This window comes from Zingiber officinale, chromosome 10A, assembly GCF_018446385.1.
Source record: "Zingiber officinale cultivar Zhangliang chromosome 10A, Zo_v1.1, whole genome shotgun sequence".
In the NCBI taxonomy this organism is placed as follows: domain Eukaryota; kingdom Viridiplantae; phylum Streptophyta; class Magnoliopsida; order Zingiberales; family Zingiberaceae; genus Zingiber; species Zingiber officinale.
Window position 1 is genome coordinate 42,567,841 of NC_056004.1, and position 72,089 is coordinate 42,639,929.

At 38.5% G+C, this 72,089-nt stretch overlaps 2 protein-coding genes and 1 pseudogene across 3 annotated transcripts; 1 reads left to right on the plus strand and 2 right to left on the minus strand.

Moving 5' to 3' along the window:
* Positions 1-15,349: 15,349 nt before the first annotated feature.
* LOC122026628 (profilin-3-like) lies at positions 15,350-40,267 on the minus strand. The gene is made up of 4 exons (XM_042585361.1): positions 40,237-40,267; positions 39,575-39,705; positions 16,377-16,523; positions 15,350-15,646 (listed from the first exon to the last, which is right to left on the minus strand). The coding sequence occupies exons 1-4, from the start codon at positions 40,265-40,267 to the stop codon at positions 15,401-15,403; spliced, it is 555 nt and encodes a 184-aa protein (XP_042441295.1). The 3' UTR covers positions 15,350-15,400.
* LOC122028350 lies at positions 37,823-37,996 on the plus strand (annotated as a pseudogene).
* Positions 40,268-40,967: 700 nt separating the features above from the next.
* LOC122028263 (NAC domain-containing protein 21/22-like) lies at positions 40,968-43,447 on the minus strand. Of its 2 annotated transcripts, none has more exons than XM_042587301.1 (3): positions 43,141-43,447; positions 41,619-41,887; positions 40,968-41,533 (listed from the first exon to the last, which is right to left on the minus strand). In XM_042587301.1, exons 1-3 carry the CDS (start codon positions 43,328-43,330, stop codon positions 41,141-41,143), a joined length of 852 nt encoding a protein of 283 aa, XP_042443235.1. In that variant the 5' UTR covers positions 43,331-43,447; the 3' UTR covers positions 40,968-41,140. The 2 variants fall into 2 exon arrangements, with proteins under 2 accessions (XP_042443235.1, XP_042443234.1); XM_042587300.1 differs by having other exon boundaries at positions 41,619-41,890; positions 43,141-43,446.
* Between the last annotated feature and the right edge of the window lie 28,642 nt (positions 43,448-72,089).

Genomic DNA, 72,089 nt, shown 5'->3' on the forward strand with positions numbered 1-72,089 from the left:
AGGGCCTTAGTAAAAGGATCTGCTAGGTTATCTACTGATGTAATCTTGGTGACAACTACCTCTCCTCGTTTTACGATATCTCGTATCAAGTGGTACTTGCGCTCAATGTGTTTACTTGTCTTATGGGCTCATGGTTCCTTCGAGTTTGCTACTGCACCACTGTTATCACAATAAATTATAATAACTTTGGGAAAATCAGAAATCACATCTAAGTTCATTAAGAAGTTTCTGAGTCATACAGCTTCTTTTGCTACCTTAGAGGCTGCCACATACTCAGCTTCCATGGTGGAGTCTGAAACGCATTTCTGCTTAACACTCCTCCATGCTATGGCTCCACCTCTCAAAGTAAACACATAATCCGAGGTTGATTTACTGTTGTCCCTATCTGATTGGAAGTCCAAATCCGTGTAACCCATATAGAGAAAATCATCTGTCTGGTAAACGAGCATATAATCTCTAGTCCTTTTTAGGTACTTCAATATATGTTTTACGGTTGTCCAATGTCCTTGTCCTAAGTTATTTTGATATCTGCTAACCATGCCCATAGCAAAATAGATATCCGATCTCGTATATAGCATCGCATACATTAGGCTTCCTATAGCCGAAGCATAAGGAACTGCTTTCCTGTCCTCTATTTCCTTTGATATTTTAGGAGACATCTCTTTAGATAAAGGTACTTCATGACAAAAAGGTAGAAAACCTTTCTTGGAGTTTTCCATGCTAAATCAAGTTACAATAGTATCGATATATGAAACTTGGGATAAGCACAATATTCTTTTCTTGCGATCCCTTATTACTTTGATCCCAAGAATATGTCCACATTCTCCCAAATCCTTCATATCAAACTGCTTGGACAACCATACCCTTACGTCTGACAACACTTTGACATTGTTGCCAATGAGCAAAATGTTATCTACATATAGTACAAGAAATACCACCACGTTTCCGTCACTCTTCTTGTATACACAAGACTCATCGAGATACTGAATGAATCCATAATGCTGGATCACTTCATCAAACCGGATGTTCCAAGATCTCGAACCTTGTTTCAGTCCATAAATGGATCGATTGAGCTTACATACAATATGCTCTTTGCCCTTCGCAATGAATCCCTCTGGTTGTTTCATATAGATGTTTTTCTTCCAGACTTCTGTTAAGGAAAGTTGTCTTGACATCCATTTGTCAAACCTTATAATCCATATGAGCAGCAATAGATAAAAGAATCCGGATAGACTTAAGCATGACTACCGGTGAAAAAGTTTCCTCATAATCAATTCTCTCTTTCTGAGTATACCCCTTCGCAACAAGCCTCGCTTTAAAAGTTTCCACCTTCCCATCTGTACCTCTTTTCCTTTTGTAGACCCATTTACATCCAATGGCTTTTACGCCATTTGGTGGTTTTACAAGCTCCCAGATCTGATTAGAATGCATAGATTCTATATCAGAATTCATTGCACTTTGCTGAGATGTTGCATCTTTATCTTGGAGTACTTTATCATATATTCAGGGATCAGGTTCATGTTTGTTGGGATCCTTCGTACGGCTAGAGAGGGGGGGTGTGAATAGCCGCCCCAAATCGCTCTCGTTTCTTCCTACAATTAGGTTAGTCGCAGCGGAAAATACAAAGAAACGAAAGAGAAGAAAACCAAACCTTAACACGAGGATGTAACGAGGTTCGGAGATTAGGGCTCCTACTCCTCGGCGTGTCCGTAAGGTGGACGAGTCCGGTCAATCCGTCGGTGGATGAGTCCCCGGAGAACCGGCTAATACAATATACTCCTTGTGGGTGGAGAAACCTCGCCACAAACGTTTGCAACAGCAAACAAAGAGTACAAGAGCAGTAAGAAAAGCAATACAATATGAATACAATCGCACTCTACCAATTGCTTGCTTTCTTGTCGACTGGAGGTGAAGCAGCAACTTCACGCGACGCCTACAACAGCAGGAACCCAGCCGGAAGCTCACGCGAAGCTTTGGAGGAGCTCAACAAAGCTCAAGCACAGCAGCACTTAGAACAGCAAGAAGGAAGAAGAGAATCTTTGGCTCGCAGCTGTAGCCCTCCTTTTATAACCTGCGAAGGAAGCGAAGAAAACACAGAAGAAATCTAGCCGTTGCGACGCAACGGCTAGTGCCTGGATCGGTCAGGGGACCGATCAGGACCTATTCTGATCGGTCCCCAGACCGATCAGCTTTCTTCACAGAAAGCTGCCCACCGCGGGTTACGACGGTGCGTGGACCGATCAAAGATACCGGATCGGTCCATGACCGATCCCAACCTCAGCGACATCGTCTCGATCGGTCCCCGACCGATCAGGGCCGCCCGATCGGCCGTGGACCGATCACCGCCTCTTTGCCTCGTTGCTGGTCGATCGGTCCACCGGATCGACAAGAATCGAACAGAGCTATCCGATCGGTCACCGACCGATCGAGCAAACAGTATCACCGGATCGGTTTGGTGACCGATCCAGCAGGTTTGGCCCAAACCAAGTCCCAAGACTTCAAACCAATATCCGGTCAACCTTGACCTATTGGTACTTCATCCCTAACATCGGTCACTCCCTTGACTGCTAGAACTCCCCACCAAGTGTCCGGTCAATCCTTTGACCTACTTGGACTTTCCAACACCGTAAGTCCGATCATCCCCGATCCATCTGGATTTTCCCTCGCTTCACTCACTGGGACTTTCACCGGCTTCACTCACCGGATTTCCACATTGCCTAACATCCCAGCTAGGACTTTCCCACCGGCTTCACTCACCGGGACTTTCCATCTGCCTGGCTTCACTCACCAGGACTTTCCACACCGCCTAACATCCCATTAGGACTTTCTCATTCACCTAGCTTCACTCACTAGGATTTTCACCGCCTCACTTCACTTGATTTTCCCATGCCCGGCTTCACTCACCGGACTTTCATCTTCACCTAGCTTCACTCACTAGGATTTTTCCCGTGCCAAACTCCCTGTTTGGACTTTTCCCCGCCAAGTCTCCATACTTGGACTTTTCGCCAAGCTCCTGCTTGACTTTTCGCCAAGTCCCCATACTTGACTTTTCCAAAGCTCCCCGCTGGACTTTTCCGTCTCAAGTCTCCATACTTGGACTTTTCCCGAATCAGTCAACCAGTCAACCTTGACCTACGGTTGCACCAATAATCTCCCAAACATCTATTCTTTTCCCACATCAAGAATAGAACTCTCTCACGAGTGTCAAACATCAACATGCAACACAACTAGGTCAACCTTGACCTAAGGTTGCACCGACAATCTTCCCAAGTCAAACATCAAAATACAACTCGAGTCACGTCAACTCGAGTCGGGTCAACCAGGTCAACCTTGACCTAAGGTTGCACCAACAATCTCCCCCTTTTTGATGTTTGACAAAATCATAATCAAGTTAGGTTAACCCGATAACCTAACTTAGGTTTTCCAACCATCTTCCAATGTCCAATGTTCTTTCCTTGAACATTCTCTAGACATTCTCCCCTTAGGTTAACCTGATAACCTAACTTGGGTTCTCTAATAATTCTCCCCCTTTTTGACACACATCAAAAAGTATTCCAATGTTCTTCCTCGAACATTCCTTGACAAAAAACCGATAACCTAACTTGGGTTCTCCAATAATTCTCCAATGAACACTCTCCCCTTTTTGACACACATCAAAAAGAATAAGGAGGGTATCAAGGTCAAGAGTTTCTTCCTAATGAAAGTCCCATACCTTTCATTGAAACTCTTATTTTCCCCTTGATACTAAGCTCAACAGTCCACTTAGTGATAATCCCATATCACTAATCCTCAAGGAGTAAAACTCCCAAAGTCAACTCCTCAAATAGTTAAAACTCCCCTAAGGCAACTCCCCTTGACCATTGCACCAACAATGTCTTGGAGAGTTTCAAACCTTTAGAAATCTAAAACCAACTTTCAGCCGAAATTTCAGACATGCAGTCTATCAGACCTCACTGGATCGGTCACCGGACCGATCCACAGCACTCTGGATCGGTCCAGTGATCCATCCCTCCCTGGATCGGTCCAGCGACCGATCCAGACACTGATCAGGGATTTCTGATTTTTCCTCTCCCGAAATTCAGAAACCCCTAATAAATTCCAGAAAATTCGAAAAATTGTGAAATTTTGAGGATACATTCCTCATATCATACACTACCATGGAAAAATAATTTTCTATGAAAATAGTTTCCATTTTCAAATCTTGATACAAAGTTCAACCACTTTGAAATAGTTCAAAGTTAAGTCAACTTTGTATCACAATGTTCAATGATGAATGCTATCACTAGGAAAGCTTCATCAAGGTTTTCCAAATCAATTTTAAAATGCTTTTAAAACCATTTGAATTTAGGACCATAATCTTAGGGCTATATGCACATGACTTGTACACAAGCTTTCCCTATGATCCCCCATTTCTTGAATTAGGTTCATCTAGGTACAAGAACTATGCACCTTGATCCTAACTCATGATCCTAATATCTCACACACATCTAAAGTGTATCAAACACATCCATGTCAATTTTGATGTGAGATATGGGTTTAGGTATCTTAAACTAAGGTCTCATGCATTTTCTAAACACAAATTTGATCTCAATATCAAAATGTGTTTTTCATCCTTAAACCAATTCAATTGATTATTAATGCAAGAGATGATGACATGGCATAAATGATATCATAAGTAAAAACATGTGCCAATGTCATGATGTCATGGCATAAAGCTTGAAAACTTAAATAAAGCATGACATATAATAACCTAAGCATTATCATGACATTTCAAGTGATCATAACTTAAATATGATATCATGACATGGCATATGGCAACCAATCATGGCAAGTTAGCACAAATAAAATACCTAAATCTCTATCTAAGTATCCTTAGCCTTAGCTAACTTAAAATCTAACCCTAGATTGCCCATATATCCCTAAGAGAAAACCAAAATCCCAATTATGGTATTTCTCTAGGTTTTCTCAAATTGTGCCACTTAAGATTAAAATCGATATTTCCCCATTATGGCACAATTTACTCTTCAAGGAGTAAATGATAATTCCATTTCATTTTCAAAAGTTCTCAAAACCTTGAAAATGCTCCTTGAGTGTCAATTTCCTCAAAGTTGGGTTAACTACCCTTCTTATTGACTCTCTAACCCATTTATGGGGTAGAGAAGATGCTCCTAGGAACCCAATACCTATTTGAGCTCATTGGGTTCACTAAATATTCACTAGGGATAACTTCCCTAGCAACCCTCCTAATGACCCTCTTAGGCTTTAAAGCCTTGGTCATTTGGGTCTCATCAAGGTCAACTATAGGGGTGACTCCCCTTGTGACCTTGGTAATGGTCTTCCTAGCCCTAGGTTTTGTTCCATAATCAAATGGAACATTGTGGTAGGTGGGCTTGACCATTTGGGACTTAGGTTTGTGACCCAAACCTTTCTTGTCCTTGGGCTTTGGTTTTTGACCCTTAAACCCTAGAGATGACTTCTCCATGTTTTTAAGAGCCTTTTCTAAATTATCAAGTCTTGACCTCAAGACTTGATTTTCCCTTTCTAATACCTCAAGTTTTAATTTGTCATTTTCTCTTGAGATATTCCTAGGCATGTGTCTAGTCTTTTTGGGATTTCTACCTAGGTTATCCTTAGCCTTAGATGGGTTGATCCTAGGGTTAGCCTTCCTAGTGTTATCCTTATCTAGGCTCACATGTTTGGCACCTAAGCACATATATTGATTCCTAAGATTATCATGCTTATCATTATTTGCAATTGCAATAAAACTCCTAGCATGCATTTTATTAGAATTGCAAAAATGAACCTTAGAGGTTACCTTAGGGTTTGCCTTAGCTCCCCCTATCGATGTGCCCGGTCTCTTGCCCTTGTGAGGTTGCCTCCCCCTCGGACAATGGCTCCTATAGTGTCCCCTTTGTTTGCATTGGAAGCACACGATGTGCTCCTTGCCCTTGCGTTTCGGGACTCCGGCTTCCTTGACCTTTGGCGCCGGTGGAGTCTTTCTTACCCTCTTTGGACACTTACTCTTGTAATGTCCATGTTTCCTACACTCAAAACACATTATGTGTAATTTGCTTGAAATCACAGTGTTTGAGTTACCTAGGGTTGTGGATGGAGATGAGCTTTCTTCTTCAACCCTTCCGGAGGTGGAAACTTCTTCTTCTTGCTCCGAACTTGAGCAAGAGGAACTCTCCTCCTCTTCTTCCTTGGATGTTGAGTAGCCCTCAACCCCCAATTCGCTCCCTCCATGATGTGAGCTACTTGGCTCACTAGGCTCCTCTTCATGGCTTGAAGTGGAACTCTCCTCATGGTACTTGGCCAAGTTATCCCACAACTCCTTGGCATTGTTGTATTCACCTATCTTACGCAAAATATTAGTAGGTAATGAAAATTCAATTGTTTTAGTTACCTCATTGTTGATCGTTGATTGATGGACTTGTTCCTTTGTCCACTTGTTCTTCTCTAGAGGCTCTCCTTCTTTATCCATTGGAGGAGTAAACCCTTCTTGTACACAAAACCAATTCCACATATTAGTCCTAAGAAAATACATCATCCTTACCTTCCAATATGCGAAGTTGTCGTTGTAGAAGGGTGGAATGGTGATGTCTTCTCCGAATTGATCCATCTCTAGCGCTTGTGCTCCCACGGGTGTGAATCCGATGAAGAGCGACCTGGGAGTACTGTTAGGATCCTTCGTACGGCTAGAGAGGGGGGTGTGAATAGCCGCCCCAAATCGCTCTCGTTTCTTCCTACAATTAGGTTAGTCGCAGCGGAAAATACAAAGAAACGAAAGAGAAGAAAACCAAACCTTAACACGAGGATGTAACGAGGTTCGGAGATTAGGGCTCCTACTCCTCGGCGTGTCCGTAAGGTGGACGAGTCCGGTCAATCCGTCGGTGGATGAGTCCCCGGAGAACCGGCTAATACAATATACTCCTTGTGGGTGCAACAGCAAACAAAGAGTACAAGAGCAGTAAGAAAAGCAATACAATATGAATACAATCGCACTCTACCAATTGCTTGCTTTCTTGTCGATTGGAGGTGAAGCGGCAACTTCACGCGACGCCTACAACAGCAGCGAGGAAGCTCACGCGAAGCTTTGGAGGAGCTCAACAAAGCTCAAGCACAGCAGCTTAGAACAAGAAGGAAGAAGAGAATCTTTGGCTCGCATTGTAGCCTCCTTTATAACCTGCGAAGGCGAAGAAAACACAAGAAATCTAGGCCGTTGCGGCGCAACGGCTAGTACTGGATCGGTCGGGGACCGATCAGACCTATTCGATCGGTCCCGATCGATCAGCTTTCTTCACGCCCCCACCGCGGGTTCGATCACCGCGTGGACCGATCGAGCCTGGATCGGTCCACGCACCGATCCCAACCTCAGCGACATCGTCTCCGATCGGTCCCTGGTGAAGGCCTGATCGATCTGTGGACCGATCACCGCCTCTTTTGCCTCTGTTGTGATCGGTCACCATGACCGATCAGGGAAGGACCTGATCGGTCACCGGACCGATCAGGGAACCAGTATCACTGGATCGGTTTGGTGACCGATCCAGCTTAGGTTTGGCCCAAACCAAGTCCCAAGACTTCAAACCAATATCCGGTCAACCTTGACCTATTGGTACTTCATCCCTAACATCTGGTCACTCCCTTGACTTGAACTCCCCACCAAGTGTCCGGTCAATCCTTTGACCTACTTGGACTTTCCAACACCGGAAGTCCGATCATCCCCGATCCATCTGGATTTTCCTTGCCCGGCTTCACTCACGGGACTTTCACCTGCCTCACCAGGATTTCCACATTGCCTAACATCCCAGTTAGGACTTTCCCACCGCCCGGCTTCACTCACCGGGACTTTGCTTCACTCACCAGGACTTTCCACACCGCCTAACATCCCAGTTAGGACTTTCTCATTCACCTAGCTTCACTCACTAGGATTTTCACCGCTTCACTCACCAGATTTCCAATGCCCGGCTTCACTCACCAGACTTTCATCTTCACCTAGCTTCACTCACTAGGATTTTTCCCGTGCCAAACTCCCTGTTTGGACTTCCCCGCCAAGTCTCCATACTTGGACTTTTCGAACTTGGACTTTTCCGTGCCAAGTCCCCATACTTGGACTTTTCGCGTCTGCTTGGACTTTTCCGTGCAAGTCTCCATACTTGGACTTTTCAGGATCAGTCAACCAGGTCAACCTTGACCTACGGTTGCACCAATAATCTCCCAAACATCTATTCTTTTCCCACATCAAGAATAGAACTCTCTCACGAGTGTCAAACATCAACATGCAACACAACTAGGTCAACCTTGACCTAAGGTTGCACCGACAATCTTCCCAAGTCAAACATCAAAATACAACTCGAGTCACGTCAACTCGAGTCGGGTCAACCAGGTCAACCTTGACCTAAGGTTGCACCAACAATGTTCACCAGGGATCAAGTCCGAAGACTCTCCCAAACATGAATATATTAGGTTGCCTAACAACTCTTCCACTACGACGAGGCACTACCTATAATTGTGCATCATTTGTGACACGTGTTGCAGTTACTTGTGGTATCTCATCTTGTACCGTTGATACTAAAGTAGAAGCGTCCTCTCTTATTTCCTCAAGAAGAATTTTACTCATGGGCTTGTGGTTCATTACATAGTCCTCTTCTAAAAATCAGGCATTGGTGCTAACAATGACCTTCTGATCTTTAGGACTATAAAACAAATCACTTTTCGTTCCTCTAGGATATCCCACGAACAAGCGAACTTCTGTACATGATTCCAACTTATCAGTGTCTCCCTTCAGTACATGTGCTGGACTACCTCAAATCCGAATATGTTTCAAACTAGGCTTACGCTCATTCCACAATTCTATGGGAGTAGAGGGTACTGACTTAGAAGGTACCAAGTTCAGAATGTACGCCTCCGTTTCCATAGCATATCCCCAAAGCGAATTTGGTAATTCTGAATAACTCATCATTGATCTAACCATTTCCATAAGAGTCATATTCCTTCGTTCCGCCACACCATTCTGTTGGGGTGTACTAGGTGTAGATAATTGGGATTGAATCCCGACCTCTGATAAGTAATTCCTAAACTCTCCTAAGAGGCACTCTCTACTACGATCTGACCGTAGTGTTTTGATACTTTTAACATGACGTTTCTCCACATCAGCCTTGTACTCTTTGAACTTATCAAAGCATTCAGACTTGCGACGCATCAAGTAAATATACCTATATCTCGAATAGTCGTCTATAAAAGAGACAAAATATTCGAAATCACCTCTCGCCTGGATAGTCATAGGTCCACACAAATCATAATGAACCAATTCCAACACTTCTTTGGCTCCATACCCCTGTGCCTTAAAAGGTCTCTTGATCATTTTTCCTTCCAAGCAAGATTCGCAGGTTGGAAAATTTTCCACCACCAATAAACTCAAAGGTCCATCGGCTATTAACCTTTGAATCCTACTCAAGTTAATATGATCCAACCTTAGATGCCAAAGATATGTTTGGTTCATTTCCGAAGGTTGTTTTCTCTTATTAGAATTAGAAGATGTGTTATTAATTTCCATTTGTTGCATTATGAGAGTTATTGGATTAAGAGTATACAAATTGTCAACCAACGCACCAGAATAGATAACTATCCTATTTTTATTGACAACGACTTTGTCATCAAAAGAAACAGAATATCCATGCATAAATAATTTAGAAAATGAAACCAAGTTCTTTCTAAAATATGGTACGTAAAGATAATTTCTCAGAATCAAACTTTTATTCCTATCAAAAGATAAATAAACATCTCCCACTACAACAACCACCACTCTCGTAGCATTTCCCATGTAGATGGTGATTTCCCCTTCATGTAGTCGTTGGGTTTCCTGGAACCCCTGTAATGAATTACAGATATGATCAGTGGCTCCCGTATCTACACACCAGGTACCGGTAGATAACACCGCTAAACATATTTCAACAACTAATAAATAAGATACACCTTTATTGTTCTCCTGCATGGCAGCCTGATTCTGGTGTTCGAAGAGTTTCTTGAGATTGAGCATCATGTCATAGGCAGTGAGTAGGGCCTGATGCTGATGTTGCAGTACATTTGACATAGAAGTCAAAATGTAACACCGCGCCATCTCATCTGCCTTAACCCATTTCTTATGTCTCTCTATCTCCTCTTCACTAGAATCCTTATCAGGCACGCTAGGACAGATTTCAAGAAGGACGAACTTGTATTCTTTAGCAGTTAATACAATGTCCAAGTTCCATTTCCAATCAATATAATTTGGACCAGTAAGTTTGTTTTCTTTTAAAATAACAGTAAGAGGATTGAAAGTCATTTTGAAATCCTGAGAATCATAAAATAAAATATTTGGTCAAAATTTTAGAATTTAAAATAATATTGATTTTCCGAACAATATAATTTAAATTCACCAATACCTCAAAACGCCGTGAATTTCGTATGTCACGATAATGTGGACGTATATTAATTCAAATATTGGTAAGAGGAGGTTTTATCCATTAATTTTATTATCTTGTCAACCTAACTTTATGACAAATAAAATTAATAGTTGGTTTGTCTTCGGTCACACAAATAATAGCAGTGACTCCGATGGGGAGAATAATATTAAATGCGTCTAAGTATATACCATTACTTGATACTTAGTCCATTAATTAGAATTATGCCCCTTCAGATGGAGAAAATCATACAAACTTAAATAATTTCCTATAATCATCCATAGAGGAAGTTTGATCTAGTGATCCGCAAACAAACTCATCCGATATGAAGGAAGACACTTAAAGCCAACGCGTAAGTTTGTATGCATCACTTACAAACCAGTAATGAAGATCGTGAAATTTATTTAAATAATTCCTCTCCCACTTAGTTATTTAAAATCGAAGAATTTTAACATGCACACACATCACACATGCACACAAGCACACAAACACAGCATATAAAGGCAATAAATATGGAAATAAATTTCCAACTATTATGGCATTATCCATCGTTGTCTTCCGTATGCCACCAACCCTAGCCGCCGCCAACCCTAGCCAGGTGAGGAGGAGAAAACCTAACCGCCAACCCTAGGGTTTATGTTGTCGCGTTTATCTTGCTTCCTTCTTCGCCACGCCCCCTGTCCTTAAGGTAGCACCACGCATAGCAAGTCGCAACAATAAGAAATAAAAATTACATTTATCGATCCTATATACACGAAGGAATGTACATGTAATCTAGATCGAACAAAATATAAAATAAACTAATACAACTCCAGCTATATTTAATAATTACAATCATGTACACACAAAATACCCTTGACATGCCCGAGGGTTTAAATCACATACAAACACAATAGGTCATAATAGTTGGAACTAGGATGCCTGCAACCATAGAGTTAATCTATTTTTCATATTCTACTATTATCCTGCCTAAATTATATATGAACAGTGCATAATTTAACCGAAAACCAATCACACAGGGGTAGAAAACTCGCTATGATGCCACTTGAGGGGCGTTGGAATTCCGTTCTGTTTAAATTTTCCTGTACAAAAAAAATTGTATAAGAACAGAACTTTTCCTACCAACCCACATATTCGATCAAACACGTGTTTGATCAATCAAGCAAGTTCTTGAATGATCAAATCACATCTTGATCAAATTACAAGATCGTTGGCTTCTTGTGTTGGTATTCAAAATCGATACGCAAAATCGATACAAAGAAAAATGAAACTAGATACGCAGCGGAATTAAAGAACTAGATGTACCTTTTATTTGTTGCTAAAGACCTCTTGATCTTCTGCTGTATTCCTCTCCTCTTCTTGGACGTCGTGTAATTGACGATTTACCAAGAACAAAACCACCCTCTTTTCTTCTCTTTCAAACCGTTGGCTACAAAAGGAATCACTAGGATGGAGCACCTTCTAATCTTCTTCCGTCTCTTCTTCTACCTCTTCTTTCTCTTCTTCCTCTTCTTGCTTTTCTTCCTCTTCTTCCCTTTCTTCAAGCCGCCGACCACCAAGATGAAGAAGTGGCGACGACCACCAAGGAGGAGGAGGGGATAAGGGCGTCGGCCCTAAGCAAGGAGGAGGAGAGGAAAAGGGGTGTCGGCCCTAAGCTAGGAGAGGGAAAGGGAGCCGACCACAAGGAGGAGGAGAGGGGGGGGGGGGCAACCACAAGGAGAGAAGGAAATTATGGAATAATTAGAAAGTTAGGTTTTAGGGGCCACATCCTAATCCTTTTTATAGACTTGTCCTCAGTTACAAAGAAAGAAAAATTAATAAAATTTTGTTTAGAAAAAAATCTAAACAAACTATGTTAAACCAAACCAAGTTAAGTTAGACCAAACCAAATTAACTTAAACCAAATCAAGTTAAGTTAAACCAAACCCAGTTATGAATGGGTGGATGCGATGTTTTATATATAGAGACTACAACAGGGACCTAGAGGAGGAATTGATTTAGGTCTCCCGATGGACTTGGGTTTCCCGTGTTCGCCTCGAACACCCAACTCAAGTCCATTAATAATAACTCATACCACTAAAGGGTCATTATTGAACTACCGCACCAATCCCATATTACAATATGAGCTCCTACTTATCATGAGTGCGTTAATCTCCCTGTGTTTAAGATATCGTATGTCCGTTAATTAAATAAGTTACTGACAACTCATTTAATTAACATCTAACTCCAAGAGTAGTATCACTCAACTTTATTATCATGTCAGACTAAGTCCACCTGTAGGTTTTACATGATAATTCTTATGAGCTCCTAAAGGGGACATCATCAACCTAAATAAATATGACACAATTTTCCTTTATAATCAACAACACACCATATAAATGGTATTATCTCCCAACTTATCGGGCATATTGATTTAACGAATAAATTTCACTCATTGATAAGTTAAAGAAATAAATAATAAGTATATGCGTTTGTTATTATATCGGGATTAAAAGTACGCACATCCATAATAATAGAGGTTCTATTCTTTTATATAGTCAGTATAAATCGAACAACCTCAAATGGTCCTGCTCAATACACACATAGTATACTAGTGTAATTATATAGTCAAGACAAACTAATACCAAATTATACTACAACCGCTCCAATGGTTTGTCCCTATCCATCTTGGTTGTGAGCTACTATTTATAATTTATAAAGAACCGATAACATGATCTTTATACATAAATTAAATGGACAACTGCATCGATATATATATAAATATAAAATGCAGACATTTAATCAAAGTGATTCTCATTTCAAAATATCTCAAAAACAGATGTTCATACAAAGGCTAGACTTATAGTATACATTCCAACAAACATAATATCTTCAAACGTTATTGATGTCGAGGTAAATAAGGGTCCATATGGCGGCCCTTGACTCAATCAATACAATTCCATATAGGAGATCCCTTGACTAGGACAATATAGAATCCGCGTAGAACAAACTAAGGGCATCTCCAATGCAAGGTTTTTAAAGAGGTTTGAAAAATGAAAAAGCTGAACAAAAATGTTTTAACTATTGTGGATGCAAGGTTTGAGCTTTGTATTTTAAGAGCAGTAGTGAAATTTCAAAGCTGCTTTTTTCTTTGAAATTTATGTAATATGCATGTAGTCATGCAATTACATGTTATTAATTAGACCACTTAAAAATTATTTAGAACTTTTTAGAACTCTAACTATTGGAGTTGTTTCAATAGGTTTTTAGAATGTTGATATGGCATGATGTGACATATTGGAATCATAAAAAAAGCTTTTGTAGAACTTTAACCATTGAAGATGTCCTAAGACTCATCAAAGCAACTTCTGATTAACCCAATTTTAAGATACCATTGATATTAAGCTGGAGTGGGTGGCGCTCGAGCCTGAGTGGGTGACGCTCCCAGTATTGTTGTGCTCCCGAGTGCTCAAGCAACCTTACTCGAGTGGGATGACATTCCCGAGTGCTTAAAAATCCGGACAGTGTGGCATCCCGACACCATAGCCTCCCCGAGCACAGTAACATCTCGACACATTAATAACCCTGCATGCCCGAGCTCGAGTGGGTAATATCCCCGAGCAGTGTGGCATCCCGATATACTAACATCTCTGCATGCTCTTGCCCAAGTGCGTAACATCTCTGAGCACTGTAGCTTCTTGGGCATGTAGTGCCCGAGCAGTATAAGGTGTGATATTGTGGCATGCTTGAGCATGAGTGGACAGGGCCAGCTCAAGGTAGGTCTAAGGCCTATGCCTAGGACCACTATTTCATTAGGGCTCTTCAAGTTTTTTCAAAAATATATATTATATATATTGTATTTATTAAGTAAAATAAAATTATTAATTTATTTTGGAAATACATGAATTTGACTGATAAATATTTAAAATTATTGATTAAAATAAATCTTAGCTGAGAGTTATTTTAGTTGATAATTTTATTTTTTAATCAAATTAGATTTGTTAGATAATTTTTAATTTTTTATTGATGTTCATCGAAAATTTTTAATTTTTCAAGTTAAAATTAAATTTGATTGATAATTTTTATTAGCCAGAAAATTTACCATAATTAGATTTGATAAATAATTTTTAATTTTTTAATAACCAAAATTAAGTTTGATAATTTTTAATTTTTTTGCTAGTTAAAATTAGCACTACCAGAAATATAACAATTAATGATCGAAATTTCAATAGCTAAGCAATTGAAATTATCAGTCACAAGTTTTTTGGTTGCTAATGCAATTAGCGATGAAATTAAAATTATGTCGCTAATTTAACGAGGAAATTAAAATTGTATAGCTAAATATGATGACGGAATTAAAAATTCCGTCGTTAATTTAGCCACGGAAATCTAATTCCGTCACTAATTTTATTATGAATTTCATTATATATATCTTAATATTTAAAAAAACCTGTATATCATTACAATATCAATACAATTAATATCAACACCAATCAAAATAATATGAACATCAATTATCAATATCAACACTAATCAAAATAATATTATTAACAACATCCAAATAATGTACACAATTAAATATCAACATTAATCAAAATTAAATTTAATAACAACGTCCAAATGTACATACATATCTTACAAAATGAAGAGTAAGGGCATAAATATAATCTAGTTCCAGGATAACAATCAGCTCCCGGATAACAAAAAGTTGGTGGGTTGTCTAGTCGACTCTGAACTTGTAAAGGGATGGAAAATGGCCATAAATAGGATATCAAAGCTGAACTCTAAGGACAGTAAGATAAAGAGCTAACTTTGCAAATTAAAGCTGAAAAGGAGGATTATTGGAAGAAACAAACTTAAAATCCAGGTTTTCAAACTTATTGGAGCTAACTAAAAATCATATCATTTTAAGTTGCATGATAAACAAATGAAGAAACAACCTGTTATTGGAAAATTATGCAAGTCAAGACAATCAGTAGTTATTGATTCACCAAACTTGAAGGTCTCATAAGGCAAGCAAACTTGACAACTGAATGATGCATCATACTTTTCCAATTGGATACAGCCATACAGGTAATAACACTAACCTTCTTCCCTCGAATGACAGCTCCTGGCTCGTTTTGGATGACCATGTACTTTGACCCCCCAAGATATAATCCAGTTGGTGCAAGAAATCCAGACTCATCAAAGTCAGCTATGATTGCAGAAATCTCTTCAGGTTTGAACTGTTTTAAGAAAACAAAGATCATTAGCTCGTACCATGCAAAGAGAAAAAGGACCAAAGAGATGCTCTGCAAGTTGAACTCATGCTTCATGAGTTAGTGTATGATTTATACAGAACTGATAGACTGAAAAACAAAGGGGGAAAGGACCAGCTAAACCAATCTCACTTATTCCTTGATGCACATCTGTTCCTAATTAAGAGTAGTAAGAAAAAATGTATAAACAATCAATTTGTTGCACAAGATATCAATATATTGTTATTGCAAGATCTACAGTTGAAGGAAGCAGCAATTAGAGGCAGTGAAGAGTGAAGAGAAGCTCATCTACGTCGACGGCCAAAGAAATTGCAGCAAACATCTAAAAGGACCAGGTCTGCTAAGAAATGAAGTTTCAGCGGATTTATCTGGTCCCACAATTAGCAAATTTGATGAACCCTTGCCGCGAAAGTGACTAACAAATACAAGCCCTAACTTCCAGTATGCAAGACCAACTGACTATCTCAATCAGCGAACTCGCCAACGGAACCAAAATTCCAGCAAGCTGTTGAGATCTCTCACATCAAACAAGGAAGTTAATCTTAAAACAATCCTTATAACCAAACATACACATTTATAAAACAGACCACAACAAAGGAATCAGGGATCTGATCCTCTACATGCCCTTCCATTCATAAGATCAATGAAAACTAGAAAGGGAAAAAAAAAAAGGAGAAGCAGGGGATCGAGATGAGACCTCGGGGAAGGCTGTGCTCTGGGCCCAGACGCTGCCGTCGTGGCCGAGGATGGCGGCGGCCTTTACCTGATGGCCATCGATGTCGCCCAGAAGATGGGCGTCGACGTAAGTTTGCCACGACCTCCTCTCTTCTCTTGCGCGTAGCCTCTACCTCGGCCGCGGCTAGATCACGCCCGTCCTCGCGACCTCGCCGAGAGGCGTGACCTCGCCACGACGCCGCAGGCGGCCGGTGCGCGACTTCTGCGGAAGGGGAGAGGGAAGATGGGATCGAAAAGACGGTAGAGTAGATACTAGATGGTAAGCGAAAGAAATTTGAGTTTAGGTATAGAAGATTAATGATAATTTAGGTGACGAAATTATTTTTCATTGCTAAATAATTTTATTGTTTTATTATTAAGGCTTGTTATTGTTGTATTATTAAGATTAAATTTAATTCATAATTTATAATTTTTTAGTTAAAATTTGATCAATAATTTTTATTAATTAAAATTAAATTTAATCTTTGTTTAGTAAATTATAAATATTTATTAGTAATTAATATTTTTATAAAAATTATATTCACAGTTTGAAAAACTATATTTAATATTATTTTTCTTTAAATTTTATTTTTACTCCACCTTATTTTTTTACTTCTTCTTCCACATTATTTTTATATTATTATTATTATTATTATACTTTTACTTTTCCGGTATACACTATTTCTCTTTTACTAATTATACATAAATTAATTAGTGTATAGACCCATAAATTAAATTTGATAAGGGTGTAATTACAACACAAAATCGACGCTCGAAAACCTCATTAGCAAGTTAGTGTAATGGATTCTCCCTCATAAAAAATTAATTTAATTTTTTATATCAAAATACTACACTTGATTTTTGCTAAAAAATTGAGAAAGGTATACTTTCTAATATTGTTGATCCAAATTATTTATAGAAATTTTTTCATTCGCTGTGTTGTTAATCTTAATATGTTGAACTAAAGAGAATTAAGATAGTGTATATTTTTTATATAAAAGCAATCTGAGAAAATTACTAATAAACTTTAAAATTATTTTTAGTATGAAAAGAAAAAAGACATTAACATAATTTCATTTTGTTTCACCAAAATTAGTTAGAAAAAAGTCCAAATTTTTAATAAAAATATGGATCCTTTAATAACTAATTTTGGCGAAGTCCAAAATTTGTTCGTGCAATATCTCTATGTTAGGATGTATACTAAAGGTCTAGCTTTTGGTATAAACATTTATCTAGAAATAAGAATCACATTGGTCAAATATCTACATTTATGATAAATGTAGTTGTTCAATTAATTTATATTGTAGATAACATGGTGTGTGGTGTCACACACAGAGGATCATGTTATCAGTACCTTATAAATTATAAACAATAGCTCACGACTAAGATGAAAAGGAACAAACCATTGGAAGGTCGTAGTGTAATTAGATAATAGTTTATCTTAACTATATAATTACACTAGTACACTTAGAGTGTATTGAGTAGGACCATTAGAGGTCGTTTCTTTTATACTGTCTTTATAAAGGAACAAAGACCTCAGTTATTATGGAAGTGTATGCTCTTAATCCTAATATAATAACAAGCACATATATTTGATATTTATTTCTTTAATTTATCAATGGGTGAGATTTAGTTCGATAAATCAATAAGCCCGATAAGTTGGGAAATGATATCACTTATAGTGTGTGTTGTTGATTATAGAAGGAAACTGTGTCCTAGTAATCTAGGTTGAGAATGTCCCCAAGAGGAGCTCATAAGGATTGTCATGTTAAACCCTGCAGGTGGACTTAGTCCGACATGACGATGAAGTTGAGTGGTACTACTCTTGGAGCTAGATATTAATTAAGTGAGTTGTCAGTAACTTACTTAATTAGTGGACATTTGTTATCTTAAACACAGGGAGACTAACACATTCATAATAAGAAGGAGCCCAAAATGTAATTTGGGATTGGTGCGGTAGTTCAATAATAGTTCTCTAGTGGAATGAATTATTATTGATAAAATTAAGTTGTGTGTTCGGGGCGAACATGGGATGCTTAATTTTATCAGGAGACCAAAACAAATTCCTCCTCTCGGTCCCTATCGTAGCTTCTATATAAAGTCTTGTATCTATCTAAGCCCATCTTCTAATTCATGTAGTTGATGTTGCTATCTAAGTAAGCTTCACATTGTTGAAATCAACGTGAACAGAACATCAACTTATGTTGGTGTTGCTTATCAACATGAGAAGCAATTCACGTTTTATGCTTGGCAATTAAGTCAACATGAGTTGCTTAAAACGTGAGAAAGCTTTGTTGACGGTTTTCCATGGTTTTGCTTGGCAATTAAGTCAACAAACGTGATAAAGTTCTGTTCACGTTTTTGCTTGGTTTTGCTTGCAAATTTAAATCAACAAGAGAAGTTTGTTAATGTGTCAACATGGAATTAAGAGGAGAATAAGTTTTAATTAAAATCTTTCTTGTCGTGGAGATATATTTTTAAAAGGAAGATTTTAAGTTTTCCTTATTTATAAATCATCCACAAGTTTAAAGAGAGATTTTAATTTATAAAATTCCTTTTTTATAACCCACCATGAAGGGATAAAATTATTGGAGAAATTTTTTATAAAATCTCCGGAAGCAAATAAGGAAGTTTTAATTTGCTTGGAGATTTGGTGTGGCCGGCTATTATAGTAATGAGAAGAAAAATTATTTTTAATTAAATAAATTTTTCCTTTTCATGGCAAAAGAATTAAGGAAGTTTTTATTAAAATTTCCTTATTTGCCAAGACCAAGGATTATAAAAGAGGAGGTAGAGGAGCCTTCAAGAGAACGATCTCTATTCTTTTCTTTCCTCTCCTCTTTGGTTTTGGTGGCCGGCCCTATTACTCTCCTCTCCTCTTGTTGGCCGAAACTTATCTCTTGGTGGAGCTTTTGTTTGTGGCCGGATCAAGGAAGGAGAAGAAGGAGAGAAAGCAAGCCTCGTTTCTAGTATCCCTTGGAGCATGGTGGTGGTGGCCGAACCTCTTCATCCTAGAAGAAGTTTTGATGGCCGAATCTTGCAAGGAAGAAGAAAGTGCTTGATGGTTCTCATCTCGGAAGATCGTTGCTCACACAACGTCCGAGGTTAGAAGAGGAATACGGTAGAAGATCAAGAGGTTTTTCTAAAAGGTATAACTAGTAATTTTTCCTTTCCGCATCATACTAGTTATTTTTGGAAATAATACTAAATACAAGAGGCATACGATTCTAGTGTTTCGAATTTGTTTTCGATATAGTGTTCTTTTGTTTTTCTTTTCCTTGTGATTTGATTGTTCCTTTTGGTTGACCTATAGTTATTTTAGGAAATTAAATATTAGCTTTCCATAAAAGGTTTTGTCTAGTCGGTGGTGGTTGTTCCCATATCCAAGAAGGTCATGCGCCTCGCCACGTCAGTACTGGGAACCAATTATGGAAATTAATATTTAATGGAATTAATAACTTAGGTGATTTGGATCGAACGTGTTAAGTTCCGCAGGAGATCCAAGTCTAAACCTAAAAGAACAAATAGATTAAGTTTTGGATCAAACGTGTTAAGTTCCGCAGGCGATCCAAAATTTAATTTAAAAGAACACATGGTAGCTAGGAAAAGGTTCAGACCTTTGTACAAAATTTTTGTACAGTGGAACCTATAGGTTTTCCGAGTAGCAACCAACAATTGGTATCAGAGCTAGGGTTTTGCCTCTGTGTATTTGGTATTAGTTTAATTATGCACATGTCATACATAATTTAGGTAGGTTAATAGTAGGATGTGCTAACTTTGTGGATGCAGGATCCAACTATTATGGCTTATAGTTATTATGTGTGTGATTGGACCCTTGGACATGTCAAGGGCATTTTATTGTGTGTGCATGATTGTATTATAAAATACAGCAGGAGCTGTATTTAGTTTTATTAGGATTTTATTTTTGATCTAGTTACATGTACATTCCTTTTATGGAATATAGGATCGATGGATGTAAATTTTATTTTATGTTCGATCTAGTTTACATGTACATTCCTTCGAGGAATATAGGATCAAAATGTAAAATTCTATTTATGTCGTGGATCGAATCTTGCAAAGCGTGGAACCTTCTAAGGACCAGAGGCGCAGCGGAACTAGGAGCAAGATGGATGCGACAGCTAGACCCGGTGGCGGTGGCCAAATATGGCAGCAGCTTGGGATGACAACACACGGAGGACAACTAGAGATAAAAGCCATAATAGTTGAAAATTAGATTTTCTATTTATTGCTTTTATATTGTGCTGTGTGTGCATGTTAGTTTACATATTTAGTAGGCTAGCATAGTTAAAATTCCTCATTTATAAATAACTAAGTGGGAGAGGGATTTTAAATAAATTCTACGGTCTCCATTACTGGTTTGTAAGTGATGCAAACAAGCTTGCGCGTTGGCTCTGAGTGTCTTCCTCCATATCGGATGAGCTTGTTTGTGGATCACTAGAACAAACTTCCATTTTGGATGACTATAGGAAGTTAATTAAGAGCGTGTGATCTTCCCCAACGGAAGGGGCATAATCTTATTAATGGACTTAGTGTCAAGTAATGGTATACACTTAGACACATCTAATAGTATCCTCCCCATCGGAGTCACTGCTATTATTTGTGTGACCAAATGATACCAACTATTAATTTTATTTGTCAAAAAGTTAAGTTGACAAAATAATAAAATTAATGGGTTAAAACCCTCCTTTTACAAATGTTGAATTTGTATACGTCCACACTAACGTGGCATGCAAAATTCACGGTGTTTGAGGTGTTGGTGAATTTAAATAATATTGTTTGAGGAATCAATATTTTTTAAATTCAAAAGTTTTTGACCAAATATTTGATCAAAGACAGATCAATTATTAATTTTATTTCGTCATAAAGTAAAGTTGACGAGATAATAAAATTAATGAATAAAATCTCCTCTTCGATTTTGTATACGTCCACACTATCGTGGCATACAAAATTCATGGAGATTTTTAAGGAGTTGATCTTGACCAAGTATTTTTGTGATTCTTAGGATTTAAAATGTTTGTCAATCCCCTAGTAGTCATACTATAGAAAAGACTTAGTAATCCCAATTGTAATAATTGGAAATAGGACTTGGACATTAAGGTAGACTGTCTTCTTAGAACTAAGAACAATATAGGTGTATTTAATTCATTAGTTGAAACATGTTTAGTGGTGTTATCTACCAGAACCTGGAGTGTAGATACAGATGTCATTAATCATGTCCGCAATTCATTGCAGGGTTCCAGGAAACCCGACAACTAAATGAAAATTAAAACACCGTCTACATGGGCACTACTGTAAAAATGGTAGATGTTTATTTTTGGTAAGAATAAAACATGAATTTTTGAGTAATTGTCTTTACGCACCAAGTTTAGAAAGAACTAGTTTTCAGTTTCTGAACTATTCAAAGAACTTGATATTCTGCCTCTTTTAATAACAAAGTTGTTATTAAGAAAAAGAGGGAAGTTATCTGTTCTGGTACGTTGGTTGGTAATTTATAAATCCAATAACTCTCACGATGCAACAAATGGAAATTAGTAACACATCTTCTAACTTTAAGAGAAAGTAACCTTCGAAAATAAACCAATTATATCTTTGGCATCTAAGGCTAGGTTATATTAACTTGAGTAGGATTCATTGGTAGCTGATGAACTTTTGGATTCATTAGTAGTGGAAATCTTTCCAACCTACGAATCTTACTTGGAAGAAAAAATAACCAAGAAGCTTTTAAAGTATAAGGGGTATGAAGTCAAAGATATATTGGAATTGGTTCATTCTGATTTGTGTGATCCTATGAGCATCCAGGCAAGAGGTTGTTTCAAATATTTCATCTATTTTATAGACAACTATTTGAGATACGGATACATTTACTTGATGTGCCGCAAGTCTAAGTGCTTTGATTAGTTCAAAGAGTACGAGGCTGATGTGGAGAAACGTCAAAGTAAAAGTATCAAGACACTATGGTAAGATCGTAGTGGCAAGCACCTCTTGGGAGAATTTAGGAGTCACTTATCATAAGTAGGGATTCAATCCCAACTAACTACACCTGGTACACCCTAACAGAATGGTGTAGTAGAAAGAAGGTATAGACTCTTATGGAATAATTAGATTGATGATGAGTTATTCAGAAAATTACCAAATCTATTTTAAGGATATACACTGGAAACGGAAGTGAACATAGTACCTTCTAAGTCAGAACTTTCTACTCCCATAGAATTGCAGATTGGGCGTAAGTCTAGTCTGAAGCATATTCGGATTTGGGAGGTCTAGCACATGAGAGACACTGATAAAGTTGGACAGGAGTTCACTTGTTTGTGAGTTATCCTAAAGAAACGAAAGTATGTTTATAGTCTTAAAAAATCAGAAGGTCATTGTTAGAATCAATGACCGATTTTTAGAAAAGGACTATGTAATAAACCATGTACCCATAAGAAAATTTGTTCTTAAATAATAAAAGACATGTCTAATCTAGTACCAACTGTACAAGATGAGATACCACAAGGAAACTGCAACACGTATCACAAATGATACACAATTGCAGAAAGTGTCTTGTCGTAGTGGGAGGGTTGTTAGGCAACCTAAAAGGATTCATGTTTTGGGAGAGTTTTTGGACTCGATCCCTGGAGGTCATGAACCTGATCTCCGGACATATGACGAAGCACTCCAAGATAAAGATGCAACATCTTGGCAAAGAGTAATGAATAACAGAATTAGAATATATGTATTCTAATAAAATCTGGAAGCTTGTAGAAATACCAAATGGTGTAAAAGCCTTTGGGGTGTAAAAAGGTCTATAATAGGAAAAGAGGGATAGACAGGAAGGTAGAAACTTTCAAAAGCAAGGCTAGATGAAAAAGGAAACTTTTTCACTGGTAGCCATGCTTAAGTCTATCCGGATTCTTTTATCTATTTGGCAAGTGGATGTCAAGACAACATTCCTTAATGGAAGTTTTGAAGAAAGCATCCATATAAAGCAACCAGAAGGGTTCATTGCAAAAGGCTAAGAGCATCTTGTGTGCAAGCTCAATCAGTCTATGGACTGAGACAAAGCTTCAAAGGTCTTGGAACATCCGGTTTATCAAAGTTATCCAGACCTATGGATTTATTGAGTAAACGGATAAGTCTTGTGTATACAAAAGGTGTGATGGAAACGTGGTGGTATTTCTTGTATTATACGTAGATAACATTTTTGGTAGTTGGAAACAATATCAAAGTGTTGTCAGAAGTAAGGGTATGGTTGTCCAAACAATTCGATATGAAGGACTTGGGAGAATGTATATATTCTTGGGATCAAAGTAATAAGGGATCACAAGAAAAGAATATTTTACTTATCCCAAGCTTCATATATCGAAAAAAAATCCTTGCTCGTTTTAAGCATGCAGAACTCCAAGAAAGGTTTCTTACCTTTTGGGCTTGGAGTAGCTTTATCTAAAGAGATGTCTCTGAAGATATCAAAGGAGATAGAGGAAATAGAGGAAATAGAGGCAGTTCTTTATGCTTCGGCTGTTGGAAGCCTAATGTATGCTATGCACGAGATCAGAAATCTGTTTTGCCAAGGGCATAGTTAGCAGATATCAAAGTAACCCTGTACAAGGACATTGGACTGCAGTAAATCATATATTGAAGTACCTTAGAGGCACTAGAGATTATATGCTAGCTTACAAGGCAGTTAATTTGGTCCCTGTGGGTTGCACGGATTTTGACTTCCAATCGGATAGGGACAATAGTAAGTCAACCTCGGGGTTTTGTGTTTACTTTAGGAGGTAAAGTCATAACTATGGAAGAGTGATAAGCATAGGTGTTTTTCTGGACTCCACCATAGAAGCTGAGTATATGGCAAGCCTCTGAGGTAGTCATAAAAGCTGAATGACTCAATAACCTCAAGATAGACTTAGATATGATTTCTGGTTTGTCCAAAGATTATTATAATTTATTGTAATAATAGTGGTGCAGTAGCAAACTCAAAGAAACCATGAGTCTATAAGGCAAGTAAACACAATAGAGCGCAAGTACCACCCAATACGAGAAATCGTATAAAAGAGGAGAAGTTGTTGTTGCCTAGATTGCATCAGATAATGACCGATAGATTTTTTTCACTAAGGCTCTTAAGGCAAGAGCTTTTGATGGGCATGTTGAAGGGTTGCGGTTCAGATGTATGGCAGCTTAGTCTTTTAGTATAAGTGGGAGATTGTTAGGATGTATACTAAAAGTCTAGCTTTTGGTATAAACATTTATCTAGAAATAAGAATCACATTGGTCAAATATCTACATTTATGATAAATGTAGTTGTTCAATTAATTTATATTGTAGATAACATGGTGTGTGGTGTCACACACAGAGGATCATGTTATCAGTACCTTATAAATTATAAACAATAGCTCACGACTAAGATGAAAAGGAACAAACCATTGGAAGGTCGTAGTGTAATTAGATAATAGTTTATCTTAACTATATAATTACACTAGTACACTTAGAGTGTATTGAGTAGGACCATTAGAGGTCGTTTCTTTTATACTGACTTTATAAAGGAACAAAGACCTCAGTTATTATGGAAGTGTGTGCTCTTAATCATAATATAATAACAAGCACATATATTTGATATTTATTTCTTTAATTTATCAATGGGTGAGATTTAGTTCGATAAATCAATAAGCCCGATAAGTTGGGAAATGATATCACTTATAGTGTGTGTTGTTGATTATAGAAGGAAACTGTGTCCTAATAATCTAGGTTGAGAATGTCCCCAAGAGGAGCTCATAAGGATTGTCATGTTAAACCCTGCAGGTGGACTTAGTCCGACATGACGATGAAGTTGAGTGGTACTACTCTTGGAGCTAGATATTAATTAAGTGAGTTGTCAGTAACTTACTTAATTAGTGGACATTTGTTATCTTAAACACAGGGAGACTAACACATTCATAATAAGAAGGAGCCCAAAATGTAATTTGGGATTGGTGCGGTAGTTCAATAATAGTTCTCTAGTGGAATGAATTATTATTGATAAAATTAAGTTGTGTGTTCGGGGCGAACATGGGATGCTTAATTTTATCGGGAGACCAAAACAAATTCCTCCTCTCGGTCCCTATCGTAGCCTCTATATAAAGTCTTGTATCCATCTAAGCCCATCTTCTAATTCATGTAGTTGATGTTGCTATCTAAGTAAGCTTCACATTGTTGAAATCAACGTGAACAGAACATCAACTTATGTTGGTGTTGCTTATCAACATGAGAAGCAATTCACGTTTTATGCTTGGCAATTAAGTCAACATGAGTTGCTTAAAACGTGAGAAAGCTTTGTTGACGGTTTTGCATGGTTTTGCTTGGCAATTAAGTCAACAAACGTGATAAAGTTCTGTTCACGTTTTTGCTTGGTTTTGCTTGCAAATTTAAATCAACAAGAGAAGTTTGTTAATGTGTCAACATGGAATTAAGAGGAGAATAAGTTTTAATTAAAATCTTTCTTGTCGTGGAGATATATTTTTAAAAGGAAGATTTTAAGTTTTCCTTATTTATAAATCATCCACAAGTTTAAAGAGAGATTTTAATTTATAAAATTCCTTTTTTATAACCCACCATGAAGGGATAAAATTATTGGAGAAATTTTTTATAAAATCTCCGGAAGCAAATAAGGAAGTTTTAATTTGCTTGGAGATTTGGTGTGGCCGGCTATTATAGTAATGAGAAGAAAAATTATTTTTAATTAAATAAATTTTTCCTTTTCATGGCAAAAGAATTAAGGAAGTTTTTATTAAAATTTCCTTATTTGCCAAGACCAAGGATTATAAAAGAGGAGGTAGAGGAGCCTTCAAGAGAACGATCTCTATTCTTTTCTTTCCTCTCCTCTTTGGTTTTGGTGGCCGGCCCTATTACTCTCCTCTCCTCTTATTGGCCGAAACTTATCTCTTGGTGGAGCTTTTGTTTGTGGCCGGATCAAGGAAGGAGAAGAAGGAGAGAAAGCAAGCCTCGTTTCTAGTATCCCTTGGAGCATGGTGGTGGTGGCCGAACCTCTTCATCCTAGAAGAAGTTTTGATGGCCGAATCTTGCAAGGAAGAAGAAGGTGCTTGGTGGTTCTCATCTCGGAAGATCGTTGCTCACACAACGTCCGAGGTTAGAAGAGGAATACGGTAGAAGATCAAGAGGTTTTTCTAAAAGGTATAACTAGTAATTTTTCCTTTCCGCATCATACTAGTTATTTTTGGAAATAATACTAAATACAAGAGGCATACGATTCTAGTGTTTCGAATTTGTTTTCGATATAGTGTTCTTTTGTTTTTCTTTTTCTTGTGATTTGATTGTTCCTTTTGGTTGACCTAAAGTTATTTTAGGAAATTAAATATTAGCTTTCCATAAAAGGTTTTGTCTAGTCGGTGGTGGTTGTTCCCATATCCAAGAAGGTCATGTGCCTCGCCACGTCAGTACTGGGAACCAATTATGGAAATTAATATTTAATGAAATTAATAACTTAGGTGATTTGGATCGAACGTGTTAAGTTCCGCAGGAGATCCAAGTCTAAACCTAAAAGAACAAATAGATTAAGTTTTGGATCAAACGTGTTAAGTTCCGCAGGCGATCCAAAATTTAATTTAAAAGAACACATGGTAGCTAGGAAAAGATTCAGACCTTTGTACAAAATTTTTGTACAGTGGAACCTATAGGTTTTCCGAGTAGCAACCAACACTCTAGGTCAAGGTTGACTTGGTTGACTAAGCTTGAGTTGGATCAAGCTTGAGTTTTGATGTTTGGGTTTCGATGTTTGACAATATTTGGAGATTGTTGATACAATTTCCTTCTGGTGAAGGACTGACTAGTTAGATGTGAAGAAGAGTCAAGTAGGTTAAAGGGTTGACCGGGTACTTGACTAGGAAAGCCCTAACTGGAAGTTAGCTAAGGGAAAATCCTAGTGAGTGAAGCCAGGTGAAAGACCTGGTGAGTAAAGTTAGGCAGTTGAAAAATCCTGGTGAGTGAAACCAGGTGAAATACCTAGTGAGTGAAGCTAGGCAGGTGAAAGTCCCGGTGAGTGAAGCCGGACAGTGGAAAAATCCTGGTGAGTGAAGCCATGTGAAAATCCTAGTAAATGAAGCTAGGTGAAAGTCTTGGTGAGTGAAGCCAGGCATATAGAAAGTCCTAGTGAGTGAATCTAGGCAGAAGGAAAGACCTACTGAGTGAAAATAGGTGAAAGTCCTGGTGAGTGAAGTCAGGCAGATAGAAAGCCCTCGTTAGTGAAGCTAGGCAAATGGAAAGACCTGGTGAGTGAAGCCGGACACGTCGAAATTCAGGTGGGTTAAGGTTGACCAAACACCTGGTGTTGGGAAGTCCAAGTAAGTCAAAGGATTAATTGGATACTTATCACGAGAAAATCCAAATGAGTCAAGGGTGATCGGACATCTGGTGGAAGTCCAAGTGGGTCATGGAGGAACGAACACTTGGCACAAGACTAAGTCCAAGTGGATCAAGATTGACCGAACACTTGGCACGAAGGGAAAAGTCCAAGTGGGTCAAAGGATTGATCGGACACTTGGCGAAGAAGTCCCAGCAAGTCAAGGTTGACGGGATGCTAGGTACAAGGAGTCCCAACAGGTCACGGTTGACCAGATGTTGGGCTTGGGGCACCTTGACTTGACCCGGCCAAGCTACGATTGGTCAATTTGATCAAGTGATCAAATTGGACCGAGCCCAATCGATCAGTTGATAGATTGGGCATAGTGCTGCAACAACTAGCATCCCAATCGATCAGTTGATCGATTGGGAAGAAATGTCACGAGCACAGAACGGTCCCCAATCGATCAGCCGATTGATTGGGGGCTAGAAATCGCGTGTGACCCAAGAGAGCCGAATCGATCGGGCGATCGATTCATGCCATTTTCCAAAGAGCACAGAAGAAGGCTGAATCGATCAACCGATCGATTCAGCCTCCCCAATCAATCGGTCGATTGATTGGGAGACGACTGTTGCGCAGGATAAAGCCGTTGTCGAGCGTCTTCCTCCGTATCTCTTCCTCTCCACTTCTTGTGATGATTTCTCACAAGTTCACGCCAGATCTTGAAGCTTCTTGGAGTAAAGTGTTACTGCACTTCCAAGGTCAAGAGGCGTTCCACACAAGGAGAAGCAAGCTAGGATTTTGTAAATCTTGTAAGATTTGTATTGTATAAGCTTATTTTTCTTTCTTCTTGTATTGAGAGGTTGTACAAGGCTTCTCCGCCTTCGGTAGTTACCAAGAATGAGTGTTTTATTAGTCGATGAGTGAGTAGGGTTGGATCTTTGAATTAGTCATCTCTTCTTGAGGTGGATACAAAGTAAATTCTAGCGTTAGCATTGTGAGTGTGCTTTGTGTGTATTTTCACTGCATATCATCATCATCATCATCAAAGTAAGACAATGAAGCGGGGCGAGCTATTCACCCCCCTCCCCTCTAGCTATAAATCGACCCTAACAAGTGGTATCAGAGTAAGGTCGCTCTTCACCGGAATCATCGCCGGAAGGGGCAACGAGCTAGAGGGAGAAGAAGTTGAAGTAAATTTCAACAAGTCAAAGACTTCATCAAAGGCTCAACTTCAAATGGAATTCCAAGATGGACTTGGATTCGACATGAGGGTGTCTCCACCATTCATATCAATGAGCTCTGATTCTTGGAAATCAAGGATAAAAAATTTACTCATGATGGAGATAGAGCAATGGTTTGTTGCTCTAATGGAAGGCTTTGAAGCTCCAAAAGATTCAAAGGGCAAAATTCTCAAGAGGAGCAAGTGGAGTCAAGAGCAAATCCAAAGATGTGAGGCCAATGATAAAGTGATCGAGCTATTGGTCAATCTATTACCTAGCAACATCTTAAAGCAAGTGGGAGAATTTAAAGATGCCAAGGAGTTTTAGAGCAAATTGACAAAGATCTATGAGATCTCCTCCACTGCACCAAATCAAGAAGGACCCAAAGAGGGCGACTCATTGGATCAAGATCAAGAGGAAGAGGACTCCGAAGTTGAGAGATGCTCAACTTCCGAAGAAGAAGTCCTAGAAGCTTCATCCTTAAAGGAGTGCAACCAAAGAGCAAAGAGGGAGCATACTCTTTGTTTCATGTGCAAAAGGATGAAGATGATGAAGCCTCCACATCTAGGATTGAGGGGGAGTGTAGATCATTGACTCCAGAGTGAGAAGAAGCCTCTACCTCTAGATCAAGTGAAGAAGAAGAAGATGGTGTCACCTCCATAAGTCAAGAAAAATCAAATGGAGGATCATGTACTACCCCTACAAGCAAAGGTATAACAATTTCAATTGTTAATAATAAAAATCATATTATATGATTTGAGTGTAGGGAAAAAGGGCACTACAAAAGTAAGTGTCCAAAATTGGCTAAGAAGAATGGCCAAGTGACACTTAAGGGAAAGGAGAAACCCAAAGAGATCACCCCCACATCGAAGAAGAGCAAGAAGCACATTGTGTGTTTTTCTTGCAACCAAAAGGGACATTACCAAAGTCAATGTCCAAAGGGGAAGAAATCGATCAAGCATAAAAGAGGAAGCACAAGTTAAGGGGGAGCTTCCAAGGTAGAATCCAATGTATCATTTATTGAGCCTATCCCTTTCAATCATGGTAAAAAAACATGTTATCTCTAATTTATATCACTTTAATGCTAGTTATCATAAAAATAGGAGACATGATAGTGTTAAAAGAAATCATATGACCTATCATGCTAAAACTACCACCCCTAAGGCTAGGAAGGTAGATAAACTAGGCAGTAACTCTAAAGAATTTAATTATAGGCCTAAAAATAGAAATGCCCATAAAAATCAAGAAAAATCAAAATCTAAGGATTTAAGGTTGGAAAACCAAGCCTTGAAGTCAAGGCTTGATAAATTAGAAAAGAGCCTAAAGAAAATGGAAAATATTATTAAGGGTCAAAATGAGCATAACCTAGGGAGAGTTACACAAGGGTCATCCAATGGTCATAGAGGTTTGGGATACAAATTCATAGCCAAGAAGGATGCTCCTTCTTATCATAGGATTCCATATAGTTATGAAACCAACCCTAGGTCTAGGGGTCAAGTCAAAGGTACAAGGGAAGTTATCCCTAGAAATATTTTTGCCAAGACCAATGTGACTAAGACTTCTACGAAATCAAAGAAAGTCACTAAAAAGGTCACAAGGGAAGTTATCCTACAGCTGACCTAGAGGAAGTGACCAAGATTTCTAAGAAGCCTAAAAAGGTCATTAGAAAAGTATCTAGGAAAGTTATCTCTAGTGAATACTTTGAATATCCAAGGAGCACCAATAGGTTTTGGGTTCCTAGGAGCATATTCTCTACACCCTAGAGGATTAGAGAGTGTCAACTCAAATTGGAAGGGTGGTTAACCCAACCTTGATGTAGTTGGCACTTGGAGGGCATTTTCAAGATTTTTGTAAACCTTTGAAAATAAAATAAATTATATGTTTACTCTTTGGAAGAGTAAAATGTGTCAAAATTTGAGGAATTGCACATATTTTAAAATGTCACAAATGAGGAACATCAAAAGAAATGCTAAGTTGGAGTTTGACATTTTCTTAAGAAAATATGGGTAATTTAGGATTAGATTTTAATTTAGCTAAGGAATTAAGGATACTTAGATAGATAATCTAGGTATATCATTTATGCTAAAAATTGTCATGCTTTGTTTGCTCATCATATGCCATGATATCATATTTTGCATTCATGTTTATTATGAAAAATTAACAAAAATACCATGTCATGTCATACATACATCATGTAACAATAGTATATTTTTTAAAAAAAATTATTTCTTTGTGATGTATACCATAAATCATCATGCATTATTTTTAATTTCCTTGTGATTAAGGACAATGACATTTACTAACAAGTGACATCCTAGGTGGATGTTTAATATTCAAAATACCTAGATAGATATGCATGATCCCTAGCTTAGGGCAAAACCAAAATCTATATCTCACAAAGATTATAAAGTGACTTGTATGTGTTTTAGTACACATTAAATATAAGTGAGATGTTAGGGTGATGAACAAGACTCAAGATGTTGATTTAGTGCATCTAGTTGAGTTTTGATTTCATCAAAACACATAGTTATGTGTACTCCAATCATTGGTAAAACTAATGTACAAGTCATGTGCATTGAGCCTAAAGAACATAGTTGGAAATTAGTTTTGAAAAATGTTTTAAATATACTTTGGAAAACCTTGGTGAAGGCTATCTTTTGATAGTAATCATCATTGAAAAGTTAGACACAAACTTGGAAGAAACATTGAAGTTTTTACAAGTTTCTAATTTTATGTCAATCTTTGAAAATAAGGTGTATTTTCTTAGAAAACTATTTTTCCCATGATAGTATATATCCTAAATAATGTCTACAAGAGTTTTCATGATTTTTTGAATTTTGTAGAATTTTTGGAGAGTTCCTGAATTTTGGCTGAAATTCATTTTCAGGAAATCAGACCTTCAATCAATCACCCGATCGATTGGAGTGTCTCAATTGATCGAGCAATCGATTGAGATAGGGTTTTCCCGCGAGCATAAGTTCGCTGAATCGATCGGTCGATCAATTCAACTCTGCCTGGATCGATCAGTGGATCGATTCAGAGGCATTTTCCACGAAGAAAAGTGCAGAATCGATCAGTGGATCGATTGAATCCAGTGTCAATCAATTGAGTCTCAACCCAATCGATTGAAAAGGCTAATTTTGGCTGGAAAAGTCTGATTTCAACACTCTAAGCCATATTTAACCTCTTTAACCACTCCTAAACCCTTGGAATATATTTGTATACATTTAAGGGTAGTTTTTATGATGAAAACAAAGAGAAATGGCTAGGAAACAACAAAAAGAAATGGCTAGGAAACACTAGGTTGAAGTTAGATTGAGATTTGCATTCAAATATTAATACTTAAACCTCAAAACTTCAGTTTTTGGATTTCTAAAGGTTTAGGAATTTTAAGTCATTATTAGTACAATGATAAAAGTTTAGAGCATGTCTTTAGCGGGAGTTACTCTTTAAGAACATGAAAATTAATTTTTCATATACCTTGGAAGGTGGTTAACCTTCTTTAGAGAAAATGCTCAGGGTTGAGAATTGAAAAACAATGGAGAGTGGATATCTTCGTTGTTAAGTTGTGAATGCTCAAGGACGAGCATTATGAAGTGGATTAATGCTCAAGGGTGAGCATTGACTACAATGAAGGGTATGAGACCTTCATTGGTGGAATGATGAATGCTCTAAGATGAGCATTGTGAAGAGGTTTAATGCTCAAGGGTGAGCATTGGATACAATGAAGGGTATGAGACCTTCATTGTGGTGTTGTGACCAACATGGTAGATTGTGAACAACGTTGATTAATTCTTCAGAGGGAGAGTTTTTGATGTGTGCCAATAGAGGAAGAATGTAGGGTTTAAGTTAGACATTCATTGCCCTCTAGGAAAGTTTGGGGCAGAATGCTCTCTTGGAAAGGGAGAGAATGAAGGAAACTCTCATTCATGCTTTGTCATGAGAAAAGTTAAGGCTATGGGATTAGCCTAACTTAAAGGTATTGTTAAACATAAAAAAATGAGGATTATTGGTGCAATATCCCTAGGTTAAGGTTGACCTGGTTGACTAAGCTTGAGTCTTGATGCTTGGGTTTCAATGTTTGACAATACATGGAGATTGTAGATACAATCGTCCAATTGAGGAGATTATTGATACAATTCCCTTCTGGTCAAGGATTGACCAGTTAGATGTAAAGAAGAGTCAAGTAGGTCAAAGGATTGACCAAATACTTGATTAGGAAAGTCCTAACTGGAGGTTAGGTAAGGGAAAATTTTAGTGAGTGAAGTCAGGTGAAAGACCTAGTGAGTGAAGCTAGGCAGTTGGAAAATCTTGGTGAGTGAAGTCAGGTGAAAAACCTAGTGAGTGAAGCTAGACAGGTGAAAGTCCCGGTAAGTGAAGCCGGACAGTGGGAAAATCCTAGTGAGTGAAGCCAGGTGAAAACCCTAGTGAGTGAAGCTAGGTAAAAGTCATGGTGAGTGAAGCCAGGCAAATAGAAAGCCCTAGTGAGTGAAGCTAAGCAGAAGGAAAGACCTAGTGAGTGAAGCTAGGTGAAAGTCTTAGTGAGTGAAGCCAGGCAGATGGAAAGCCCTAGTGAGTGAAGCTAGGCAGATGGAAAGACCTGGTGAGTGAAGCTAGGCACGTGGAAATCCATGTGGGTCAAGGTTGACCGGACACCTGGTGTTGGGAAGCCCAAGTAGGTCAAAGGATTGATCGGATACTTGGCACGAGAAAATCTAGATAGGTCAAGGGTGACCGGGCATCTGGTGGAAGTTCAAGTGGGTCATGGAGGACCAGACACTTGGCACGAGACGGAAAGTCCAAGTGGGTCAAGATTGACCGAATACTTGGCACGAAGGGAAAAGTCTAAGTGAGTCAAAGGATTGTAAAATATCGAAAAATAGGCGAATATTAATAAGGGAATTTTCCAGAATTTTTAGAAATTTTTCGGGAATTTTTCGAAACTCGTATGGACGAGTTAACGGGGGCCCAGGAAAGCCTGTTTAGGCTACCCATTTAAGCGAGAAAAAGTTTCTATTTTTCTTTTCCTTATTTTTATTTTTCCCCCGCTGTTTCCTTCCCTCGACGCCGAACCGTGCCGACTTCTTCCCCTCCGCGCGCCCGACGCAATTTCTCCGAGCCCTAACCGCTCGGGCGATTTTCTTCTTCTTTCCTCCTTCGACAACCTTCCTCGCGATGCCCACCTCCACTGCCGCCAGCCGACGCGGATCACCGACCCTAGCGCCGGCCACCGCGTGCCCTAGCCGAGCCCTGCCGACGCCGCTGCCCTCTCTGGACCAGAGTAGCGTCGCCTGTGCTCTAGCGCCGCCGCCGCACGGGACAGAGCCGAGCCCTAGATTTGATCAGCCGCACATCGCCCTCTTCTTCTCCTGACCGGGTTCTCTGCCCTAGTGCTGACATCCCGATTTCCCCTTGCCACCGTCCACTATCACAGTCGACCCGGCAGATCCTCATGCCCTAGTTTCTGGGTGCCGAATTTCTTTTCTTCCACTTAACTGATCGGGATCCAGGGGTAAGTCAGGATCTCGATTCCATTTTTTTTCTGTTTGTGGTGTGAGGATTTAGTTTCTTGAATTAGGTTAGTTTTGACTAGTAGTCCCTATTCCCTGATTTGATCTGTGATCTTCACTTCTTGATTCTTTTCTTTGCTGTTGAGTTAGGTCAAGATTAGAGAGGAATTAAGAGGGAGGTTTGCTGTGGTGTTCTTGTCTAGCTGTTTACCCTAGATTCAAGTAGCCGACAGCCACCTTCCAGCAGCGAACAACTCTAACATTTCAACCACTTCCATCCCGCTCCCTTTGTTCCAGCATTAACAGGGGAAGTGAGATTGAGGTATGGTGTAGGGATTTGGATTTACATGAGTTAGTATGATTGGTATATAATTGTTAGTTCATGTTTCAAATTTGATATTAGTTAGGTATGATTATTTTGTTGTAGATAAATTATACTCGATGGTTGTGTTGATTAGGGTTAAGGAACTATCCCTAGTGGACCCCACTGATTTTATTTAATTAGGGTTCGTTAATTGTGTTGTGTTGATTAGTTGGATCCAATTTAGAACTTTTTTAATTGGATTAGAATTTAGTTTGGCTAATTGTTGTATGATAGAATTAGCTAAACTAGCCCTTTTGTGTGATAACACAGGAGTTTGACGCGGGACGAGCACTTCGTCACAGAGGTCGTTTAGCTCGATCTATATCGGAGGCGGGTACTTTTGACTTATGTCATTTGATATGCATAGTAATGAATTTAACAAATAGCAAAGATTATGTTTCTTATCTGTTTCGGTTAATCACTACCCAATACCTATTACATGCTTGGTTGATTGCTTGTTTTGCATCTCATGTTATTCCTTACTTGCTTATACATACTTATAGGGGTAGTGATATACCATGTTTCACCATGTTCAGGACCTAGATCTGATACCTTACCTGATCTGTGTACCCTTGATATGATTTATTTGCTATGGTGCACATCATATATGTATATAGATTGATTCAGTATATTACCATCCTTAGTGTCATGCACCATTCGCATGATTGCATGCTGTGTGATAGGATTGCTCCATTATTGTCGAGCACATCGCCAGTTTCATCACTGTTCGGTGCTCCATTGTGACGCTTATGGATAGCGTGACGCAGCGTGGTAGCACGTCAGTTTGCTCTTCCGGTCCTCCGTTGGTCCGCTCATGGGTAGTGTGACGCAGCGTGTAGCACGTTACGGATCCCTCCTCGTCATAGTGTACCGGGAGATGAGAGCATTGCGCTCCCCCATTTATGATTTGGGATAGGAGTATGTGTGTACTCCGACAGCATCCCGTCCTCTCGGCCACTCATCAGGAGTAGTGATGCAGAGTGCACGGTCGTCACAGCCCTACCCACTCGGTCCCACTTTTGTTGTGAGTTGGCTGACTGGCGTCAGGGATGACCATGACATTGGCATCATATGCATGATGCATTTATTGCTTGTGTTTGTGTTTGCTGCATTTATATGCTACATATTGTTTGGATGCCTATGATTGACATGCATACAGGATTTCTATACCTCTCGGACTGTTTGTCCTTATACCCAGGTCCTAGTTAGTACGGTTTTCTCCTGTTTACTTCAATTGCATTTTATCCTTCTTATATCAGGAGACTGTACGCATGATTAGTGCTAGATGTTAATTCCTTACTATGTATATCAGTTGTACCTGTTGAGCGTTGGACTCACCCCGCCTCCATTGTTGATATTTTTCAGGTTGATGCTGTCAGGAGAGAGTTCCAGTTGCTAGTCCCCTGCAGACCACGAAAATGCTGGATGATCTTTTAGTTTTATTGTTTTGACTATGTCCGACTTACTCTGGTTTTGATACTATGGATTTTTGATGCTATGGATCTGGTATGAGTGTATGTGTCGATGGTTGTGGTGTTTGGATATGTTTTACTACATGCCTGCCTGGACGGCAGAAGAGGTAAGTTGATCTTATTGTCGGATTTGAGCTTTATGAGTGTAGTTGAGTAGGGTTGTTTTTGAGTCCTATTTCTGTTTCAGTTTGTTATCTATTAAACTGCGTGGAATGTCTGTGTGTTATATTTTATTTCTGTTATTATTCCAGCCGCATGTGGCAGAGGTATATGAGATGTAGAAAGTTTCAGATTGTCCGCTGTACAGGGGAGATGCTGCCGAAATTTCTTCGGACAGAGACTCCTCCGGGGCATGACAAGGATTGACCGGACACTTGGTGGAGAAGTCCCAACATGTCAAGGCTGGCCGGATGCTAGGCACGAGGAGTCCCAACAGGTCACGGTTGACCAGATGTTGGGCTTGAGGCACCTTAGAATTAACTCGGGCAAGCTAGGGTTGGTCAATTTGATCAAGTGATCAAATTGGACCGAGTCCAATCAATCAACTGATCGATTGAGCACAGTGTTGCGACAAACAACATCCCAATCGATCAACTGATGATTAGGAAGAAATGTTACGAGCACAGAACAGTCCCCAATCGATCAGCCGATCGATTGGACACCGCCAATCGATCAGCTGATCGATTGGGCACCGCCAATCGACCAGCCGATCGATTGAGTGCTGAAAATCGCTTGTGACGCGAGAGAGCTGAATCGATTGGGCGATCGATTCATGTCATTTTCCAGAGAGCACAGAAGAAGGCCAAATCGATCAACCGATCGATTCAGCCTCCCCAATCCATCGACCTATCGATTGGGAGACGACCGTTGAGCAAGATAAAGTCGTTGTCGAGCGTCTTCCTCCACATCTCTTCCTCTCCACTTCTTGCGATGATTTCTCACAGGTTCACGCCAGATCTTGAAGCTTCTTGGAGTAAAGTGTTGTTGCACTTCTAAGGTCAAGATGCGTTCCACACAAGGAGAAGCAAACTAGGGTTTTGTAAATCTTGTAAGATTTGTATTGTATAAGCATGTTTTTCTTTCTTCTTGTATTGAGAGGTTGTACAAGGCTTCTTCGCCTTCGATAGTTACCGAGAAGGAGTGTTTTATTAGTGGATGAGTAAGTGAGGGTCGGATCCTTGGATTAGTCACATCTTTTTGAGGTGGATACCAAGTAAATCCTAAGGTTAGCGTTGTGAGTGTGCTTTGTGTGTATTTCCGCTACATATCATCATCTTCAAAGCAAGACAACGAAGCGTGACGAGCTATTCACCCCCCTCTAGCTACAAATCGACTCTAACAAAATTAACTTATGTTAATATTTTCTTCATACTGAAAATTTTTTTAAGGTTTATTATTAGTTTTCTATAATTTTTTATATAAAAAAATATGCACTGTCATAGTTCTTTTTAGTTTCACATCTTAGGATTGATAATATTGTGAGCGGAAAATTTTTTATAAATACATTGGGTCGACAATGTTAGAAAGCATACATTTTTCGACATTCTGACTAAGATCAAGTATAGTATCTGTTCTTATAAGTTAATATCTGATATAAAAAATTAAATTAATTTTTTATAAGAGAGTCTGTTATAGTAGCTTACTGCTAGGGTTCTCAAGTGTGGCATTTGCGTTGCACTACTGTATGGACCTGACACACTTTTACAAAGTCCAATTTATAAGTCTCGGACACTAATTTACACATATTCATATATTATATTATACATGCAATGTGTGCGTAATGACTAGTTAATATAAAAAAATTATCAATTAATATTTTTGACTAAATAAATTTAATTGATAATTTATAAAAGTTAAAATTAATCAATAAAAAAATTAAAATCCAAATGTATATGAATTAGTATTATAATAATTTATCATCTATTATCAAATTTAACTAATACTTTTAATATTGTATTGGCCAAATTTAACTTTATTTAGTTGATTAAAAATATTTATTAGGTAAATATATTATTCTTTTAAACAAATTATATTTGAAAGTTTAGAAGATTTTTTAACATTTTTACAAATAAAAAAGTTAAACTTGACGTAATGGTTATTACTGTGTGATTAATGGTCACCCATATTAAGTCACGAAAATGACCTTTTATAATGCACTAGCTATTCTTTTAAATTTTACTAATTAAATTAAATATCTTTAATAATATTTTATATAAAACTATTTTAAAATTTTTAATATTTAATTTTTTTAAAAATATTAAGATTTAAATATTTCTCTTCGGGTCTTAAAAAAATATTGAGATAGCGTGACACTTCTGAATACGATATCTATATTATTTTGAGTACAAGAACGACATAAAGTGAGATTAAAAGAGGCGTTAATTCTCACAAAGACACATCAGTTACAATGGCAATAACAGTTGAACAAAAGACATGTAGATTATCCCGTCAATATTTATATTGGCAAAGGGAGAAAGATGCGTTAGTTACAATAGCAAATGTCACTATCCGTCGTTAGTAATAAAAAAATAAAAAAAAATATATGGAACCGTCACATCAACGGTCCTCTTAAACCGGTTCCACGGATATGGAGGGAGGTAAATGCAGGTACACAGGTGGAAAGTGCATGACGGAGACGTTAACTTCAGACAGTGACACCCCGGGGATCGACCCTTGGACCTTTCAGTCACAGAATCATACACTCCCCATCTATGCTACACCCAGGGGACAAATCGTTAGTAATAATGATGCTAGATGAGGAGAAAGATGTGACTGTTGCGGAGGACGGTCCTCTACCGTTTTCTCACTCCTCTATACTAGGTGATGATATCAACAAAAGAGGAACGCTGGAATGCACAATTAATTTCTAAACAACTACTCTTCTATTACAGTTTTCTATTCTTGTTCTCCCTCTTTTCTTCAAATCTGACTTAGAGCCTGCCTTGGTCCCCTTCTAACCTCTGGTTAGCCTATTTTAGCTCGAAACAGAGTGCTCGACAAGGCAAAGGAGTTGGTTTCTCAAAATTCGTTCATTGGGCAAGTACACCTAATTTGCTATGAGCTAACCTGATTGAAGAAGACGGATCGAGTAGCAGCAAACGTTGCCCAAGTCAACAGAAAGAATTTCCTTAGGAGTTGACCCATCCATTGATTTTAGATCGGAACATCCGTCAATATAATGCTCTCACGAGAGATCTTCGCTCTCTATACATCATAAAAACACCTTTTACACCTTTGCTCATCATTGTTTTCTCTATTTCTCTAAAAAAACTATGATTACCTTATATGAATTATAGTAATTGTGTTTTTCAATTGGGAAAAGAACTGCTTGTTGTTGATGATAATGATCAGTTAGATTGATTCTTTTTCCACTGAAATCTTCATTTGATGTTGCTGCAGCTTTCAGGAATTCTGTTAGAAACAAAATATATGACTTCCTCTAACTTCACAGATAAAGACAGATACATGGCTACACTTTTGATCAAAGGGGTGAGTCGATTCTGATACAGCGGACTTAACCAGATATGTGAGTTCATCATCCTCAAGTAAAGCATTTCCATTTGCAAATGCTGAAAATTTTGGATACAACAACACCTGAAAAACTATGCTTATGTGAAAATGTAAACTTTATGCTAATTAAGGTTGCTTAATGGAAAATAAAAGAACTATCTCAGTGAATATTTCTCATTTAAGTTCAATATGAGTTCAATCAACAATTAAAATTACCAAACCATGTAACAAGATCTCATGTCATGTAAGAAAATTGTCCTTATTTAAATTCTCTTCTCTTGTCAGGTATTATATGTTCTTGTATAGAGAGAATAGTGCAAATAGAGGTCACCATTGCTAATATCCCTGTAGCTGATTCCAAATAGTTGCAATTTATGGTCTCTTATTTTTCTTCATGTTGTTTTCTTTTCATGTTTATACTTATCAAAATACCTAATGCTTTTGGTGAAACACAAAATACCATATCTTAGAGTGAGGGATGTGCTCCATAAAGATTACGGGTTCAGTTCAAAATGATTCGACATGAGGAAAGTTATATATAAGTTGTGCTAAGATTGTTCATACTCATTATTTCAGATATTGCTGAAAGCAAAAAAAATCTGTTGCAAGGAGGAAGGTCCAATAACATACCCAATATTATTGGCGTGGGCTCAAAAATGACATTTCAGTTGAAACACTTCTTAAACAAGAAGAATCAGCTCAAAGTGAGGTGATTACATTTCAAGGTAATCAAATTAAACTCCATAAACACTTCTTTAAAATCGATTTTCTAACCTTCAGATGTTACAATCCATCTTAGATTTTCATGGACTTTGATAAGCTGGGTACGATAAGTTTCTTTTGATCTATGGTAATTTTCTCGTTTGATCAATAAGTTGAAATCCCCCAACAGAAATGAATATACTAGATTTCTAAAGCATGTGCATTGCTATACTTTTCAGTGTCAGCAACATTGCGGCTACTACTTATGGTTGTTTTAGGATACTCTGATAGCTAGAAGACTTTTAATGTAAAATCTCCACAATTCATCTTATTCTTCTTTGTTGGCTTTTATTCTTTAATTTCAATTCCCTTTTCCTATTACAGAGAGAGATTTTGGTTTTGAGTGACACCACAGAACTTAAGAAAAGCAAGTTGCTTGGCAGTTACATATTACCATTGAATTAGGCTAATCTTTTCCTCTTCCAAATCACATTATTACAAAGAATCATAATATAATATGCCACGTAGTCACACTGGAAAATAGTCTCCATTCCCTCCATATGTAAGGAATGCATCAAGAGGCCCTTGTGTACATGTGCCATGCACACTCATGATACTTCATCATTTAACAAGTTCAAAAGGGATTCCACATATAGCAACCTCCATTTTCTCTCAAGTAGCTCTCCAAGTTTTCTTGACTCATATTCGGTGGTTGCTGATCATGTTTGGAATACCCTTCCAATATTGAGGTGAACTGGTTCAAGGAGTTCTTGACGAGCTTCTTATCGGTGTGATCTGGGTCTGTTGTGGCCATAGGATGAGCTGCAGCACTGTCAGAGTAGAGGTTGGAGAAGCAGGGCACTTGCTCATACCCCTCTAAGCCACGCAGAGCGTGATCGAAGGATATGTAGGCATCTTTGAGGGGAGGCAAGGAGGAAGAGCTTGTATCATCTTTGTATTTCTCAATGTCGGTCTTCATCATCACTGATCTGCTCTTGAAGGATACCCTGCACAAAACCCAGTCTTCCTGTTGGAAGCAAACAGACTAGATTATATAACAGTCTCAAAAGTTGTTACTTTGTTGGAGAAGAGAATTGAACAATCTTATTCACCTTGAAGGAGAATTTGGATGGGCTAGGGGATTCGTCCATGCGAAATTCATGCATGACCCAATCAGTCTTACTGCCCTTCGGGGCCCTGCCTTCGTAGAACACCAAAGTTTTCCTCATTCCGACAAGCACACCCTTTCGGTTCACCTGCCGGTCTTTCCCGGTGGCCTTCCAGTAGCCCGACTTGGTGGCTCGGTTTGTTCGCTGCCCGGTCGCGTACTTGCGGTCTTTGACGTTGAAGAAATACCACTCCTTACCCGCAACACATGCCACTTCTATCTCAACACAGCAAATAGATAAACATCTCTCAGGAAACAAGATGATAGATAGATTAAACATTGTTTTTATGCCTTAGATTTTTTTTTTCTATGGCGGAGAAAAGACTCCAACAAGAGTTGAACAGTTCAGCATCAGGACATAAATAAATGCGTGATGAAATTGAAAAGTTGATATCTACTCTTGAGAAAGAGTGGCATATCTGGGGAAGGTTCTCTCTTGCACCAGCCCTATCATATATATCTAAATATGATATCTGTAATTAATGTTGGTCATTGAAGCTGCCCATATTTCCAGCCTTCTTCTTTTTCAGGTAGCTAGAACCATTCCAAATTAGATCAACGTTTCTCAAATCATTTTGCTCTTAGCGTTAAATTTGATATTTAAGGAGTTTGTTACTGACAAATTGAGAGATTGCAAGGTTGAAGTGGGAGTTTTGGATTGAGAATACTAATTTGTTAGCGCTGAAGAAAAAAATAGAAAAGAAAAAGGAGATAAAGAGGCGTCTGGAGATTGGATTCGTTACGAAAATGGAAAATGAACAGTCTCTTTCGTAAAAAAAAAATAATAAATAAAAACAATTTGTTAATTCATTTTGGTTTGAGAGTGATATCTATTAGTTTGTTCCTTGAAGAATTAATAGTTTGATCTCTTTAATTCTGCTGGACTATTTGGTGTTTTTAAGATTAAACTTACACGTAACTTAAAGCAAAATAATAATAGTAATAATTAGGGTGCTCTTTCTTCATCAATACAAGATTTTTTTTTCTTTTTATAAAAAGAATCATCAGTTTCAGTATTATTTAGTACGTAATAATTAAGAACATAAAGAAGAGAATGATTAGTTCATAGAACAAAATAATTTTAAAAAATTGCTATTTTCTGGCATATTAATTTTCTTGGTGCAGTTTGGACAAATTTTTCCTAGTGCATGCACAAAGAAGGTGGTTAATTTTTCCTTCATTTCAAAGAAAATTTAATTTCTTAAAGAGAAATCTCCTTTCTAAAGTGCCCGAAAACAAGAAGAGAGATCTCCATAGAATTTCGTTTGAGAGGGGGGAAAACACTTCCTGATTAAAGTGCTAAAACATGGAAGATTTCTTCTTGATGAGTAGTCAAGGAACTAGAATTAAAAAGATGAAAACTATGAATTGCATGTGAATTCCGATCCTATCAATATATACAGAGCAACAACAAGTTAGTCTCGAGTATTTTCACAAACTAGTTAGAAAAAAATGATACTACTCACCGGGAAGGTCCCACGGTTCGCACTTGTTGAGATCGACGTCGACGATCACTGGGTAGCCGTAGACGCCATGGTTCCTAGCTGCTTCCCCCTTCACTTTGTTCCCAAGGTAGTCGCAGATTAGCTCGTCGTCTCGCGGGTGGAATCGGAAACCTGGAGGCAGCCTGGCCTCCATCATACTCAAGGAGCTCATGCTGCTCCTGCGATGCTATGAATTCGAGAAGAAAGAAGAAGAAGAAGAAGAAGAAGAAGATAAGAAAAGTAATCGAGATGGAATCCCAAATCTGAAGAGGGTGGTCAGTAGCATGATATAAGGAGCAAGTCAACTACTTAAAGAAAGAAACAGAGGGTGTTGGATGTGGTAAAAAGATGAAGCGGTCGGCTCCACAATAAAATACAGATAGATAAATTAAGATACGTAATAGCCTCTTAGTCGGGTGGGATAGTCAATTATCCTAATACGGTAAATCACCACTTGAGTATCAACTGTACACGCTCCAGGGGTGAAACAAAGGGTGTTAGATGCAAAAAATATGATAACGCTCATGTCAAATGTCCTCATCGGCGATCTCATGGTGAAATGAAGAGAGATAAATCAGGTACTAAACAGCTCCTGAGTAGAAAGATTATTTGTAGTAGTTACGATTCTATCCCAAGAGAGAAGGAGGGGTGTAAAAAATAAACAAATATTTGCTGTATAAAGCCAAATCTGTTCACTTTGCATGGCCAAGTGAGGTTGGGGAGCCCCAAGTTGGCCCCAACAAGAAAAATAATAAAGAACTGCCTTACTAGCTTCTACTTGCCAAGAAGCAAATAATTGTGATGCCACTGCATGCATGTGAAGCAGGTTATGGATCTGCATCACCATGCAGTTCTGCTAGCTGCGTGAGCCACACTCACAGCATATACATACAAAGAAAACCAATGAGTTGTGAATCATTGCGTTAATGGGAGGGTTTAATCTCCCTTCATTATTGGCCTCCAAAGGCATGTGTCTGGACCCTCACATAGGGACCAGATCAGATGACATATCCATACCATAAAGTAGGTTTGCCCATTCAACCTCCAATCACAAAAGATTCTTCTTAAGGGTTTTTGTTTTCTCTGTTTCAGGAATTAAAATTATACTTCTATCATTCCTAGGCCACATTTATTGGTTGGGAACTCAAAACAAGGTGTAGCATGTGTACTTCAGTACTGAGCAGCTTGCACGGTGGGTTAGCTCTCATGATAACCTACTTTAGTGAATTAGCTTGTATTTTGGGTTAGCTTCCATGATGAGGAAACATTGCCCTCTGCAGTGTTTAAAGCAATTGTTTTTCTCTGGCCTGTTGATTATGGTAAAAACTATCAGCAAAAGTTTACTACATCTAAAACTTCTATCTTTAACTTTGATTATGTTCAGTGAATGCTTGTAACACGTTCTTGACTCAATCAGGTCGGCCTTAACTACACCGGCTCTTCATGGTTAAATTGCAAATAGATGCCATGAACATTAACCAACTTAAAGTTGACCTACCCAATATAACATTATATTGAAAAAATAATTTTGATAACTAATAAATTAAATAGGAATAAAATAGTTATTTCGTGAGTAGACCGTCGTAACATAATTTGTCGAATGAATAAAAAAATTAATATCTAATGAGGGTTGGGCTGATTTGATTGGACGGAAGTTTGACTCGCACACGAGTTGGATTCATGGATAAGATTACATAAATACTAACTCAAGTATGCAGAACCTTTGAGGGGAATGAAATTATAATTAATTTCGTTGATTGATTAAAAGGTTAATCTTGATTATGATATTAATTAATCGATTAATTAATATTTATAATAGATTAAGTAAATAATTAATTAGATTAATTAATTGAATTAATTAATGATTGATATGGGTTAGGTTTCATGAATCCCCGATAAAGAGGGGAAAGGGGATAACTAAGTGGGAAAGATAAATCAATATTAGCCGGAATATACCTCAAAAGAGGTGGGCCAATATCGAGCAAAGACATATTTCCAGATAGGAAGATCAATATCGGCCGGGATATACCTCAAAGGAGGTAGACCAGTATCGACCGGGATATGACTCAAAGGAGGTAGACTAGTATCGGCCGGCATATACCTCAAAGGAGGTAGACTAATATCGGTCGGCATATACCTCAAAGGAGGTAGGCTAATATCGGCCGGGATATGCCTCAAAGGAGGTATGTCAATATCGATCGACATATACTTACAAATAGGCAGACCGATATCGGTCGGGATATACCTTCAGGGAGGAAGACTCATATCGGCCGGGATATACCTCAAAGGAGAAAGGCCAATATCGATCAGCATATACCTCAAAGGAGGTAGGCTAATATCGGCCGACATATACCTCAAAGGAGGTAGGCTAATATCGGCCGGGATATGCCTCAAAGGAGGTAGGTCAATATCGGTCGGCATATACCTCAAAGGAGGTAGGCTAATATCGGCCGGGATATGCCTCAAAGGAGGTAGGTCAGTATCGATCGGCATATACTTACAAATAGGTAGGCCAATATCGGTCGGGATATACTTTTAGGGAGGAAGACTCATATCGGCTGGGGTATACCTCAAAGGAGGAAGACCAGTATCGATCAGCATATACCTCAAAGGAGGTAGGCTAATATCGGCCGACATATGCCTCAAAGGAGGTAGGTCAGTATCGGCTAGCATATATTTACAAATAGGTAGGCCAATATCAGTCGGGATATCCCTTCAGAAAGGAAGGCTCATATCGACCGGGATATACCTCAAAGGAGGAAGGCCAATATCGATCAGCATATACCTCAAATGAGGTAGGCTAATATCGGATGGCATATATCTCAAAGGAGGTAGGAAAATATCGGCCGGGATATACCTCAAAGGAGGAAGGCCAATATTGATCAACATATACCTCAAATGAGGTAGGCCAATATCGGCCGGGATATAAGCAGGCTAATATCGATCGAGATATACTTTCAGGGAGGAAGGCTAATATCGGCCGGGATGAATAGTGCCTCGAAAAGATATACCAATATTGATCAAGATTACATATCTGATAAAATATAGCTCAGAGTCAGCTTGGATAACAAACTCAGAAGGGCACGGACAAGCATTACCCAAGGAGTCTCATGAGAGGTAATGACACTTGGTCAAACCTAGTTAAAACAGGAGAGGCAAGTAGGGACGATAAAAACACTTGGAAAGGGTTTGCGAAACAGGATAGAAGTAAATATTTCAAATAAAGTAGCCTATGAAGATATCTGTAATATGTGATTGTATAATAGGTGTTATGTATATTTGGCGGGAAATGTGTTTTTAGACTATTTTGCAGGTACTAAACAACAAAGAAGGTACATCTGAGGTACAAAAAAGATTCCTTAAAAGTCATTTACCTCAAGTACACAGCTTACGTCATCTCATAACAAACTCTAACAAATCGGGGTCCACTTCATGACTACGGAGGTTATATGAAGTGGTATAAAAAGGGGAATCCTCTCCGTTGGCTAGGTAAGTTCACATCATTGTACACATTCATAACCCTAATTTCCAATTAACTGTTCATCTTATGCTTCTTCTTCCTTCTTCCACACAAGGAGAGATCACTAACTTGAGCGTCGGTGGGTCTAGCTAGGGATTCCCACCCCGGTCTTAGGTCACTAACGATAGTGTTGGTTGGTCTCTTGTGCGCAGGAAGCCTTGGAAGCTCCGGATCTGGGTATCTTCAGTCGGATTTCTTTCTCGCCATTGGAGCTTCGCACAAGAAGGACATTCCGGGACTTCATTCTCTTAGATCCGCTTTAGGTTTCTCGGATCGGCGTTCAATAGGTATTATTCTTTACCAGCAGTAGGTTTTTTCTCTCGGCTCTCCGTCTTGTCAAGCTTCTCAGACAGGATCAATGATAATTGATAAGGTTTAAGTGAAAAGACATACTATGTTTTTTTTATAATTGATAAGATTTAAGTGAGAAGACACCCCATGTCTTTTATTCTCTTGGAAGAAATCTTTCACCTCTTGGAAAAAACCCTTCATCCTTATAAAAGGAACATCATTCCTTTGATTCAATACACTCAAAACTCAAATTGTGAATTCTCCTCTTGAGTTCTCTTTTCTCTCTCCCCTCTTAAGAGTTTCAAGACTTCGAAAGTTCGATAGGACTCGAAATTTGGAGTGCTCTTATTTTGAGACGCAAGTCCTTGTATTTTGGGAGACGATTGCTGATAAACCATAAGCACCTGGGGCATTATAGTCTTAAGAAAAGAAGACCTAACTTTTACCTTGACTTTAATACTCTTATTCATTAGAATAAGCTTACCCGAAGGGGGTGTGTTGATATCTGAAGGGATAATTTGACGACCAATAAGATTAAATTGGTAATGATGATACTGTTGGGTCACAATGTTACAAACAAAATCTCATATTGAAAATACATGGAAAAGATCATAGATTTATAAGGGAAATATATCTCCATTGGTATGAGACCTTTTGGGTAGAGCCTAAGTGCAAAACTATGAGGGCTTAGATCTAAAGTGGATAATATCATATCATTATGGAGATATCTAAATTCTTATTGGTCATAACAATTGGTATCAGAGTCCGAACTATCAGAAGGTCTAACCACCGACTGTGCATAAGAGTTATGGTCTAATTGAACCATGTGAGTAGAATATTGACCTCGAACAAAGGAAGTGAGAGCTCCCGTGTCTGAATCAAGAAGACCAGACATAAGGCAGGAAGTCCTAATTGTGGCTAGGCAAGAAAGTCTTAATTGCGGCTAGGCAAGGAAGTTATAGTAGGTCGGGTGGACTGGGGGATAAGAAGGCCTAGTGGGTTAAGAATCAGATATGGGAGCCTGTGGTCCTCCATTTGAGGGGAGATTGTTGGGTTGCAAGGTTGCAAACAAAGTACCACATTGAAAATACATGGAAAATATTATATATTTATAAGGAAAAAATATATTCGTTAGTATGAGACCTTTTGGGTAGAGCCCAAGAGCAAAATCATGAGGGCTTAGGTCTAAAGTGGACAATATTATGTCATTGTGGAGATATCTAAATTTCTTTTGGTCCTAACAGATACTAAGAAGGATACGTCTTCTTGGATATGGGAACAACCACCACCGCCTAGGCAAAGCTTTTTCTGGAAATTAATATTTAATGTAATTAATAACCTAGGTGATTTGGATCGAACGTGTTAAGTTCCGCAGGAGATCCAAGTCTAAACCTAAAAGAACAAGTAAATTAAACTTTGGATCAAACGTGTTAAGTTCCGCAGGCGATCCAAGTTTAATTTAAAAGAACACATGGTAGCTAGGAAAGGTTCAGACCTTTGTACAAAATTTTTGTACAGTGGAACCATTAGACTTTCCGAGTAGCAACCAACAATTGGTATCAGAGCTAGGGTTTTGCCTCTGTGTATTTGGTATTAGTTTAATTATGCACATGTCATACATAATTTAGGTAGATTAATAGTAGGATGTGCTAACTTTGTGGATGCAGGATCCAACTATTATGGCTTATAGTTATTATGTGTGTGATTGGACCCTTGGACATGTCAAGGGCATTTTGTTGTGTGTGCATGATTGTATTATAAAATACAGCAGGAGCTGTATTTAGTTTTACTAGGATTTTATTTTTGATCTAATTACATGTACATTCCTTTTATGGAATATAGGATCGATGGATGTAAATTTTATTTTATGTTCGATCTAGTTTACATGTACATTCCTTCGAGGAATATAGGATCGAAAAATGTAAAATTCTATTTATGTCGCGGATCGAATCTTGCAAGGCGTGGAACCTTTTTGAGGACCAGAGGCGCAGCGGAACAAGGAGCAAGATGGATGCGACAACTAGACCCAGTGGCAGTGGCCAAAGATGGCAGCAGCTAGGGTTGGCGACACACGAGGGACAGCAATAGATAAAAGTCATAATAGTTGAAAATTAGTTTTTCTATTTATTGCTTTTTATGCTATGACTGCGTGTGCTTGTTAGTATGCATGTTAAGTAGACTAGCATAGTCAAAATTCCTCACTTTAAATAACTAAGTGGGAGAGAGATTTATTTTTTTTAAAAAATAAATTCCACGGTCTCCATTACTGGTTTATAAGTGATGTAGCAAGGTTGCGCGTTGGCTCTGAGTGCCTTCCTCCATATCGGATGAGCTTGTTTGCAGATCACTAGATTAAACTTCCATTTTGGATGACTATAGGAAGTTAATTAAGAGCGTGTGATCTTCTCCATCGGAAGGGGCACAATCTTATTAATGAACTTAGTGTCAAGTAATGGTATACACTTAGGCACGTCTAATAGTATCCTCCCCATCGGAGTCACTGCTATTATTCGTGTGACCAAAAGAAACCAACTATTAATTTTATTTGTCAAAAAGTTAGGTTGACAAGATAATAAAATTAATGGGTTAAACCCTCCTTTTACAAATGTTGAATTTGTATACGTCCACACTATCGCGGCATACAAAATTCACGGTGTTTTAAGGTGTTGGTTAATTTAAAATAGTATTGTTTGAGGAATCAATATTATTCTAAATTTAGAGTTCTGATCAAAAGTTATTTGTGATTCTTAGGATTATTTTCAACCCACTGGCCATCATACTAAAAGAGAACAGACTTACTGGTCCTAACTACATAGATTGGAAAAGGAACCTGGACATTGTTCTAACTGCTGAAAGCTATAAATTTGTACTGACTGAACCTTGCCCTGATACACCCAATGGTGAATCTACTCAAGAGGAGATTGAATATCATAGGAAATGGGTAAAAGCAGATGAGATGGCACGGTGTTACATTTTGGCTTCAATGTCAAATGTATTGCAACATCAGCATCAAGATTTACCAACAGCCTATGATATTATGAACAATCTCAAAGAACTCTTTAGTCACCAGGATTGGGCCTCTAGGCAAGAAGCCATGAGAAAGATAATGACAGCCACTATGCAAGAGGGTACTCCTGTGAGGGATCATATCCTAAAGATGATGGCTTATCTGAATGAAATACAAATCCTTGGAGGAGAAATTGATGGGGAAACTCAGATCGATGTGATCCTCCAAACGCTACCTAGAAGTTTTGAGCAATTCCGCCTGAATTACAATATGAATAAAAGGGTATATTCATTGGCGGAACTACTAACAGAACTTCAGGCAGTAGAAGGTTTGTTCCGTCATAATTCTCATATTCACTATGCTGAAAATGGTTCTACTTCTAAACCGAAAGGAAAGAAGAAGAAGAAACAAGTTAGCTCAGCAAAGAAAGTGAATAAATCTCAGAGTACAGGACCTAAAGCTGGAATGAAGAAGCCGAAGGGCAAGTGCTTCATCTGCAAGCAGTCAAGGCATTGGAAGGCGGACTGTCCTCGTAGGAATCAAAACAACAAAGGTATATCTCATGCTCTGGTTGTTGAAACATGTTTAGCGGTGTTATCTACCAGCACCTGGTGTGTAGATACGGGAGCCACTGATCATGTCTGCAATTCCTTGCAGGGGTTCCAGGAAACCCGACGACTAACTGAAGGAGAGATTACCGTCTACATGGGCAATGCTACTAAGGTGGCGACTGTTGCAGTGGGAAACGTCTACTTATCTTTTAATAGAAATAGAAATTTGGTTTTAAGAAATTGTCTTTATGTACCCAGTTTTAGAAAGAATTTAATTTCAGTTTCTAAACTATTTTTAGATGGATATTCAATTTCCTTTAGTAACGATGTGATTATTAAGAGAAATAAAGTGATTATCTGTTCTGGTGCATTGGTTGACAATTTATATACTTTAAATCCAATTTCTCCCACAAAGCAAAATATGGAAATTAATAACACATCTTCTAACTCAAATAAGAGAAAAGAACCTTCGGAAATGAACCAAGCATATCTTTGGCATCTAAGGCTTGGTCATATTAACTTAAGTAGGATTCAAAGGCTTATAGCCGATGGACTCTTGGGTTCATTAGAGTTGGAAAATTTTTCAACTTGTGAATCTTGCTTGGAAGGTAAAATGACCAAGAGGCCTTTTAAGGCCAAGGGGTATGAGCCAAAGAAGTGTTAGAATTGGTTCATTCTGATTTGTGTGGTCCTATGTCTATCCAGGCAAGAGGTGGTTTTGAATATTTTGTCTCTTTTATAGATGATTATTCAAGATACGGATACATTTACCTAATGCGCCGCAAGTCCGAGTGCTTTGATAAGTTCAAAGAGTACAAGGCTGATGTGGAGAAACGACTAGGTAAAAGTATCAAGACACTACGGTCTGATCGTGGTGGTGAATACCTCTTAGGAGAGTTTAGAAATTACTTATCAGAGGCCGGGATTCAATCCCAACTGTCCGCACCTAGTACACCCCAACAGAATGGTGTGGCAGAACGAAGGAATAAGACTCTTATGGAGATGGTTAGATCGATGATGAGTTATTCAGAATTACCAAATTCGTTTTGGGGATACGCTCTGGAAATGGCAGTGTACATTCTGAACTTAGTACCTTCTAAATCAGTTTCTTCTACTCCCACAGAATTATGGAATGGGCGAAAACCCAGTCTAAGACATATTCCGATTTGGGGTAGTCCAGCACATGTGCTGAAACCAGATGCTGATAAGTTAGAATCTCGTACAGAAGTTCGCGTGTTTGTAGGTTATCCCAGAGGAACGAAAGGTGGTTTATTTTATAGTCCTAAAGACCAGAAGGTCATTGTTAGCACCAATGCCCAGTTTTTAGAAGAAGACTATATAATGGATCACAAGCCTAGTAGCAAAGTTGTTCTATAAGAACTTAGAGAGGATACGTCTACTTTAGTACCAACAGTACAAGATGAAGTACCACAAGAGACTGCAACACGTGTCACACACGATACACAACCACAGACGGTGCCTCGTCGTAGTGGGAGAGTTGTGAGGGAACCTGAGAGATTCATGTTTTTGAGAGAGTCTTCGGACTTGATCCCGGGTAAACATGAATCTGATCCCCGAACATATGACGAAGCACTCCAAGATATAGATGCAGTATCTTGGCAAAAGGCAATGAATTCCGAAATAGAGTCTATGTACTATAATAAGGTCTGGGAGCTTGTAGAATCACCTGATGGTGTAAAAGCCGTTGGATGCAAGTGGATTTACAAAAGAAAAAGAGGGACAGACGGGAAGGTAGAAACCTTCAAAGCTAGGCTTGTTGTGAATGGGTACACTCAGAAAGAGGGAATCGATTATGAGGAGATCTTTTCACCGGTAGCCATGCTTAAGTTTATCCGGATACTCTTATCCATTGCCGCTCATATGGATTATGAGATTTGGCAAATGAATGTCAAGACAGCTTTCCTTAATGGAAGTCTTGAAGAAAACATTCATATGAAACAACCAGAAGGGTTTATTGAAAAAGGCAAAGAGCATCTAGTCTGCAAGCTCAATCGGTCCATTTATGGACTGAAACAAGCTTCAAGGTCTTGGAACATCCGGTTTAATGAAGTAATCCAGTCATATGGATTTATTCAGTGTCCGGATGAGTCTTGTGTATACAAGAAGTGTAACGTAAACGTGGTGGTATTTCTTGTACTATACGTAGATGATATTTTATTAACTGGCAACAATATCAAGGTATTATCGGACGTAAGGGTATGGTTGTCCAAACAATTTGATATAAAGGACTTAGGAGATTGTGCACACATTCTTGGGATCAAAGTTATAAGGGATCGCAAGAAAAGAATGTTGTGTCTGTCCCAAGCTTCATATATAGATACAATCCTTTCTCGTTTTAGCATGCAGAATTCCAAGAAAGGTTTCTTACCTTTTAGGCATGGAGTAGCTCTATCTAAAGAGATGTCTCCAAAGACATCAAAGGAGATAGAGGACATGAAAGCAGTTCCTTATGCTTTGGCTGTAGGAAGCCTTATGTATGCAATGCTGTGTACGAGACCTGATATCTGTTTTGCTGTGGGCACGGTCAGCAGATATCAGAGTAACCCTGGACAAGGACATTGGACTGCGGTAAAGCATATATTAAAGTACCTGAGAATGACTAGAGATTATATGCTAGTTTACCAAGCAGACGATTTGCTCCCTGTGGGTTACACGGATTCAGATTTCCAATCAGATAGGGACAACAGTAAGTCTACATCAGGCTATGTGTTTACTTTAGGAGGTGGAGCCATTGCATGGAGGAGTGTTAAGCAGAAATGCGTTTCAGACTCAACCATGGAAGCTAAGTATGTAGCAGCCTCTGAGGCAGCTAAAGAAGCAGTATAGCTCAGGAACTTTCTAATGGACTTAGATGTGATTCCTGGTTTGCCCAAAATCATCACAATTTATTGTCATAATAGCGGTGCAGTTGCAAACTCGAAGGAACCACGAGCCCATAAGGCAAGTAAACATATAGAGCGCAAGTACCACCTGATACGAGATATCGTGAAGCGAGGAGAAGTTGTCATCGCCAAGATTGCATCAGCAGATAACCTGGCAGATCCTTTCACTAAGGCCCTTCCAGCAAAAGCTTTCGATCGGCATGTGGAGGAAATGGGAATCAGATGTATGGCAGCAGATATGGCAGCTTAGTCATTAGTATAAGTGGGAGATTGTTAGAGTGTATACTGAAAGCCTAAACTTTTGTAAACATTTATTTTGAATAAAGAATCACATTTGATCAAATTATCTACATTTGTTTGTAGTTGTTCAATTAGTTTATATTGTAGATAACATAATATGTGGTGTCACATACAGAAGATAATGTTATCAGTACCTTATAAATTATAAACAGTAGCTCACGACCAAAATGGAAAGGAACAAACCATTGGAAGGTCGTAGTGTAATTAGGTATTAGTTTATCTTAACTATATAATTACACTAGTACACTTAAAGTGTATTGAGTAGGACCATCAGAGGTCGTTTCTTTTATACTGACTTTATAAAGGAACAAAGACCTCAGTTATTATGGAAGTGTGTGCTCTTAATCCTAATATAATAACAAGCACATATATTTGATATTTATTTCTTTAATTTATCAATGGGTGAGATTTAGTTTAATAAATCAATAAGCCCGATAAGTTAGGAAATGATATCACTTATAGTGTGTTGTTGATTATAGAAGGAAACTGTATCCTAGTGATCTAGGTTGATAATGTCCCCAAGAAGAGCTCATAAGGGTTGTCATGTTAAACCCTGCAGGTGGACTTAGTCCGACATGACGATAAGGTTGAGTGGTACTATTTTTGGACTAAGATATTAATTAAATGAGTTGTCAGTAACTCACTTAATTAGTGGGCATTCGACATCTTAAACACAGGGAGACTAACACACTCATAATAAGGAGCCCAAAAATATAATTTGGGATTGGTGTGGTAGTTCAATAATAGTTCTCTAGTGGAATGAATTATTATTGATAAAATTAAGTTGTGTGTTCGGGGCGAACACGGGATACATAATTTTATCGGGAGACCAAAACCAATTCCTCCTCTCGGTCCCTATCGTAGCCTCTTATTTATAGAGTACTATACCCACCTATACCCACCTTCATACCCATGTTGTTGGGGCCGGCCAAGCTAGCTTGTGGATCAAGCTAGGGCCGGCCAAACCATTGGTTCATGGGTGGCCGACCCTAGCTTGAACCCAAGCTTAGGTGGCCAGCCCTATTAAATTAAAAAAAAGAATTTTAATTTTAAAATTTTCTTTTGTGAAAGATATAATTTATTGGAGAGATTAAAAATTAAAATATCTCTTTTATAATTCTCTACAAAAGATTAAAGAAAGAGATCTCTTTCCTTATTTGTAGATTGGAAGGATATTTTATTTTTCTTCTTTGTAAATTAGTCACATGTTGGAAAATTAAAATTATAGAAATTTCTTTTTATCAACCATGAAGGGATTTTAAAGGGAAATTTTATTTTTTAAATTTTCAAAGACAAATAAGGAATTTTAATTGTTGATTGAAAATTGCCTTGTTTGCTCTCCATGAGGTGGCCGACCATGACATGAAGAATTAGGAAATTTTGTTTAATTTTTCTTAATTAATTCATGTCAAAGAAAGTTAAGGAAATTTTATTGTAATTAAATTTTCTTATTTGCCAAAGCTAAGGATTATAAAAGAGGGGGTTTTGGGAGCCTTTAAGGTGAACAACCTCTATTATTTTCTCCCTCTTTTATTCCTTGGTGTGGCCGGCCTCCTTCTTTTCTCTTCTCTCCATCTTGTGGCCGAATCTTTCTTCCTCCTTGGAGATCAAGTGGTGGCCGGATTTTAACTTGGAGAAGAAGGAGAGAAAGCTTACATCCCTTGGAGCTTGGTTGGTGGAAAAGATCTTCATCTTTTGGAAGCATAGTGCTTGGCCGAAACTTGAAGAAAGGAGAAGAAGGTGCTTTGGTAGTTTCTCATCTTGGAAGATCGTTGCCCACACAACATCCGATGTTAGAAGAGGAATACGGTAGAAGACCTAGAGGTTTTTGCTTGCAAAAGAAAAGGTATACTAGTATTTAATTTCCGCATCATACTAGTTTTATCTTCATGTAAAACTACCAAATACAAGAGGCATGCGATTCTAGTATTTCGAATTTATTTTCGATGTTGTGTTCTTTTATTTTTCTTTTCCTTGTGATTTGATTGTTCTTGTTGGTTGACCTAAAGTTATTTAAGGAAATTAAATATTAGCTTTCCTTAAAAGACTTTGCCTAGGCGGTGGTGGTTGTTCCCATATCCAAGAAGGTCATGTGCCTCGCCATGCAGTCCTGGAAGCCAATTATGGAAATTAATATTTAATGGAATTAATAACCTAGGTGATTTGGATCGAACGTGTTAAGTTCCGCAGGAGATCCAAGTCTAAACCTAAAAGAAATTAAACTTTGGATCAAACGTGTTAAGTTCCGCAGGCGATCCAAGTTTAATTTAAAAGAACACATGGTAGCTAGGAAAGGGTATCTCGATAATTGAAAGGGTGTGTCGAGAGTATAAATGGGACAAAGTCCATATCGCCATACCGAGCTGCATTGGTTTGAGTCATCAACTCATTGTCAAGATGACTAATTAGACCCAATTGTTGGATCGACACCAAGTAGATCAATAAATAGTTATAAAATTTCCAATAATCTTAAGACAATATTTTACAATTATAGCGATCATGGGTCCCACTCCTATTAGAGAGAAATCAGAGAAATTCTCTATAATTGTCTTCAAATGATGACAGTAAAAGATACTATATTACTTGAAGAAAATGTTCCTTTTAAAGGTTACTAGCAAAAGATGTTCTAGCATATCTAAAAGTGAACCTTAAGTGATGGGAGTTATTCGCAAGGAAGAATTGAATTTTCCTATGCGAGAACCATTCCTTAAAAGGATGGGCGGCAAAATTATACCATGAGTTTAATGTAACAATACTGGTCAAGGCTTTGTGTGGGTTATTTGATTAAAATCACAAAGTTGAGGATAGTAAGTTTAAACTATCCAAAAAAGAAGGGATAATGAAAGTCTTCAGATAGAACGTCAAGCCCACTTGGTAAAAAGTGTGATTTCAGTCTAACTCAATGAGAACAATGTGTAACTATCTCGTATTAACTTTGATGTAATCAACCGAGTTAAATTAGATTCTACATATTTCATGTCTTATGTTTAAGTGTGCTGGGACTTAGCAACACAAGAAGTCGAGTGGAACATATAACAAGCGAGAAGGATGACACAAGAAGGGAGTCGACTAGCTCGGTGTATCTGAGGGATAAGGAGCTGTGGAACAGTACACCAGTGGACGAGAAGGACGTACACGACGCATCTAAGGGATTAGAAGCTGAGAGGAAGTCTGCTCGAGGAGAAGTCCGTAGTTGGGTTCGGATGAGCTCAACTTTGAACGATTGGAGTATCACCTAAGCGATCAGATGAGAAAATGGTTAACTTCTGAGTTGCCCATTTCTAGGCACCTAAACCTAGTCGAGGTGCCCAAACTCCAAGCGTCTGGATCCTTCCAGGCATCCGAGAAGGGCCACCACATCAGCATAGCTATTATTAAAGAGGCACCTTAACTTTATCGCTATAGAATATGATGAAATAGTCGTGGTTCTTATACCACTTGTTGGGAATCTTGTTTCCTAACCACATGAATTCTAAACAAGATAAACTCGATAAAAGGAAACAAGACATGCACACGGATCTAGTATCATCGAATTCTATAGCAGAAAATGAATACAGAAATCTAAATAAATGATGGATCTGAATGTAGCGGAATATTCATCGTCTTTATATGTCGTCCACGAATCTGGAAATCCTGTAAAAAAGAAAATCAATCAAGGGGGCTGATCTTCTGGAGGATTTAGGTTGACGACATCATAATTTGTTAGAATACCTATTATAATGGAGACCAAATTATATATATATATATATATATATATGATATGGGTTATTGGGTTCTATACATATAAATCCTACATCCAATAATACAAACCTTATAACCATTAATTAGATTACATAACGGTTTTGTCTCATAACAACATAGATCCATGTGTCATAATCAGCATGGATAAAAGGGATAAAATCTGATGCGGTGATGATGAAGGGCCCCCACCCCGATGCCATGGTGGATGTCACAGGAGGTCAAAGTCAAGACGGTCAACGCGTAGATGTCATTGGCCGATTGGGTGAAGCATGCCTCGATCGGGGGAGAAGGGCCCGATCCACCGCTGCCTTCGACACATGGAGAAGTCAAACGACCGACGCTCAATGAAGGACAATGTGTAGAAGCCGCCCGAGCGGCTTCCCCGCTCGGCAAGGCACCAATATTTGTCATCGGCGGACGGAACTACGACCGAGCGACTACCCCACTTCACTAGATAGTCGAGCATGACAGCGCTCCGCTAGACAGCCGAGCATGACATCGACAGAGTTAAACTTCTACCGAGTGACTACCCCGCTTAGCCGGACAATAGGTCTTAACAGTGGCAGAGTGGAACTTCGGTCGAGCAGACATGCAGAGTATCATGGTTCTAGCTGACCGGCCGAGGCACCAGAGCGGTGAATCACCGGCCAAGCGGCCAGCCCGCTCGGCCTAGCGGTGCAGTACATTGATATCTAGTGACTTCCTTTTGGGAGTTGGTGCTGCCGATATTGGGCATGGACAGCCAGAAGATCATATGGCGGAAACTTCCACTGTCACTTCAGAGATATTCTCGGCCTGTTAAGGTACTGTGTCAGGGACACTTTACTGACAAGTCTTTTCAGAGAAAGCTTTGAGAAGCATGCTTGTCTTGGAAAGCATACACGCACGCTACCGGAGCTCTATATAAAGGGGGGGGGGGGTCCAAGCATCAGCAGAGGTATGCGATATTCACTGTTTGTGCTACAATCTTCTTGTTGCTCCACTTTCTACTTCATCGTCGGTGATTGACTTGAGCATCGGAAGGCCAACGCCGGGACCCCTTTCCTGGCTCTGCACTGACGTAGTCTGTGTTGCATGTCCACGTGGAGTCCACAGGAGGTCAGCGTGAGCGCCACATCCTCAGCTTTCCGTCTCTTCAACTTTCAGATAGGATCATATTTGGTGTCGTCTATGGGAACGTCACCTGCATCCAAGCCGAGAAGATGGAGGACGCTGGATGACTCACCACCATGACGCTTACCCAAGAAGAGCTCGAGATGCTCATTCAAGCCCGAGCGACGAAGATGATCGAGCAACAGCAACAACAGACGTTAGCTGATCGACAAGTACTGCAACCTGCAACATCGGCTGTTGGCAGACGAGCGGGGCAAGAAGATCGAACGGAGCAAATCTCTGTATGGGGGAAGAATAGAAGGCCGACCGGTACACAGGGTGAAGTGTCGCCCGCGACGATCCCCTTGCACCATGCCTTGTTCCAAACCTCCTCCGAAATAGCTCAGGCAAATCAAGAACGGGGATCATCTTCGAATGATGCTCCTGTTCGGGACACACGAAAAGGCAAGGCACCCAGAAGCAGCGCGTCGCCCGAATGGATCAACAGGTAGTTTTCAGAGGAGATCCTACAAGACCCTCTGCCAAGACATTATACCCCGCTAGCGATCGGAATGTACAATGGATCAACCAATCCAGATGACCATCTGGATAGGTTCGATAACGAGGCCATGCTGCACCAATATACAGATGGAGCGAAGTGTCGAGTCTTCCTCACTATCCTCTTTGGGTCTAGTGCTGGTTCCAAAGATTGCCGGATGGCTCAATACGAAGCTTCAAGGACTTCCGAGCGGCCTTCTTACACCACTTCGGCAGTAGCCGACGCTATCAAAAGATGAGCGTCATCCTCTTCTCCATGAAGCAAGGATCGAAATAAACACTCCTAGCATACATACATCGTTTCAATCAAGGAGCCATGGACATCCTCTCGGTATCATCTGAGACAATGATGAACGCCTTCACCCAGGGGCTTATCGAGGGGGATTTCTTCCGATCGCTCATCAGGAAGCCATCCAGGGACTTCGACCACATGCTCAAAAAGGCCAACGAATATATAAACATAGAAGATGCCCAAGCAGCCAGAATGAAAGAGGCGCCGATCGAACCCTCGACAATGACCGAGCGCCGATCATCGAATAACCACCAGCCGCAAGGGGCCGAGGCCGAAGGAGCGCGACTACACCAGGAGACAAGGACACATGCCGTGCAACATGTGGCGGCCGGACGACCGAAGGCATCCAAGGGAAAAGTATGGACGATGATGTTTTGTTCTTTTCATCGGTCGGTGAGCCACAACACGCGTGACTACCGCGGCCTGACACCAATCGTCAGCCAACCGGCCCCAAGGGGATACCATCGCCGATCTCCTTCTCCCGATCGGCGACAAAGACATCGATCCACTGGGCGGCGAGAGGACGAAATAAGGGCGCCTGAGTGCCACCATCAACACCAGCGGAGGGACGACATTGACCCCTCCCGAATCTCCGCCGATCGAAATAGACCATCCGCTCGAGAAGAAGAAAACAGGAACAACGCATCCCGAGGAGAGATATGCATGATTGCCGGAGGGTCTACCGGTGGCGATTCCAACAGAGCCAGGAAGTCGCACGCTCGGCGGTTGGAGCTCCACGCAGTAGGATGCAGTAGGGAGAAGGCCGAAGGGCCCGAGATAAGCTTCGGCCCCAGCGACTTGGAGGGAGTGGAGATCCCTCATGACGACGCGCTGATCATTCGGGCGGTAATTGCTGTTTATACTATTCATCAGACTTTTATTGATACAGGGAGTTCAGTGAATATCATCTTCAAGAAGGCATTCGATCAGTTACAAATTGATCAGAGCGAGTTGTTGCCCATGATGACCCCTCTCTACGGCTTCACAGGCAATGAAGTGTTGCCGCTCGTACATGCCCGACTGGCCATCTCGCTCGGAGAGGAGCCACTGAGGAGAATCAGGATCACCAATTTCATCGTGGTGGACGCACAGTCGGCCTACAACATCATTCTAGGCCAACCGACCCTCAATGAGTTCCGGACGATGGTGCCCACTTACTGCCAAAAAATCAAGTTCCTGGTGGACGACCGGGTGGGTGAAGTCAAGGGAGATTAGCTGGTCGCTCGACGATGCTATGTCGAGATGGTCAAGTCTGAAGCAAGGAGCACTCGAAAGAACCTGCGCTTGGAGGTGAACGTCGTCACCAAGAAGCTTCATGGGTTGGTCTACGAAGAAAAAGGATCAAGTCCAGAATTCACCCAAGCTGGGCGGTGACCACCATATTAATCACGGCCGATCGGGCGTCTACTACTTGGAGGATGAAGATGGAAGGCGGCTAGAGAGGCCATGGCACGCGAATCATCTCCAACCCTCTAGGGTCGGATGATAGGTGCGCGAGTGAATTTATATATTTTTGTATGTATGTTTCCCGAACGCAGGGCAAAGCATGAATAGAAAGCGAAGACCTCTTGAAATATGTCTCCGTCAATGGTCGAGCGGCGACCTTAAACGTGTGTCTCCGCCAACAGTCGAGCGGTGACCTTAAACCCGGGTTAATGACAACGATCGACCGGCGACCTTAAATTCTTGTCTCCATCAACGGTCGAGCGACGACCTTAAACACGTGTCTCCACCAACGGTCGAGCGACGACCTTAAACCCAGGTTAGTGACAATGGTTGTGCTGATTGGATTGAGGGAGCAAACCTACGGCCGAACGTCAAGCTTCAATGGGCCGATCGACAAGGAACGGTCGCATCTCGATCAGAAACCACATAGTATCGAAAGCCGATTGGGAGAAAATCTGCTCAGATAACTATCCAGTCAGTCGGACTTATAACCTCCTTCGACTAAACTTAACTGGGAGGCTTGTGATGCAGTGGTGATGAAGGGCTACACCCTGCTGCCATGGTGGAGGTCACAGGAGGTCAAAGTCAAGATGGTCAACATGCAGATGACATCGGCCGGTCGGGCGAAGCATGCCCCGACCCGGGGAGAAGGCCTCGATCCACCACTGCCTTCGACACATGGAGAAGCCAAACGACCGATGCTCAATGAAGGACAATGTGCATAAGCCGCCCGAGTGGCTTCCTCGCTCGACAAGGCACTAATATTTGTCATCACCAGACGGAACTACGGCCGAGCGACTACGTCGCTCCGTTAGACAGCCGAGCATGGCATCGACAAAGTTAAACTTTGGCCGAGCGACTGCCCCGCTAGGCAGGACAGTAGGTCTTGACAGTGGCAGAGTGAAACTTAAGTTGAGAAGACACGCTGAGTATCAAGGTTCTAGCCGACCGACCGAGGCACCAGAGCGGTGAATCACTGACCGAGCAGCCAACTCGCTCGGGCTAGCGGTGTAGTACATTGATATCCAGCGACATCCTTTTGGGAGTTGGTGCCGCCGACACCGGGCATAGACAATCAGAAGATCGTACGGCAGAAACTTTCACTGTCACTTCAGAGATATGCTCGGCCTATCAAGGTACCGTGTCAGAGACACTTTACTGACAAGTCTTTTCAAGGAAAGCTTTGAGAAGCGTGCTTGCCTTGGAAAGCGTGAAGGTGCGCTATCAGAGCTTTATATAAAGAGAGTCCAAGCATCAGCAGAGGTATGCGATTTGTGCTACAGTCTTCTTGTTGCTCAGCTTTTCACTTCATTGTCGGTGACTGAGTTGAGCGTCGGAGGGCCAACGTTGGGGACTCCTTCCCTAGGCTCGGCACTTACGTAGTTTGTATTGTAGGTTCACGCGGAGTCTACAAGAGGTCAACGCGAGCACTACATCCTAACTTTCCGTCTCTTCGACTTTCGGACAGGATCAAAATCCAACAAGATAAACATAATTTTCACTGTTTATGAACTCAATTTGTATCAGTTAAGATAGATCTAAGTGGATGCTTGTTTTGGTAAACTTTGAACTCTTAATTCTGTGTTATTTTATGTATCACATGCCACCACTATCACCAGTCTCTAGAAGTGGACTTGATATATTGGTGCCAATGCAACAAACTCCTTTACTATCAGTCTTGATTTGTCCTAAAGATCAACCGAAGGTCTGGAGTTTTAAAAATAGTTTTCCAGCCTCAAGAGGCCATCCAGAACACTGTACTACGGAACTTCAAATGGCAGGAATTGGGCCACATTGTCGACAATGGACAAATATGGTGATCACATTTAAGATTCAGAAATTAATGTGACTATTCATATGAAATGTAGATCTTTAGTGCGTGTCCCAATCTGCATGGATAACGATAAGGCCAAGCGACAACGAAAGAAGTTCTCTTTTTATCCTTTTAGTAATGATCTGCTCATTTTGAATATATTTGCTGCAACTTGCCAAATTGTAATTAATCTCTTTTATTTTCTGCTAATTTTGCTAAACACAAATTGAGAATGATGACGACGCATGAACTCAAATTGAACTGGTCGTGTTAGGCTGACAACCTACACATAAGTAGGCAGAATAGGGTACTATTATTAGTTCATCATCACAGCTCGCTCAATCGTTTTCTTGACGACGATGCATTCTGTTAGTCAATGACTTCATGCTGATCAATTACAGAAAGAGATATTGATTCAAGGCACGGCAGTTTATGATGAAACCTAAAGTTTATGATGCTATTACTCTCTGAATCTGGTCATTCTTGAGTTAACTGATTAGTGATGACTTATATATATATATATTCTTCATCCATCAATTAATGTTCAATAATGTTATGAGATACCAGATGGTCCACAGGAATTAAGGGCTTCAGAAGAGCCAAATTGATTAGGTAAGAGTTGGATGCAAATTAGGGAAATATCTCTTTCATTCCAACCTGTTGAGTGAGGTGCTGAGACGAAAGGAACAAGAAGCAACATGAAGTCTAATGGCAAAGCTGCATAGATATCAAGCTCAGCAATTAACAAGGTATGTAAACGATTGTAGTAGATGAGGTTAGCACAGCACACATACCCATTTATAGTCAAGTCAACCTTCCATATATACAGCTAGCCGAAAAGAAACAAAGAATTTAGAGATATGTAAAAGTCAAACGGCGACCCATTGTAATTTGTATCGTATAATATTTGTCAGCACATTGATATTTATGCATGGAGGTAACGTGCAGGAACTTGCTTAGCCAAAATGTGACAAGACAGAACACATGAGCATTGGACAAGTTCTTTGATCAGCTCATGTAAACATGCATGTGAATTCAACTTAATTGACTTAAACCTAGTTGAAAATTAAATATTTTATCTGGAGGCAATACTTTACGGTTCTTGATAAAATAAGATGAAATCCAAATGCTGTTTACAATTTAGCAAAATCACGTTTGCTGAACTGAAGATCTTGATTGGATAGTTTGGTGGATTTATAAATTCTTAATTAGCTTCTCTCTGGGTCTAGTGTTTCAGAATCAAGATAAAAATAATAGATGTTCTTGTCAGTTCAGATTAAATTCCTCTGTCAAGTGGTTAGCCAACTGATGATCCTTGGTATATATCCTGTTGGCAAACAATATATAAATAATAATAATAATAATAATAATAATAATAATAATAATAAATAATAGAAGAGGCAAGAATATAATATGACTGCAGAGAAGTTTGTTTGCTTGCAGCCTTGAACAAAAAATCTCATTGAAAAGTACCGAAGAGAAGCTCCTGGTTTCTCCAATCATAATATGGCACGCATACATTAAGAATTCGAGTATCAAAGCACTACAAAAAAAAAAAAAAAAAAAAAAAAAAAAAAAACACAAATTTAGAGACAAAAGTTTGGAACAAATTTGTGTTTTATTCATTTGAGATATTTTTATATGTTAGGAATTTTAAGAATACATCTTATGTTATTCATGCCAAATGGAAATAGGATATTTGTATCTTTTATTTGCTATGGTGAAATAGGATGTATTATATTTAAGAAACTGTTAGCTAGCTTCAAGATACTTCTTATATTTTAATTTACCATTGCTATGAAATGGATAGTTGATACCGTTGATAAATAGGGCCTTTTTTGAATGTTCAAGGAATTTCAGAATTATGTGTTGTTTCCTATACCAATTTAAGAACATTGAAGCGATAGTTCGATTATTTACCTTTTGTTTCACTACTCAATATAATTCGGATTAATACTCTCTCCCTCTGCATCTTTTACGTGTGTTTGACATTTCAAATACTAGGGCTATTGGTTGGATCTATTTTATGCCAACAATACAAGTTATATAACATTCTCAAGCACAAAGCATCAAACCAAGTTTGTGATGCCACACTCCCATGCAAGCAAACTAATTATGAGACTGTTACATTTTGAGTAATTATCTTTCTGGTTACATATGATCTAGTTTATTTATTTGTTTTTATGTAGGAAAAGAAGACTTGATGGGTATGAAAGCTTTTGTGGAATAAGAAGATGACTTGATGTATTTTAGTTTGTTTAACTTCTTGGATTGATGGACTTGTATGGAAACTTGTTGGAGTGTTGAACTTGTGAAATATTTTTGAGTAGCTTAAAGAACAAATTATGATCTTGTATGACTTGTTGAGTTTGAAACATTTGAATTTGTTGTGAATAGATGTATATGAATTAATTAAGATGTGATAATGTTAATTAGGATGTGTTAATGTTAATTAGGATGTGTTGAATGTGTTATTTGAATTTATTGTATATGTATGTATGTATTGAATTGTAGGAATCAGCTATAACTGGAATGTAGTTTTGTTATTAGGAACAAATTTTTTTTGTTACAAATTTGGCGACGAATTTGGGGACGAAAATTTTTTTCGTCCCTATTTTCGTCCCCAATTTCGTTGCCAATTTTGCAACAAACATAAGTTTGTTCTAAAAGTTAGCATCAACCAGTTTGGGACGAAAATTTTTTCGTCCCAAATTTCATTCCCAAAAATTTTGGGATGAATTTTTTTTATAAATTCGTCCCAAAATACAGTAATTATTGTAGTGACGTGAGAATTGAGGAGCTGTAATCCGACTGGAAGCTTGAATCTTCTTTGAGAATGCTGGGCAATCATTAAAGGACAACCTAGACCCGACCCCAGGCCGGGTCTAGCCTGGACCCGTAACCGGGTCAACGGACCGGTTGCCCGTTGATCCAGTTTGCCGGATCGAACCGGTTCTTTTGGTGAAAATCCGACGGTTCAATCATTTTTTTCTTTTACGGTTTGAACCGCCGGTTTATCGGCGGTTCCTAGCCGTTGGAACTGCCGGTTAACCAATAGTTCCTAGCCGTTGGGGAAGGTGGGGAGTTTTTTTGGGTATTTTTTTAACGATTAGGATCATTTGATCATTTTTTTATCAATGTCTATGATTTAGCATTCGTTACTATCCAAACTCTATAAATAGAGAGTTTATTCATCATTTTCGCACACATCTTCTCTACTCTTAATCTCAATTTTGTATTTTTTATACGCTTTCGTTTCTAATTTTCAATTACAATGAAAGGAGACCGTGGAGGTGCATCATCTCGAGTTCGGAAGGGAAAGGAAATATTGAATCCGTGGGAAGAGGACCATAACATTCAATCCACCGATGATGAGATCGAGCACCTTCCAAATCCGACACCCGAAACACAAGGAAGTACTGATGCAATTATTTCTAAGGTTTGGGAACTTCCTCCTCTAAAGTCTTCTATTTTTACTAAATATTTTGAGAAGGTCATTCTTCTGTCGGGAGAAATGCGAGCAAAATATAAGCACTGCAATACTTTCTACAAATTCCAAGCCGGCGACGACTATGTGTTATTGAAACGACATATAGAAACGAAGCACTCGATAGAATATGGACTCGACCATTCTCAAATACAATTATTAAGATTTTCTTCAACTAGTGGTAGTACTGATTTCGATTTATTTTTATATTTAGATAATAAATTAAGAGAATCATTAGCTAAATTTATTTCTGTAGTTTTGGATCTAAATGCACATTTGAAGATTTTTTGTAAAGAATCTCTTAATTCATGTGCTAAATGTGTTCCTAGGACTACACTTACTCGTACAATTAAAAAATTAGTAAAACAAGGAAAAAAATTTAATTGATGAATTTAGTAAATTAGATAATAAAGTTTCTTTATATTCTGATATTTGGAGTGATCATTAGCAAATACATTCATATATGGATGTGACTTGTCATTGGATCGATAACTCTTGGAGCTTCAAAAAAAGATTATTAGTTTATAGAGTTTTTGATGAATCACGCTCATAACATTGCACAATTATTATGTTTAATTTTAGAAAAATATGACTTAATTCATAAAATATTTTCAATATCATTAGATAATGCTAGTTCAAATACCTCTTGTATAGATAATCTAAAATTTATTTGTCAACCTATTATTGACAGTTTATTTTTTCATATTCGTTATGTATGCCATGTTTTAAATTTATATGTTCAAGATGGATTAAAAATTTTAGAATGTTATTTTAAACCAATTAGAATTGCAATTTCTTATTTATGGTCTCATCCATTTATAATGAAATAATGAAGTATGTTTTGTAAAACTAATGAAATGAGACCTAAAAAATTTCCACGTGATGTACCAACATGTTGAAATTCAACATACCAATTATTACAAAATTCATTTGAATATAAAGAATTATTATGTTCAATTTTTTTTGCACAAAATACTAATATTAATATATATTTATTTTCAGAACAATGGAATATTTGTAGTAGTATTTGTGAAATTTCAAAAGTATTTAATGATGCAACCGAACAACTTTCCGGTGTTTACTATCCCACTCAATTAGTTTTAAATTATTTTATAATATAGTATTAGTTTTAAATGAACATATTAATAATGAATCTTTATCATCTTAGCTATGAAAACTAAATGGGAAAACTATTTTTATTTTATTCCTGAAATTTATTTAATTGCATTTTCTTTAGATCTTAGATTTAAATTAGAAGTTTTACTAGAAATGTTAACTTTATATTATGACACTTTAATTCCAATTAAAGATTGTTCTTCTTCTGATTCAGTTAATATTATATATAATGTTAGAATTTATTTATATGATATTTATAATCAATATTATGTAAAATTTAGAACACAAATTAATGTTTCTGAAATACAACAAACTACTAGTAGTAATTTAAAACTTACAAAAGTATAACTTTTATTAAAAGAACGGACAAAACGTCCATGAGGATCCTCAAGTTCTACATAAGAACTTGAGAATTATTTTTACAACTTCTTTTGATTTTAAAGAAGCAGATAGCAAAAATTTCGATATCTTAAAGTGGTGGTCACAGAAGGCTTAAAGATTTCCCGTCCTCTCTTGATCGCCAAAGAAATTTTAGCTTGTCCAGTGTCAACTATTGTTGTGGAGCAGACGTTCAGTGCCGACGGTAATATATTAGATGAACGACGATAAACTTTGTCTCCTGACTCATTGGAAGCCCAAACATTACTGGACGATTGGACCAGAGCGAAGAAAAGAATCCAAGGAATGCAACTTTCAGATGAGGAAGTTGAAGATTTTGATACTAAAAGAACGAATACGACAGGAACGGGAAATGGAAGTGAGTGACAATGTAAAGGATAAAAATGTAAAGAACTACGTGGACTTTGATTCCCCTATACGCTAAGTGGATATGTAGGCAACTTAAATACGTGTAAGACTTTTTTTACATTAAATTTTAGTTTTTAATTTTTTAACATAATAATCTTGAACCATGGTGAACCGTGAACCGAACTGTGAATCGGCGGTTCCGAATCGTGAACCGTAACTGTCTTGGGTAGTTAAGGTTAAGGGTCGACTTGCTTGAAACTGTCGAATCGACGGTTCTGAATTATCGAACCGTCAGTTCTGAACCGTGATTAAGTCTAGGACAACCTATTTTAATTCTTTTTTTTTTAAATAAAAGTGTGTCATCCTATTGTTTAGCCATGTATAATTACTTACCTAACTGTCATTTAAGTTATCTTTCATCTAATTTTTAAATCGGTCCCACATATTGTACTAACTATGATTATATAATTATTATAACATAAATTTTAGATGAGTAATTGAGTCGAATCCGTGTTGTAGTAATTTCGATTTCATAACTGCTATAATATAAATATCGAATACGTGTTGTATCAATTACAGTTTCATAATTGGTACAACTTAAATTTCTACCAACGTTGAATAAATTAAGTATATATTGTCACAGATATAAAATAGTAGTTGTTATAATATGGGTAGTAATTATAAAATTATAACTGATTTAAAATTTAGATGAAAGATTTAGATTAGAGATAATAATATTAAATAGTATTAGAATATTAAAGGTTAGTTGAATAATTATATAGAACGGAACAAGAATATTGTTTTGATTAAAAATAAAATAAAATAGAGCATCCATGATTTTGGGAACAAAGAAGTCCTTTTACTTTTGCCCAAATGAATAAATATTAAACAGCAAGTAGAGTGATGTCAGACAGAAAGCTCATTCTTAGATTTTTAAAATATATAACAGAAGTTAGAGATGGCAATTATCGAGTAGGCTGTCGGCCCGACTTGTTCTGGATCCGGCTTGATGCGCGTACTGCCCGTGAGCAAGGGTGACTCTACCTAAATCAGAATTTTAAATATATAAAAAGTATTTTTAAAATTAGAAAATGATTTAAAAATATTATTATTATTAAATTTAAGATTTGCATACTCAGCTGCCTCTCTGCGGTGTCAAAGGATATACAGTTTGTCATAATGTCACTGATTTGGATTGATTTGATTGAAAAATGTATATCTTAATCGATATGAATGAATTGAATAGTGGATGGAAATATTTATAATTATGCTGATTATATATAGATTTCCATAATGACGTATATATCCTTTCTAGTTTCTATCATCTCTCTCTTTTTTATATTTTAGAGCCTCGATCTAAAACATCTATTGTTTCAACTAATTTTTCCCTTGCAATATAATGGACTGGCGATCAGGAACTACAGACCTAGATGGTGTAATAGGAATATGCCTAAATTCCTGGACTATGGAGCCATGCATCTGCTTAGAATGCAAAATCAGAACTGCAATCGACATCAGAATTTCTTCTGCTATTTGCAGCATCAGAACGCAATAGTCCATTCCTGTTTCATATTTATCAGTAGTGTAAGAATCTGGTTCAAAAGGTCACTTATTCCTATAAGACTAGCTAGAGCTTCGAGTGAAATAGTTTCCAATGGAAAGTCCTTGCATACAAGACTTGAATGCCACCGAAAGCTAGACCATGGCTTCTTACTCTCAACTACTCCATCTATTGCTCGATCATGGCTACCGATTTTTAAGCATGAAGTTCATCTAACGAGATTAAACATCCAAATTAAATCGTCTTGTCAAATCATAAAAAATAATATGGTCTAGTCCAATCACAAGGATATATCATATCTTAAAAACTACATTAATAAAGAAAGACAATGTATCATTTTGTTCTAGGCATAAAGACAAAAGTTAATTGTTTATCGAGAAATTTTGATGAGAATATCATCGTAGATGACAAATCACTTTCACAAGTGCGTTATATTTATATGTGTGCTCCTTAATTACGATGAACTAATTTTCTCATAAGTAAAGAAAAATCACTTATTTTTTCTCAAGTTTAACTAACCAAATAAATTTTACTTTTTGCATCATTGGAATCCAAGAAGTCACCAGCTAGTGAAGCATCACAATAAGAAAAATAAATGAAACAAGATAGTTGCAGGTTAAACAACCTTAACAGATTTGGCTAGGGCCATTAGAATTAAAGATACACCTTTAAAAGCGTGCTGTATATTTTAGAAAAGTTGAGCAACTCAAAATTACAACGTAATCCATCAAAGCTCTACAATTTCTTTCACCGTTGAACATGTGAGCAGTTTAGGAGTGGTTCTTATATATGTCTTTATACCTTTAACCACTCTCACAGAAAAGTCCCTCGAATCTAATTTCTAGAAATTAGGATTTCATAGGGGAAAAAAAAAAAATAGAGTGATCAGTCGCAAAGGAAAACGACCCAAGCAGAGGTGGTAAACATAATAGGTGGTATCGTCACGTTAGCGACTCCCTCATAACTGTTCCACGTTATTGAAAGAGAGTTTAGCAGGAATTCAAATTGGCAAGTGTATGGACGAGAGCCCATAAAGGTGATTAATTCCTCTATCAAGTTTCGACTCCCTGGCCAGTGTAGGGATCGATCACTAGAGTTATTATCCAATTCACTTACCAATTGAGCCAGTCCTGTGGACCCGGCCATTAATGACTTATTCGATGGGCTTACATGTATTTATAACACGAGGATTTATGTCATTGCAGATACAAACTCATTATATGATCTCATTAATGTTAATTAGGAGTTTACGTTAGTGAATGTGGATTTACATGTATAGAATGTTGGAGAAAAGGAATTATTTGAGAAGAAATAAAAAGATTATAGAAGAAAAAATGTGGAAGAAGTGAAGAATCCCCACGTGGAGAGGAGGAGAATAAAACAAAACACACAACTTGCTTCATTCATTGAAAAGAGGTACATATTTATAGGTTTATTGGATAAGCACTAATAATCAAGATTTTTTTTTTTAAATTCTATCTCTACGAAACTCTTATCCTATCTTGACAACTCAACAATCCTATCACAAAGTTTGGTCAAACTTGCCACCTCATCCTTCTATCGTCACAAATTTTATCAACATTAAAATAAAGTTTAATTAATCTCCAACACCCCCTCTTAAACTTTATTTTGTGACTCCAAGTAGATTCCGCATCTTGATGAAATCTTCAAATTTGAGTGGCTTTGTAAAGATGTCAGCAACTTGATCTTTGGTCTTCACATAGACTAGCTCAACATCTTTGTTTTTCACATGTTCCCGAATAGAATGAAAGCGTATATCAATATGTTTACTTCTTTGATGATATACTGGATTCTTCCCCAATGCAATCGTCGATTTGTTGTCAATGCAAATTTGAGTTGCTTCACTTTGTTCAAATTTTATCTCCTTTAGCAAGCTTCTTAGCCATATAGCATGACTAACACATGAGGATGCAGCAATGTACTCTGCTTCACAAGTGGAAAGAGTAACAATTGGTTGTTTCTTTGACATCCAAGAAAATGCCGTATCTCCAACGAAAAATGCAAAGCCGCAAGTGCTTCTCCGGTCATCACAGTCTCCACCCCAATCACTATCTGAATATCCAACAAGCTGAGAATTATTAGAGTGAGAATAAAATAGTCCATGATTCATAGTACCTCGGACATAACGAAGGATTCACTTGACTGCCTTCCAATGAGTTTCTTTAGGCTCTTCCATGAACCTGCTCACAAGATCAACTCCATATAATATATCCGGTCGAGTGCAAGTTAGGTACCGCAAGCTCCCCACCAAACTTTTGAAACGTGTGGGATCAACCGTCTTTCCTTCGTCATTCTTAGATAGCTTTGTTCCGCAGTCCACCGGTGTGTTAACTGGATTACAATCATCCATTCTAAATCTCTTGAGGACCTCCTTTGCATATTGTTCTTGAGTCATAAATATGCCATCAACTCCTTGTTTCACCTCCAAGCCGAGAAAGTAGGACATAAGACCCATATCAGTCATATCGAATGCTTTTGCCATAAC

Excerpts from the sequence above, each read along its gene's own strand:
- LOC122026628 (XM_042585361.1), bottom strand. The coding sequence starts at position 40,267 with ATGGTATTTTGTGTTTCACCAAAAGCATTAG. Across the intron at positions 39,706-40,236 it reads TGTTTCACCAAAAGCATTAG|AATTCCTGAAAGCTGCAGCA; the intron begins GTATTTTGATAA and ends TGTTTCTAACAG. Across the intron at positions 16,524-39,574 it reads ATTACTATAATTCATATAAG|AGGCTACGCGCAAGAGAAGA; the intron begins GTAATCATAGTT and ends CGGCCGAGGTAG.
- LOC122028263 (XM_042587300.1), bottom strand. The coding sequence starts at position 43,330 with ATGAGCTCCTTGAGTATGATGGAGGCCAGGCTGCCTCCAGGTTTCCGA. Across the intron at positions 41,891-43,140 it reads CGAACCGTGGGACCTTCCCG|AAGTGGCATGTGTTGCGGGT; the intron begins GTGAGTAGTATC and ends GTGTTGAGATAG. Across the intron at positions 41,534-41,618 it reads CATCCAAATTCTCCTTCAAG|GAAGACTGGGTTTTGTGCAG; the intron begins GTGAATAAGATT and ends TGCTTCCAACAG.